The sequence below is a fragment of the Gossypium arboreum genome, chromosome 12 (genome assembly GCF_025698485.1).
Source record: "Gossypium arboreum isolate Shixiya-1 chromosome 12, ASM2569848v2, whole genome shotgun sequence".
Classification (NCBI taxonomy): domain Eukaryota; kingdom Viridiplantae; phylum Streptophyta; class Magnoliopsida; order Malvales; family Malvaceae; genus Gossypium; species Gossypium arboreum.
The window spans coordinates 97,244,252-97,308,173 of record NC_069081.1 but is presented as its reverse complement, the minus strand read 5'-3'; the positions used below and the strand labels follow the sequence as shown (position 1 = coordinate 97,308,173).

At 34.0% G+C, this 63,922-nt stretch overlaps 1 protein-coding gene across 1 annotated transcript; it reads right to left on the bottom strand.

Moving 5' to 3' along the window:
• Positions 1-10,481: 10,481 nt before the first annotated feature.
• LOC108477712 (4-hydroxybenzoate polyprenyltransferase, mitochondrial-like) lies at positions 10,482-56,916 on the bottom strand. Its single transcript, XM_017780220.2, has 6 exons — positions 56,561-56,916; positions 56,330-56,465; positions 55,978-56,122; positions 55,144-55,278; positions 54,955-55,051; positions 10,482-10,551 (listed from the first exon to the last, which is right to left on the bottom strand). Exons 1-6 carry the CDS (start codon positions 56,914-56,916, stop codon positions 10,482-10,484), a joined length of 939 nt encoding a protein of 312 aa, XP_017635709.2.
• Positions 56,917-63,922: the final 7,006 nt, after the last annotated feature.

The following is a 63,922-nucleotide window of genomic DNA, read 5'->3' as shown; positions in this document are numbered from 1 at the left end:
GCAATAAGATTGATATTGAATGTGAATTTGAAATTTGACAGTGAATTGAATTGTGAAAATAAAATGCATGAACTAAAGGTTCATGAAAAAAGTATTGCTATTACTAAATGTTATGTGAATCAAAGTGAGAAAGCTATTGATGAGAAATGAAGGTGAAAATGGATGAATTGAATTATTGATTAGTTAATGTTTATATATGGTTTAAGTGTCTATTTTATATAACGTTATTTATTTAAAAGTATTCGGATTATAAAAATACTACTGAGTTCATACTCAGCGTACGGTTTGTTTTAGTGTGCAGGTTAGGTTGAAGTCAAATTGTCGATTCAGCATCCAAAGTCGATCTCGAACTCAAAAACGTGGTGAAGTAAATTTCTTTTTGGTAATGGCATGTACCTAGGATGTTTTATGTTGGTCATTTTGGGAAAATGATTGTAAATGATATTATAAATTGATTTTGGTTGGATATATATATAAACATATGTGTTATGTTAAGGTTATAAAATGGTATGTTTGGATTAATGAATGAATGAATGTAACATAGGCAAATTTTGGTTAAATCTGGCATGATTTTAAAATTGGTCTCTTATGGTAAATGATGGATTGTTTTGTAATATATATTTGAAGGTGTTTATAAGATATATTGGTTAATTCATTAGATTGATTATTTGACATCTTTTAGATGTATATAATTGTATTTTGGATTGGTTGAATGATTGGTTTATTGTGTTGCTTGAGGTTCAAGATTTGCTGGGTTGGTAAACTTGATGTTTAAGGCTCATTTTAAGTCCACACGGCCTGGCACACGGGCATGTGAGCAGACCGTGTGAGACACACGACTTACATATGGGCGTGTGGATAGGTCGTGTGTCCCTTGCATTTTAAAATTTTCAAAACATAATGCCTAGAAATCTCCACACAGGTAGAGACATTGGCGTGTGTAGCATATGGGCATGAGTTCTGATCCTGTGAAAACTGTACTTAATTTTTATTTTAGTTAGAGAGTTACACAGGGTTGGACACAGCCTGAAGCATGGGCGTGTTTAAGGTCACACGGGTGTGTCCCTAGACCACACGGGCTTGTGAACCCTGTATTTAGAAATTTTTTTGAAATTTCACGAAAAAATTTCTTGAACTTTCGATTAAGTCCTAATTTGTTTCTAACACGTAATTTGGGCCTCGAGGGCTCAATAAAGGGACATTATGATTAAATTCTGATGTGAATGATACATTATTATGTGATTATTCATATTTGTTCTGTTAAATTTGGTAATGCCTCGTAACACTGTTCCTGCAACGGATAAGGGTTAGGGGATGTTACAAGAAGTGCTCTGCACGGTGTTGAAGGATATAAAGGTCTCAGATGCGTATGCATCAAATATATCTCAATGTGTGAGTCTTAAAGATCAAAGACTATATTCCCTAAAATCACATGATTATCACATCTTGATGCAAGATTTACTGCCAGTTGGTTTACGGTGAACTATCCAATATAATGAAAGTTATTTGTGGCAAAGTTTTGAATGTTGAAGAACTTGAGAAAGTAAAAGATCGTGCAGGCTTGACTTTATGCAATTTTGAGAAGATCTTTCCACCTTTCTTCTTCACTATTATGGTGCACTTTCTAATCCATCTCCCTCATGAAGCAAAACTTGGTGGACGGGTTTTTTATCGGTGGATGTATCCTATAGAGAGGTGCTAATTTGTTTGTAAAGTTTTTCATTCATTCATGAATATACCTTTAGTTACAAATTTTGATAATGTTGTATATCGTGTTTAGGTTCCTATGCAACTTTTGATAAATATTCATCTTTTTTATTTGTTTATCTTCTAACCAAGTAATCCACTTTTTAACATAATGAGTACAAACAAGTCTTGATATCTCGTTCACACTCCTGAAGATTACAACATCAAGCGATTCATAAATTATTCAAAGAATCTTTTCATGAATGGTTAAGGCAAATGGTATACAACTGAAACTTTCATTAACAAATATAATAATGTTTTCTCATAACATTTATAACTAGTCAATTTACTTTCGATTCATCACTATTTAAGGTTTTAGAATCATCACTATCAGACAATTCCCCTACTTCTATATCATCCATATTTAAGCTATCTAGATTGACCCTAACCCTATCTCTTACATTCATTCCAACATTATTTAATGTTTCAAAATCATCACTATCAGACATATCAAAATGAAACAGTTCTTCTTCACTCTTATTAAATTCATCATCAAGTAAACCTGTCAAATAAATTTAATATCAATAAAGGAAATGGGGTCTTTAACATACACAACCTAAGTAGTGGTAGACAATAACCAAGCTGTGAAAAATAAAATAGAATAAAATAAATAAAAATAAAGAACACATAAATTTTACGTGGAAACCCTTTCGGGAAAAAAACCACGGGCAGAGGAGAAGAAAATTCACTATGTCGAAAAATTTTTACTCAAATACAAGAGGAATAGACTATGTCTATTATAGGCTTGCAAAGCCATATTCTAGTAGGATTGAAACACCTTATCCTAATCAATATAATATAGATGGAGTTTAATAAGGTTTAAAAACCTTATTCTAAAATAAAATAAAAGAAGTCTAGTTCTATATGGATTTTACTTTTATTTTATTTTCCATCGTATTTTATTTAAATAAGAATTTGGGTCACTTAATTCTAACAATCTCTACCTTGACACAAATTCTCAATGAACAAGTTCTTCATCGCGAACTTTCAATAAACAAGTTCTTCACCTCTTCCAAAAAACCCCTTAAGGGTTTAACTTCAACAATGAACACCAACCAAGTCTAAGCAATGCTCAAACTTGGTTATAGGAAGTGACTTAGTCATCATATCTGCAGGATTTTCATGAGTGCTAATTTTGCTCACAACAATATCACCACGAGCAATAATATCACGAACAAAATGATACCGAATATCAATGTGTTTTGTTCTCTCATGAAACATTTGATCTTTTGTAAGAAAGATGGCACTGATTGTCACAAAATCTTGTGCTGATTTGAAGGTCTTCATTGAGTTCACTAAATAGTCCCTTCAACCAAATAGCTTCTTTACAAGCCTCAAGAATCGCCATGTACTCAACTCAATTGGTAGACAAAGCGATCGTAGTTTGCAAAGTGGCTTTCCAACTAATTGCACAACCTCCGATTGTAAAGACGTAACCTGTGAGAGATCTTCTTCTATCAAGGTCTCCAGCAAAATCAGCATCAACATACCCTATAACTCCATCTTTAGTTCTTCCAAACTGTAAGCAAACATTAGTAGTGCCTCGTAAGTATCTTAAAATCCATCGAATCGCTTTCCGGTGTTCTTTACCGAGATTCGCCATGTATCTGCTAACTGCACTGACTGCATATGATAAATCTGGACGTGAACAAACCATAGCATACATGAGAGATCCTACTGCACTAGAGTATGGAACATGTGACATGTACTCAATCTCATTATCTGATTGAGGAGATAAGGCCGATGAAAGTCTGAAATGGGCTGCTAAAGGAGTACTAACAAGCTTAGCACTCTGCATATTGAACCTGCAAAGAACTTTCTCAATGTACCCCTTCTGACTTAGGTACAATTTACTTGCTTTTCTATCTCTGAGAATCTCCATACCAAGTATCTTCTTTGCTGGTCCTAAATCTTTCATCTCAAATTCTTCACTTAGTTGGGTTTTAACCTTTCTTATCTCTCTTTATCTTTTGTCGCTATCAACATGTCATCAACATAAAGAAGTAGATACACAAAAGAACCATCAACGCTTTTTCTTAAAGTAGACACAACTGTCAAAACTACTTCTTTTGAAATCATGAGAAGTCATAAAGGAATCAAACCTCTTGTACCCTTTGTCTTGGTGACTGTTTCAAACCGTAAAGGGACTTTTTCACAAGCAAACATAGTCCTCTTTTTCGAGACTATAAAACCCTCTGGTTGTTGCATGTAAATATCTTCCTCAAGTTCTCTATGCAAAAATGCAATTTTACATCTAACGCTCAAGCTCCAAATCATGCATGGCAACAATACCAAGCAAAGCTCGAATCGAACTATGCTTAACAACCTGGAGAGAACACATCTGTGAAGTCCACTCGAATTTGATCAGTAACCCTTTGTAACAAGCCTTGCTTTATATCCGGGTTCTTCAACTCCCGAGTCCCTTCTTTCTTTTAAACACCCATTTACAACGAATGACCTTTTTACCTTTAGGAAGTTTTACAAGATCCCATGTTCTGTTTTTGTGGAGTGATTCCATCTCCTCTTGCATAGCAAACATCCACTTTTACGAGTCTTCACGACTAATCGCCTCGAATAATTAAATGGCTCTTGATTAGCATCTATATCTTCACCACATTTAAAGCATAAGCAACTAGATCAACCTCGGCATACTTCTTTGGAGGTTTAATTTCTCTTCTTGTCCTGTTTTTGGCGATAGAGTATTGCGGTGAAGAAGCAACTCTATTCTCAATTTTGTCTCGGCTTGAGGAGTTGATTACGTATTAACTGATGCTCCACCTGCTTTTGGTTTTCTTTATTGGAAGAGTCTTTAAGAGATAAGTTAGGTAGCATAGCAGTTTCATCAAAAACAACATCTCTGCTAATCACAACTTTTCTATTTTCAGGACACCATAACTTATAGCCTTTTACACCAGCTTTATAACCAAGAAAAACGCATTTAATGGATCTCGGTTCCAATTTTCCATTATCAACATGAGCATACGCAGGACACCCAAAAATCTTTAAATCAGAATAATTAGCAGGATTACCAGACCATACCTCTTGTGGAGTCTTTTTCTCAATGGCAACGGATGGAGATCGGTTGATCAAAAACATGCAGAGATGTCGCTTCGCCCAAAATGACTTGGTAAGTTGGCATTTGACAACATACATCGAACCTTCTCCATGATCGTTCGTTCATTCGCTCGCAACGCCGTTTTTTTGTGGAGTATGACGAATCGTCAAGTGTCTCATGATCCCTTCGACTTGCACAATCTATTAAACTCATCGTAAGCGTAACTCTAAGCCATTGTCTGCATGCGGAGGTATTTTATCTGCTTTTCCGTCTGTTTTTCAATCATAATTTTCCAAGACTTAAATGTGGAAAACACATCGCTTTTCGCTTGGGAAGAACGCCTAAACTTTTCTCGGAAAATCATCAATAAAGGTTAGCATATAATTAGCTCCACCTCTCAAGGCACTCTGGACGGCCCCACGATCGAATGGATATACTCCAACGTTTCCTTCGTGTTATGGATTCCTCTAGTGAATCGAACTCTCTTTTGCTTCCCAAAACACGGTGCTCACGAAATTCGGTTTGCAAATTCCTTGCCCATTAAGAAGTCCTCTTTGCTTAATTCGCCATGCCATTCTCACTCATATGCCCTAGGCGATATGCCAAAGTTTAGTAATATCATCATCGACAAGGAAGAGGAAGCGACAATTGCATCACCAAAGAATGAGAGAACCTCAGAAAACATATAACTTGGCAATCTTTCTTTGCCCTTTCATCACAACAAGGACCCTTTGAAATCTTTAAAACCCACTTTCAGCTGTGTATCTGTACCCTTTTGAATCAAGAGTACTCAACGAAATTAAATTTCTTTTCAATTCTGGAACATGCCGCACGTCACTAAGTGTTCTGACAACTCCATCAAACATCTTAACTTTAATTGTTCCAACACCTGCGATTTTACATGAAGCATTATTTCCCATCAAAACAACACCTTCAGATACTGTTTCATAAGTTGTAAACCAATCCCGATTGGGACTCATGTGGAAGGTGCAGCCTGAATCAAGTATCCACTCCTCGCTTACTTTAGAATCATTGACTGAAGCAACTAGAAGTTCACCATCGCTGTAGTCTTCTACAACATCAACTTCACCGAATTTTCTCGTTGTTTTCCCTTTTGATTCGCAGCCTCCCTTTTAATCTTATTTTGTAGCTTATAGCACTCAGATTTAATGTGCCCTTTCTTCTTGCAGAAGTTGCAAGTTTTACCTCTGTTTGAAGATTTCGATCTACCCTTAGATTTACCACGAGGATTCCGTTCCTGTGTTCTACCACGATCATCATCAACATTCGGTCTTGTCTCCCACGAACAATGAGACCCTCTCCCCGAGAGTTGGGTTTAACCACAAGATGCTTCATCTTATCATACGAGGTTAAAGAATCATAAACCTCATCAACCGTGAGAGACTCATGGCTATATAAAATCGTGTCTCTAAAGGTTGAATAAGACGGGGCAACGAACAAAGTAGAATCAACCCTAGATCTTCCTTATCATCTTGAACCTCCATGGCCTCCAAGTTTGAGAGAATTTCTTTAAACACTTTGTTAAGTGTTCGTGTACGACGCACCTTCCTCCAAACGATGAGCATAAAGACGCCGCTTCATATGCAACTTGCTTGTTAGAGTTTTCGACATACATATTTGTTCTAGCCTCTTCCATAATGCAATGCGGTTTTTCTTTCATCACATCCTGCAAAATTTCGTTGGACAAATGCGATGTAATTGTGTTAATGCCTTTCGATCCTTACGCTTCTTCTCTTCATCTGTTAATGTCGAAGGCATCTTATCTATCCTAGCGGGGCATCCTCTAGATCCATCTGCAAGAAGCGCTTGCATCTTAATTTGCCACAACGCAAATCGGTGTTGCGATCCAACAATGAATTTCATACTTCAAAGACGCCATTACCGTGATCGAGATGAATAACCCTAAGCTCGATACCAATTTGTGAAAATAAAATAGAATAAAATAAATAAAAATAAAGAACACATAAATTTTACGTGAAACCCTTTCGGAAAAAACCACAGCAAGAGGAGAAGAAAATTCACTATGTCGAAAAATTTTACTCAAATACAAGAGGAATAGACTATGTCTATTTATAGGCTTGCAAAGCCATATTCTAGTAGGATTGAAACACCTTATCCTAATCAATATAAAATAGATGGAGTTTAATAAGGTTTAAAAACCTTATTCTAAAATAAAATAAAAGAAGTCTAGTTCTATATGGATTTTACTTTTATTTTATTTTCCATCGTATTTTATTTAAATAAGAATTTGGGTCACTTAATTCTAACACAAGCAAAGGACATCACACAATACAATACATCACATATTTCTGTCATGCACATGCCATACACTTTAATACAAACAAATCCATTTTTGTCATTCACATAACAGACAATAATCAAAGAAATCCAAACCCGCCTTACACTTTAATAACCAAAGAAATCCAATTCATTGCATATTCATATTGCTAGACTTTAAAAATCATATTTGAATTAACATTTAAAAAATGTTCTTAATCTTTAGATTCCCATTCATTGCATATTCATATAATCCAATTCTTTCCAAATTAACTAGGAAACAAATTAACCCAAATGAACATTTTTCTAAACATGTAAACAACCAAATTATAAAATGAAAATTCATTTATTTGCTAAATTTCAAACTCTCAATCCATAAACAAATTTTCACATAATAATGCAATCACCAAATAGAATATGATGAAATAATCAAAGAAATCCATTTCTATTATGCACATGGCAGACGATAAACCCCATGCGAATGCAACATATTTTAACAAAGAAATCCAAAAATCATAAACCCAAATCCTCCTAAATCCAAAAAATCATAAACCAACAAAGAAACTTATCTGTTACAATGGATGCAACACCAATGACTACTTCTCTTCTATTAACCATTTTGGACCTAAACCCTAAACCCTAATATATTTTGTTGTAGTCTTTTCTCCTGGTGGCATTTTTTCTAAACCCTCTATGGTTCAATCGTTCCCTTTCAATCCTTCCCACTCGTCCAACCCTAAATCCTTCGGCTCCTTATGTCCAACGTGGCAAGTTAACTAGCCACATCACTTATTTTGTTAAGCCTATAACCGAAAACGTTAGTGAGTGACTGATTTGTCACTTTTCGATAACGTTAGTGACTAGTTTATTATTTTTCTAAAGTTTAGTAACGGAGTTGAAAATTTAATGACTGTTTTGTTATTTTATCAAAGTTGAATGACTATTAGTATAATTTACCCTAAAATTAAATTTGATATATTTAATTACTCTCAATAACATCAATTAAACAAACTCATAAAAATAGGGAAAAACATTTTAATTTAATAAAAGTGATATATTAGGGTATAGTACCAATAAAGGCCCATTTTCGAAATTATTTATGAAAATTGGTCATTTCTAAAAATAATTACAAGTATGGACCAAAAACCTAAAAATACACTAACGTGGATGCATTTTTAGGGGATAACCCAAAAAAAATACTTCCATGTCAACACTTTTTCCTTGTGTCAAGCAAAAGCACAATGACGTGGACGCGCTTTTACTTGTGCTCCGACTAAATTTTCAAAAAAGGTATTTTTTTAAAGATTACAAAAATAGACCAAAATTTTTTGAAAATTTACGAGAATAAGCCTTTATAAAAACCCAAAGTGGCAACACCATTTTTTGTTTTGGTGCCACCAATTAATTTGGAAATAAAACTTACAGAACGGATCTTTATATAGACCTAAAGTCTCATTTCTCTTATTTTCTTAAGCGATGTGGAATGTGAGATATGTGTATATATAGACTCATGAATAGGTTTACAACTTGTTACTAGATAATGTGGGATTCCTTCCTCTTTTAACCAACAACATAAGATTAAAAGCTACAAGATATTTTATATTTTTTTACTTATAGAATTTAATTTTTTTAAAGAAAGTTAACATTTGTTACATTATAAATAAAATTTTTAAACTCTACAACTAAAAAAATTATAAAATATAAAATGACGTGGAATTTGGTCTCTTCTTGTTTGAAGATGACCAAATGAGTTTGAAATAAAGCTGTTTAGAAGATGTGTGGAAGATTATATAGTATTTGTCATTAATGCAATCTTGTTTTGTTGCATTTTTTTAAAGCAATTTCATTTTATATACTTCAATACGAATATTATTAGATATTCACTAAAAAGATTATATAGATTTGTTTACTAAATAATAAAATTTGATGCAAACAATCAATATAATGTGTAGGTATGAAACTATTAATGAATTGATTCATATACATTTGCTTTCTTTTCAAATGAATGAAAGTTACATTGAAACAAAAATCATTTACATTTAAAGATTTTTATACATATGTAATATAAAAATTGATTATGAAGTTGTCTATTCTTATGCATTTAAGGTAATTTTTTATCACTTAATTATAAAAGTTATAAAATAGTCATTTAATTATATTTTTAATCATCTATTTATGAAAAGTTACAAAATTACCATTTAACTATTCAAATTTGTCCTTTTTTTTTACATACCTCAAAATTCAAGATGATTAGGTGACAAAAAAATACTAATAGTTGAGTGATCATTTTGTAAGTTTTATAATATGATAGCCAAAAATCATAGTTAAGTGACTACTAATATAATTTAAGCTAGATATTAAAATATGAAAAATAATTATTATATTTTATGTATATTATATATTTCTATAAAAAACTTATTTAACATAATTATATACTATATTAAAATTGATTATCTATCTAGTCAAAATACATCTGAAATAAATTTATTAGCATTCCTTAGGTGATGACAATTAAATTAAAATTAGGATTAAAAATTAACGAGTATAGTAACATATTAAAAATAAATATTTAAAAAAGAGATATTAATTTTAAAAATTCAAAAAATATATTATCCGAGTACCAAATACTCTCTATTTATTTATTACTCAAATATTCATAACATAAAATAAAATAAATAATAAAAACATCTCACATCCCATATTACTTAAGAAAATAAGAAAATGAAATTTTGGGTCTATATAAAGATATATTTTGTAAGTTTTATTTTTACATTAATTGGTGATATAAAATGATATTATCATTTTGGGTCTTTATAAAATTTATTCTCATAAATTTTAAAAAAATAATCTATTTTAAAATATTTCAAAAATAATATTTTTAAAAATTTAGTCTAAACACAAATAAAAACACATCCACGTTAACAGATTTTTAAATCTTTATTCATACTTATAATTATTTTTAAAAATAACTTATTTTCGTAAATAATTTAAGAAATAATTTTATTGGTTTTATACCCGATATATTAAACGTAAAGATTTTTCTTGTTTTACGTGTCATTTGCTTTGTACAGGTGGAGTTGTTAGTTTTTTGCTGTACACGTGTTGTTACTCTGTTTTGCTGTACTTGAATGGTAATGAAAGAAAATGATATTTTTTGTTTGGGCAAAAAAATGTAAGAATTTCTTAAAATAATAAGTAAATAATTTTATTGGCCAACGGTTAAGAAACTTGATTTTCATCTCGGCGGATTTTCCCCATACTAGCCTTCACAGCTCATTTGGAACAACAACAAAACATGAATGAATATATAGATGTTTAAACTATGCACTGATCAATAGCTGAAATAGGAGTGCTAGTGGAATAACCGTTGTTCACAACTAATTCAAGAGAAGACCCTTCCTAATAAAATCCCACTCAAAATTAGAACACCAAACCATTTGTTGGACACAAACCTGCAACCAAAAAAAGATAATTCAATTTGGTGTACTAAGCTGCAACCTGCATTTCATATTTTTACTCATTACTAGTTATTCAAATTCATGTTAAATATTATGATCAAATCTATATCTAAATATGTATGTATGGAACATATATGTCGAAGGTAAATCTTTTTTAAAAACAATATTGTAATAGCCAATTTTGGCCCAGACAACTAAATCCCAAATAAACAAATTTGAAAGTCCAAATAATAATAGTCCACTTGCATATAAACCCAAACTCAGACCCAAGCTCAGACCCAATTACCGAGCCCAAAATAAACTAAACTCTAGCCCACTATCTTAAAAATTTTCAGCAGACAAAAAAAAAAACCCTAGTCTCCTCTTCAGCCGCCGCTCCTCCCACACGCGCCGCACCCCACCACGCCTCCTCCACGCGTCTGACACCACCTGCAAAATAAAGATCCACACGCAACAGAACAAGAAGCAATAGAAAACAACAAAGAAAACGACAAATGGAAGAAAACAAGATGAATATGGACAAAAACGGATCTTGTATTCGGTTATAAAGTTTCAAACATTAGCCTTGTATTTTTTTTTAGGCACACTAAAAATCTAAAAAGAAGAATAGAAGTTTCAAAAGGTGTTAGTTTTGATCTTTTCTTGTTTTTTATTTTCATGATTCTTTTTATTTTTATAAATCTATTTAAATAAAAAAAGGCAATAAATAATAGAAAGGAAGGCTTACTTGGACTTGCCCAAAAGTCTCGTCGTCGGAGATCCTTTTTCCGTCATCAAAGCCAGATTTAAAAGGGTGTCGGAGTCTGTCTTTCGGGTTTTGGTTTGAGAAGACTTGGACTTCAGATTTGTAAAGAAAGCGAGGGTTAAAAAACCCATTTAGCGAGACGTCGGCCACAGGCCATGGTGGAGTACAGAGGACGGTCGGCGAAGTTAAGGATCGGCTATGGAGGAAGAGAGGGTTGAGAGAGAATAAAAAAAGCGGTGGTCATTTGAAGTTTTTTTTTTTAGAAGCCCTAACAAAATGAGATTTTTTAAAAAAAAAATTGACTTAAGTAAAAAGAACAAAACAGCACCGTTTTGGTGATGGGGTGCAGAGGCCAAAACGACGTCGTTTTGGCCCTCTGACCCACGCGACCTGACCCATACTAGGGGGATTCGCGTGTTTTTGCTTAATGGGTTATTTGCAGCTCTAATCTCCCTGCTTTTATGGCGCTTTTCAATTAGGTCCTTCTTGCTATTTTCGTTTTTTTATAAATTTTTACCTTTTAATTTTATTTAGTTTTCAATCGGGCCCCTGACCCACAACACTTTGAAAACGGACACGTGTCCTCAAAAAGGGGTTAAATTTCTTATTTAGTCCTCGTGTATTTTTGCGCATTTAATTTTAGTCCTTCGTTTTATTTTATTATTTAATTCGTTTGTTTTATTATGGTTTTTACTTTTAATTTCATTTCTTTTATGATTTGGTCCCTAATCTGTTGGACTTTAACTTCTTTTTAATTTGCTATTTATTTGTTCAATTTAATATTTTAATATATTATTTATTTTAAGCTATTTTATTTACCTTAAATTTTTATATAGTATTCATTTCAAACGCTTTATTGTGTATTATTTTAAGTCATTTTATATGTTTATTTTAAATCTTTTGCATTAGTTCTTTTAATTTTTTTACATATTATTTATTTTAAATATTTTTATATGTTATTTATTTTAAACTACTTGATATATATATATTATTTATTATAAATTTTTATATGTTATTTAGTTATATTATTTTATATATGTTAACTACTTTCAAATACTTTTTATTATTCATTATAAACCTTTTTATTGTTATGTATTTTAAGATTTCATGTGTTATTTATATTAAACAATTTCATGCACATTTTTCATATACTATCTGTTGTAAATTTATTTTATTTTAAAGCTTTTTATATGTTAGTTTGAATTGTTTTATTTAAAGTTGTTCTAGATATTATTTTATTTTTTGAATATTATTGATTTTTAATGTAGCGACGTAAAAATTTTGGCTTAGCTTGGTCGTTAATTGTGGCAATTTATTAAAAAAAGTTTGAGATTTGATGTTTGATTTTTGAAATAAACAGGGAGTCGCCACCGATCCTTTTTCCTAGGTGTGATCGGATACCTATTAGATTTCTTATTAAAACAAATAAAGGCTGAGTTTAGGTCTACGTTAAAATCCAAAGAAAAATTAGGGTTCGGGAGTCGGTTACGCGCGAGGAAGGTATTAGCACCCTCGCGACGCCCAAAATTGGTATCTTATAAACACGTGTTGTCTTGATTTTCAAAAAATACGAGTTCAATATAACATTCAGTCGTAATTCAATTGAAAAGATGAGAAATTTTAATCTTTTCGGTTTTTTGAGAAAGGTATACCGTTTTAACACGAGCCGTCAAATTTCATCCAACATAGCGATGAGATTCGATGGCTTAATGTTGAATCGGTATATTGCCTTGATTATTAATTAAATCATGAAAAAAAAATATTTATAAAGTAAGAATTTAAAATAAATCGAAGATGCAAACAATGACATTATTAATGAAAAATGTTAACATGAAATACTAGAACATTAGAAAAGCAATAATAATGATATGAAAGAAATAAAGACAAATCATGAACAAATACAAAATACACTTAGTGTAACGCCCCAATTTTCGGGAATCCTGTGAATGTTGGCATAGGTTTAATTATGTTAGTGGGCCTCTAGAAAGCCCAAGCTTAAGATAGAACCCAGCAATTTTAGTTAATTTTTGTTCCATAAGAAAAAGGGGGTGAAATTATGAAATAGGACCTATGTGAAAATGTTTGAAAATGCGATAGGCTAAATTGAAGTGGCCAAATAAATAGGAGTGCAAAATAGGAGGATTTGCATGACAAACCTCCCATTTTACATGAAGTGGCTAGCCATCATGTTGTTGTAGACAATATGAGTACTTGATATCCATAATTTATGGTACAAATTGATACAAATTGATAATAGGTTAGGTAAATGTTCCATGATAATAGGTTAGGTAAATGTTCCATGATAATGGGTTAGGTAAATGCTTCATGATAATAGGTTAGGTAAATGTTCCATGATAATGGGTTAGGTAAATGTTTCATGATAATGAGTTAGGTAAATGTTTCATGATAAGAATTTCATGTCTTTTGTATTAAAGAATTAAATGGATGAAATATGAAGTTTTATTAAAAGAAAAAGGGGTGAAAAGAACAAAGTTTTGTCCATCTTTGTTCATCATAGCTGAAAGTTAGAGAAGAGAAAGGAGAGGAGAAAGCTCTTGAGTATTCGGTCATTAGGAGGAGGAAAATTGAAGGTAAGTTCTTGGTACCTTGCTTCTATTTTGAGGTTCATGAGTTCTTCTTGATTCTACCTAAACTCTTGAAGTATATTTTGATTTTTAGTTGTGTTGTGAGCATTTAGTCATGAATTAAAATGAAGGAAATGGTTGTTGTTTCATGTTCTTTTGATGAAAAATGGAAGATAGGTGAAGTTGAGCCAAACAAATGAGCATGCATGTGCCTTAGATGTTAAAGGAAAAATCAGCTAACATGTTGTGCTTTAAAATGATGAAATGGAGATTATACTTAAGTAAAATCATAGATATGTGATGATTGATTGGTGATATACATGTTTAAATAACAAGCATGCAAGTTAGGTGTGAAAGAGTGATTTGGTAATAAATCTGCTTGGGACAGCAGCAGTAACGTGACTTTGGAAAATCACCATAAATCGTGGGAGATGAATTAGAAGCTGAATAAATTATGTAATTAAAGCTTTTTGAGTCTAGTTTCTAATGAAATAAACGAGATCATATTTTGAATTCTGTACAATGAGAAATTTGATTCGTAATGAAGAGTGGTCAGATTAGTCAAACAGTGAAACATGGGAAACTTTAAGAAAAATCTGGTATTGATTGGCCATACCAAAAATTCTGAAAATTTTATGGATAAAATATATATGAGTCTATTTTCAGGGAAAATTAACGGCACATGATTTGGAGTTTCGTAGCTCCAGTTATAAATAATTTAGTGACTGTTGCTCAGGAAGACAGCTTGCAGTGAAATTATGATTATGTGGTAAACATTGACAAAAATTTGTTAATGAGTTGCTTATTGATTTCTTATAAGCTTACTATGATCTGTAGGTGTGGTTGGCCGAATATTGTAAGGGGTTAATACGTAGTTTGTATTTGAATAGTTAGATTAACGTGTTAGTAATCCAATTGTAGGCGGTTCGTGTGTGGATCTCGTCAGCATATCGTCGCAAACAGGTGTGTAACTGACACCCTCTCATAGACTAGATTGGCAAAAGCCGAAATGCCGAAAAGTCGGTATTTTGGGAATTTACGAGTGTGCGAATGCTCGTAAAATAGTTGGGTTTGTATATTTGGTAATCTAAAGTAATAAACTGCAGTACGCGCGATTTCATACATTTTGATAATTTGGGCTTAATGGGCCAAAGATCGGGTTCATGGGCCAACGGCCCAATTCGTAAGTATCTTGTGTAAATGTTCGATAGTACGTAAATAGTTAGGATATGCATGAAAACCCTAAAAGTAGCTAAATTACTATAATACCCCTATGTATGAAAAATTATGTTATACCCTAGGTGCAAAATTACCGTTATACCCCTAGGGTTAATTTTGACCTAAAAGCATGACGATCCGATTACGTATGATGTATGCCATGATTATATATCATTGCATGGGGACATGGGTTATATTATGGAGGAAGCGTTCGGTGGTTATGCCACAAATATTCGATCTGGTGGCTCGCCACAAATATTTGATCTGGTGGCTCGCCACATATATCTATTCGGTGGCTCGCCACGATTATTCAGATCGTGACTCTGTCACATTATTCGCTCAGCAGCCATGCTGCAAATTCGTGGTGTGTAGCGGTTGGGTGGGTCGAGTTGTCTCCCACACGGTGTAAGGTTGGTACGGGATGTATACGGTTGGATATGGTTGGGTTTCGCATAAACATATAATATCGTTACGCTCATTATGGGCCTATGGGCTTTATTCGAATTGCTCGGCTAAGGCCAACTTATTCTATTTCGTGGTTTGAGCTGATATAGGCTATGGTTGGGTTATTTTACACACCGAGTTTCCCAAACTCACCCTTTTATTTTCATCCACGCAGAAATCCCCAACCATAGTGGGCTTGGAGTCGTGAGGGAATTGAGTGGCCACCCGCTCAAAGTTTGATTTTCTTCCGTGAATGGACATCCTTTTATTTACGCTTGAAGTTTTAGGCTTTTAAATATAATAAGGCCGCTTAATTATTTTTGATGGTTTTAATATGTATTACTAAGATAGGTAATACTTATTTTAACTGTTGAAATTGGATAGCTTTAGGGGCGCTTTCAAAAACAACAATTGATTTCAAAATAACACGACAACAAGCAAAGCTTCCGCAATGAAAGTATTTTCCAAAATTAATCACTTTTCCTAAAATGACTTAATCAAATCGGTTTCCTAGAAATATCCATGACGTTAAGGTGTGGCAATAGCGGTATGCATGTCTAGGATTGGATCCAAGGGAGCTTGGTACTTAAGCAGTCCGATGGACTCACCACCTCTTTTCCGGTTTCCTACCCGGTGCATGACTTCCATTCACTTTAACCTTTAATGAATTAATCTTTTAAACATCAAGTACGATTTTCTGGACTTAGAATGGAATTTTTTTTTTTACGTTTTTGATGTGGCATGCCGGATCCGGCCATAACTTTTGGGCCGGGTTTGGGGTGCTACACTTAGTAATAATAATATAAGATAATATGTATATAAGGTAACATAAAAAATATATACAACTAATGATATGAGAGATACATACATAATGTAAAGTTAAAAATAATGTGTATAAGATAGTTAAAATAATATATATATATATATGTATTTATAAGATAAAATGTAAAATGTAATATAGCATGAGAAATATATATGACGTATATGAAGATATAATATTAAAAAGATACATTACGTAATGTATATATATAATAAAAACATATATATTATAGTACTAAAACATTTACATAGTATATACACATTGAGAATAATAATAAAAACCTATTACGATACTAGATAGATATATACCTATATATATATATACAAGAAATATATACATACATACATAAAACATATACTAAGATTAACAACAATAGTAATAAAGATGAAAATATATACATAAAATAGTAATAATATATATAATTAATAAAAATAAAAATAAGGAAACATGTATGATATGTATATAAACTTATATGATATATGTATATATATTTATACTAGAAATGATAATTAAAAACTATTCGTACACTATATAGATACGTACATATATAATGATGTTATAATATATAATGGTATTAGAAATATACATACAATATTACAAAATATATAAATCTAACAATATTAAAATATATACATAACAACAAAAGTATGATATTAATAACATATATATATATATATAGAATAATATAAAAGGGTATGTATATGATGTATTATTAAAATAAATACATAATGTATACCTAATATAAAAAAATATAAAACTTACTAACAATATTGCACAAATATATTATAATATTTTAAAATGTACATCATACATATATATATATTAGAAATAATGACATTAGCTATAATAATACATTGATAATAAATAATAATAGGAATAATAAAAAGAATAATATAAAAAAATAACAAAATGATATGAAAATGAATTTAAATGTAAAAGGACTCAATTTGAAACGAAAACGAAATCTTGGGTGAATTTGAAAATAAAAAGAAAGGAGAGGGCTTATTTGAACACGCTAGAGATGTGAAGGGACCAAAACTGAAATATTACCTTTGGTCAAAACGCTGCGCGTTAATAGGGGTTAGATTGTAAAACAAGGAAACCTTCAGGGCCAAATTAAAAAAATACGAAAGATTGAATTGCAAATTATAACAAAAGCGGAGGGGTTAAACGTGCAAATAACCCCTTCCTTAAAAAAACATGCGGATCCTAGCGGGTCGGGTCGGGTCGGTCCGACCCAGGGCAAAACGACGTCGTTTTATGCCCTGGGTTTTAAACCCAAAACGGTGCCGTTTTCAAGGGCTATAAATAGTTTTTAAATCAGAAAAAAAGTCATTTGGGGCTGGGAAAGAAAAAAAAGAAGAGAGAGTGAGGGCAGAGCGATTTCCGGTGGGACTCCGGCCAGGGGTCCGGTCACCGGAGCCTCGCCCGGCGCCTGCCGCCGTACACGGTGGCCGGAGAGGTAAAATTTCTGATTTTTTCTTTTTATTTATTTTATATTTTTTCTATATTGTTTGTAACGTTTTTAGTATTTATGTGTAGGGGAAAAATACAAAACAGTGATTAAAAATAAAGAATTACCTTAGGTTTTTTCTTTTTGTTTCTTCAATCTCTGATTTGATGATGTTATTGTATTTAAATGCTGATGAATGTAATATTTGCTGAAAATCGAATGGTTTTTCTTTGTCTCTTTGATTGAACTTTTTTCTCCTCAAACCCTTTTTACATTTTCTTTTGATGGCTTTATAGCCGAATGAAATACAAACTTTTCCTATTTCGTGTTGTCTGTTGTTTCTTTTCTGCCTTCTTGCAGGGGATGGCCGATGGAGCAGGTGCTGAGTAGGTGGTGGAAGAGTTGGTGCGGCGCTGGTCAGATGGCAGAAGGTTGGTGCGGCGTCGAACATAGGGTTAGGTAAAGAGAGGCTAGGGTTTGGGGTCTTGGGCTTCTGTTGGGTGTTGGGTTTAGTTGGGCTAATGGGTATTGGGCTGATGGTTAGCTGATGGTTAGCTGATGGGTAAATTTGGGTTTAATTTGTATTGGGTTTGTAGGTTTAATTTGGGTTTGGGTAGGTTTAGTTATTGGGTTTGTTGTATTGGGTCTGATGGGTTAAGGTTGGGTTTATGTTGTATTTGGGTTTTGGGCATGGGGTTGTTAAATGGGTAGTTTTAGGTTTAATTTGGAAATGTAACTGGGCTGAGTAGTTTAAAACGACCCAAAATTGGCCTATAACAGCTGCCCCTCTTTGCTCATTGTCGTGTAACGAGAATAGAGCAAAGACACAAAGAAAGGCCAATTTTGCCTAGTTTTACTGAGTCTTGACTTCATTGGTACTCTTCTTGTTCAGATAGTCTCCTTTCAGTCCATTGCATCTTGTAGCTTTAGTTCAACCCACTACACCTTCTGATATATGCCTTGTAGCTTCGATCTGCTGCAATGTAACTTCAAGAATATGATATTTGTGGCTTCGATCTGCTTCCATGCAGCTTCATAAAGATCAGGTCTACATCTTCGATCCGCTTCTCTATCGCTTCAGTGAGATAGGGTTTGTGGTCTTGTCTTCTGCTCCACTGAAACTTCAAGGAGGCAAGACTTGCAACTTTGACCTGCTCTACTGCAACTTTAGGGAGGCCAAATCTGGTGTATTTCATCAGCTCCAATCTTTATTTTTTATTCGGCATGTGATCCTGAGCTCTCGCAATATGAGTTGATTTTTGAAACTTAACTTGAAAAGCAGATTTTGAAAATACCTCGACATGTGACCCGAGGCTCAACTCACCTCAAACAGAAATTAAAAGGCTCAACTCACCTCTCGCAATATGAGTTGATTTATTTTGAAAAACAGAAATCGAAAATACCTCAACGTGTATTGAGGCTCAACTCACCTCTCGCAATATGAGTTGATTTTTGAAAAACAAAAATTAAAGGCTCAACTCACCTCTCGTAATATGAGTTGATTTTTGAAAAACAGAAATTGAAAATACCTCAGCGTGTATTGAGGCTCAACTCACCTCAAACAGAAATTAAAAGGCTCAACTCACCTCTCGCAATATGAGTTGATTTTTTTGAAAAACAGAAATTGAAAATACCTCAGCGTGTATTGAGGCTCAACTCACCTCTCACAATATGAGTTGATTTTTGAAAAACAAAAATTAAAAGGCTCAACTCACCTCTCGTAATATGAGTTGATTTTTGAAAAACAGAAATTGAAAATTCCTCAGCGTGTCCCGAGGCTCAACTCACCTCTCGCAATATGAGTTGATTTTTGAAAAACAGAAATTAAAAGGCTCAACTCACCTCTTGTAATATGAGTTGATTTTTGAAAAACAGAAATTGAAAATACCTCAGCGTGCCTGAGGCTCAACTCACCTTTCGTAATATGAGTTGATTTTTGAAAAACAGAAATTGAAAATACCTCAGCGTGTCCCGAGGCTCAACTCACCTCTCGCAATATGAGTTGATTTTTTTGAAAACAGAAATAAAAACATTGAAATACCAAAAGATGTCATCTGGTGGAACTCAGGGGTCTTTTCCTTTGATTCAGTACAGCTATCATCGCATCCTCTTGCTCTACTAGAGTACCTGTATATGTCATGCATGATGTTTATCATGATATGCACATGTTAGCCTCAAATGTCTTTATGCCTACATGATTTTGCTATGCGCCCCAAGCATGTTTGTCATATGTCCTTTTCAGTCATGATTTTTGATGATCTGTGTTCATTGCTTTGACTCTTGACTTTCTCTTCAGGCCCTGTACCCGTCCTCAAGCTTCATGAATAATCACTCTTTTGCCCCTTGGTTGAACTTTTGTCCTTGCTTTGAGGCTCTTGTATTTGTTAAATTTTCATTCAGGTAATGCTTAACATTTCTTTTGTTTAGAGTATGTCATTTCACCATTTATCATGTAAATAAACACATAATGAGATGCATGAAAATGGTTAGGTAGGGGCAAAAAGGCTACCTCACATTTATTTATTTCAAATGTAGCAAACAAATAAAGTTAATGAATGATAGTAAAAAGTGTCATAAAGAGAAAATGGATCATATTCAACGGATACAAATGTTCTAGATATTCAACACATGAACTCTTCCACGTTCCTTCATCAAGAATCTTTTCGAACATGGCTTCTTGCGTAGAAGATTTTATGCTTTCATAAATGCTTCAAATACTGTAGTCTCGCTGTTTGACCCACCGTTCGAAACGCCTTGTTCTTTAAGCCCAGGTTTGCTTCATTAGAATGCCCTTTCGGGTTTTCATCCTAACCTTTTGTGTTTATCAAGACGCCCTTTTCGGGTTTTCACCATGATTCTTTTTTTTTGTAAGATGTCCTTTCAGGTTTTCATCTTGATTTTTTTTTAAGCATAATATTTCTTCACAGCATCTGAGTTCACTGGATTCGGTAACTCCTTCCCATCTATCTCTGTGAGAATCAAAGCTCCGCCAAAGAATGCCTTCTTTACGACATATGGACCTTCCCAATTTGGTGCCCATTTTCCTCGGAAGTCTTTTTGTATTGGGAGAATCTTTCTCAGCACGAGTTCTCCTTCATAGAATTCTCTTGGTTGTACCTTCTTGTCATGGGCCGCGATCATTCTCTTCTGGTACATCTATCTATGACAGATTACTTTTAAGCGTTTTTCCTCGATAAGGTTTAACTGGTCATATCGAGCTCGAACCCATTCTGCTTCCTCTAACTTTGACTCCATTAAGACTTGTAGAGAAGGGATCTTAACCTCGATAGGTAGCACAGCTTCCATTCCATAGACTAGACAGAAAGGAGTTGCTCCCGTAGATATCCGCACAGATGTGCGATATGCATACAAAGCAAATGGTAGCTTCTCGTGCCAGTTTTTATATGTCTCGGTCATTTTCCCAATAATCTTCTTAATATTCTTATTGGCCACTTCAACAGCTCCGTTCATTTTTGGGCGATAGGGTGATGAGTTATGATGTTTTATTTGGAATTGTTCACACACCTCCTTCATCATCTTGTTGTTCAGATTCATGGCGTTATCTGAAATGATTCTTTCAGGCAAACCATATCGACAAATGATTTCCTTTTTCAAAAACTTGCAAACTGCGGTCTTTGTCACATTGGCAAACGAAACGGCTTCTATCCATTTTGTGAAGTAATCAATGACTACAAAGATAAACCGGTGTCCATTAGAAGCTTTTAGAGAAATTAGCCCTATAACATCCATGCCCCACATAGAAAAAGGCCACGGAGAAGTCATGACATGAAGGGGCGAAGGGGCTACATGAATCCTATCGCCATAAATTTGACATTTGTGGCATTTTCTTGCAAAACTAATGCAGTCGCTTTCCATCATCAACCAATAATAACTGAGTCTCATAATCTTCCTGGCCATAGTGAAACCATTGGCATGTGTCCCACAGATTCCCTCATGGACATCTTCAAGTATTTTTCTGGCTTCAACAGCATCCACGCATCTCAAGAGCACTTGATCTTTTCCTCTTTTATACAGGATATCCCTATCAAGAACAAATCCCGTTACCATTCTTCTAATTGTTCTTTTGTCATTGTTATTTGCTTGCTCAGGATACCTTTGATTCTTGATGTATTCTAAGATATCATGAAACTATGGCCATCCATCTGGCTCTTTTTCAATGCTGAAACAATGTGCAGGTACTTCATATATGCTCATTTGAAGAGGCATTATTTCTGTTTCTCTGTTTGCTTTGAACATTGAAGCCAAAGTGGTCAGGGCATCAGCTAACTGGTTTTCTTCTCGTGAGAAGTAATTAAAGGTTATTTCTTTGAATTCTTTGATTAGTCCTGCCACTAGATCGTTGTATTTAACTAATTTCGAATCTCTCACTTCCCAATCTCCACGGATTGGTAAATCACCAATGCTGAGTCTCCGTATACCTCTAAAGTTTGTATGTTTCGTTCAATTGCTGCACGCAATCCCATGATGCAAGCTTCATATTCCGCTATGTTATTGGTGCAGAAAAAGTTTAGCCTAGTAGTGAACGAATAATGGTTTCCTTCTGGTGATACCAAGACTGCTCCAATTCCATGCCCCAATGCATTTGATGCACCATCAAAGCTCATCTTCCATGACTTCTCGTTTGATGACTCACATTCTTTTTCTGTAATGCACATCAAATCTTCATCTGGGAAGTCAAATCTCAATTGCTCATATTCCTCTGTTGTTCGAGTTGCTAAGAAGTCAACTATTGCACTCCCTTTTATCGACTTTTGGCTCACATAGACGATGTCATACTTTGACAGTAGGATTTGCCATCGTGCCATTTTTTCTGAAAGTGCAGGTGATTCCATCATGTACTTTATTGGGTCCATCTTTGAAATTAACCATGTCGTATGATACAACATATATTGCCTGAGTCTCCGAACTACCCACACCAGAGCGCAACAGTATTTTTCTATGGACGAATACTTTGCCTCATATTCAGTGAACTTTTTACTGAGGTAGTAGATCGCATTTTCTTTCTTTCCTGACTCGTCATGTTGCCCCAGTACGCAACCCATTGAATTCTTGAACACAGTCAAATACAATATCAATGGTCTTCCGGCATTGGCGGTACTAGCACTGGAGGACTAGACAAATACCGTTTTATCTTGTCAAAAGCCACTTGGCACTCCTCGTTCCATTCTCCGGGATTATGTTTTCGAAGGAGTCGAAAGATTGGGTCGCATTGGTTGGTAAGTTGAGCGATAAATCGGGCGATGTAGTTTAATCTCCCTAAAAATCCTCTGACTTCCTTTTGCGTGCGCGGGGGTGGTAACTCTTGAATGGCTTTTATTTTATCTGGATCAACCTCGATACCCCTTTCACTGACAATAAAACCTAGCAACTTTTCCGAGGTAACCCCAAACGTGTATTTGGCCGGATTAAGCTTTAGCTGAAACTTTCTCAGTCTGTCGAACAACTTCTTCAGGTTCGCTACATGCTCTTCTTCCCCTCGGGACTTAGCAATCATATCGTCGACGTAGACCTCTATTTCTTTATGCATCATGTCATGGAAAAATGTTACCATAGCCCTCTGATATGTTGCCCCAACATTCTTTAATCCGAATGGCATCACCTTGTAGTAGAATATTCCCCACATTGTTATGAAAATAGTTTTCTCCATATCCTCAGGAGCCATCTTGATTTGATTGTACCCCGAGAATCCATCCATGAAAGAAAACAATGAATACTTTGCTGTGTTATCCACCAACATATCAATGTGTGGTAAGGGAAAATTATCTTTGGGCCTTGCTCGATTCAGGTCACGATAATCCATGCATATTCGTACTTTGCCGTCTTTCTTTGGTACCGGGACTATGTTAGCCACCCACTCTGGATATTTGGAGGCTTGTAGGAAGCTAGCATCGAATTGCTTTTTAACTTCCTCTTTTATTTTCAACAACATCTCAGGTCTCATCCGTCTTAGCTTTTGTTGAATGGGTTTGCATTATGGCTTCAATGGGAGCTTATGGACCACTGCATCTTCATCCAATCCTGGCATATCCTGATATGACCATGCGAATACATCTTTATACTCAGGAGCAAAGCAATCAAATTGTGCCTGGTGTCCTCTGAAATAGAGTTGCCAATCTTCACTTCTTGTTTCTTTTCTTCAGTTCCCAAATTTATTGTTTCAACAGATTCTTAATGAGGCAAAATCTATTTATCCTCTTGCTCCACCATTCTTAACAAGTCAGGAGACGAGACATAGTCTTCGGCATTTTCTTCGACTTCGAATTCTCCTAAACAAATAGCCTTCTCAAAATTGATTTTAGGACTTGTAACGGGTTTGTTCATGCTATTGATATCTGAGCACCTGAAAGTTGAATGGAAAAGGAAACTATAGAGGGGCATCCAAGTATTGGAACCAATAAACAAAATATTATAGCATGGTGTGAGGCAAATGTACAGATAGGCTATGAAATGAGAAGATGATTATGAAATTAGTGATAATACGAAAGGTCGTGACAAAATGCATCTTCATTGATATTCATTTAAATGATAAAGAGCGAATGCAAGCTCTTACAAAAGAAATCTATTATATCTAAGGACACAATAGAGGGTTAATGTTTGAGCATTACTCTGAAGACTTATAAACTACAAGAAGGTCCTCAGCAGTCCAATTGTTCAATATGAAACCAAGAGGACAAGGGCTTATCGTTGAAACATCGTTAATTGTCTCACTTCCTTTGTCAATGACATTTATACTGACATTCTGAAGACCCCTTTCAATTAATAACAGCATGCTTTGTATATTATCCTGTCCGGGGTATATCATCCCTGCAGATGTAAATATTTTTGACAAAGGAGGGTACGTTATGGGCTCCCATTCTACTTCTCGGCCCAAAGTTCTCGCAATCCTTCTCTCCTGATCCTTCTTCCACTGTTTTCTTCTTTGACGCACATCTGGTTGGAACCCTAAACCGTATCGAGCTTTGTGATGTACCAGCTTTAAGGCCCTGACTATTCTTTGCAGGTACCTTCCCAAACCTTTCCTTGCTCGGGCTCCCTTTCCTACAGTCAACTTGACACCCATCCTGGTATTTCTTGACAGTTTTTGGCGCGGGAATTCTGTTTCCCTCAGCGACGAATGTGGCATTGACAAATTCAATGGATCGGAAGGAACATTCTAAAGCATCTTTACTCACTTCAATGTATGGTGCGTCGGTAGAAATAGATGCTACAATATTTTCTTCTCCCTCGACGGTGACCAAACAGCTATCCATGATGAATTTCACCTTTTGATGGAGGGATGATGGGACTACTCCAGCAGAATGGATCCAAGGTCTTCCCAAGAGACAATTGTATGATGGTGTAATGTCCATGACTTGAAACTCAACATCGTATATATAGGGACCCACTTCTAGAGGGATTTCGATTTTTTCCATGACTTCTCGTCTTGTTCCATCGAATGCCCTTACTGTAGAATGGCAGGGCCTTGATAGGACAAATCCATCAGAATCCTGGAAAGTGTGGCCAAAGGCATGACATTGAGTGCCGATCCATTGTCGGTGAGCACGTTCAGTATTATATAGCCCTTAGAACGGGTTGTGATATGCAATGCTTTCACGGAGCCTCTACCATTGGGCGATATTTAATCATCACTAAAAGAAATGAAATTATCCGCATTCAAGTTATTCACCCATCTGTCGAGCTTCTCAACGGATATATTGTTTGCCACGTAAGCTTGATTGAACACTTTCAGTAGAGCGTTCCGGTGTGGTTTTGAATTCAACAGTAGAGATAATACCGAGATTCGTGCTGGCTGCTTACTCAATTGTTCTACCACGTTGTACTCACTGTGCTTGATAAATTTTAAGAATTTCTGTGCTTCCTCCTTGCCCACAGGCTTTTTAGCTTCTTGTTAAGGCACAGTTCCATACTCATCTTCGGTCATGTGCATCGGTGCTTTTCCTTTCTGTTTCAAGTCACTGTTCTTCTTCACTGGTGTGACCTCTTTCGAATAACATCTTCCACTACGAGTGAAATGACCTACTTCCCCAACGCTTCCAATCATGGCTTTGGGTTTTTCATCTTCAGGTGTGACGATATTAACGTCATATTTCCATGGTACTGTTTTATTGTCCTTGTAGGGGAAAGGAAATGGTACCTCGATTATCACTTTTGGTTTTACCGGCTCCTTCTTCACGTCATAATAAATTATTAACGGTCGGTCGGTGCTATACGAGAAACCTGACGATTGATGGTCAGAGTTGCATATTTCTCCTCTATCGGCCTCTTCGCCTTTATAAAAAATCTCAATCTCCTTATTGTCCATCATATTTTGCAGTGATCTCCTGTATTCTTTGCAGGATTGAATGTCGTGCCCCTCAATACCATGGAATTCGCAAAAACTTTGATCTTTTGTATGCCTTCCCTCGAATATTCTATTAAGATGACAGAGCAACCCCTTTTCAACTAGCACCTCCCAGATTTTCTGCAGAGGTGTTCTTTTTTCAGAAACTCATCTTATACTTTGTTGTTTGTCTTCCTCTTTCACTGCGCTCACATTCCCTTCGGCGTGGTTTGGGAATGGGTTCCCGGACATACCGCCAGTGCCATCAAATCGCAGAATACCCGCGTCGATAAGTCCTTGAACTCTCCTTTTGAAGGCAAGGCAATTCTCCGTAGAATGCCCCTGGTTCCCAGCATGGTATGCACAACTAGCATTTGGATCGTACCATTTCGGGTATGGAGGTTTAAAGGTGCCATGTAATGGGGAGATATTAATTGCTTCTCCAGGAGTTTTAGGTACAGTTCCTCATACGACACAGGAATAGGGGTGAATTGCGGTCTCTCGGGATTGGGTCTTGTTGGTCTTGGTTGATTTCTGGGCTGGTTTTAAGCGGGTAGAGTGTTTTGTGGGAATGTAGTGATGGGCCTTTGGTTGTTCATGGCGTATATAGGGTAGGAAGGAGGTGGTGCTTGATAGTAAGGGGTCTGAGGAGGATAATAGAAATTCGAAGGAGGATAATTTCGAGGTCGGGGTTGGTTTGGATATGAATTAGGGGTATAACGGCTTCCTATTCCCACCATACGGGCTTCTGGTTCTTTCTTCTTCATGGACGTTACCCTTCTTAAACTTTCTTGACCTTCTATTCTACCGCTCTTGACGACATTCTCTATAAGCTCACCGGATATTACAATATCCACAAAGTCCTTCGTGGCACTTCCCACCAGCTTGTCATAGAATGGTGCTTTTAAAGTGTTGATAAAGAGAACAGTTATCTCTATTTTTGTTAGTGGGGGTTCCACTTGGGCTAAGACGTCCCTCCATCTCTGCCCATACTGTCTAAAAGTTTCTGACGGCTTTTTCTCCATCATTTACAAAGTCATCCGATCTGGCACCATATCCGATACATACTTGTACTGCTCACAGAATGCTGATGCCAAGTCCTTCCAAGATCGGATCTTTTCCCTACTAAGCTGGTTATACCACCGAAGAGCCGGTCCTACTAGACTATCTTGAAAGCAATGTATGAGTAGCTTATCTTCATTCACATAACCCGTCATTTTCGGCAAAATATTACAAGATGCGCTTTTGGACATCTTGTCCCATCGTACTTTTCAAAATTAGGCACCTTAAACTTCGGAGGCAGAACCAGATTGGGCACCAAACTGAGCTCTCTAGCACTCAATGCGAAGAAGGCTTCAGTACCTTCTATCGCTTTGAGTCTTTCTTCCAAACTCCTATACTTATCCTGAACATCGTGACCATCCATTTTCAACCTAGCTATTTCTGCTGGATCGTCCAAATCTGGAACGAGTGGATCAGCAGGACTAGCTCCCGAGTTTGATACAAACGCTCCCCCCTAGATTAGCAGGTGGTACAGGTCATTGCTCCAGGCCTGTAGTTCTCCCTGAGGGCGTTCTCTTTGCATTACACATGCGTAAGGTGGAGTGAATCCTGGGGGATAGAGCGGATCTTGATTGAGGTTAACCCTTGACTGCGGTTCCACGACGTCAGGGTTCATAGGTCCTTTTCTTTTTACTAGAGCTGACATCATATCCATCATCTTGGCCATTTGGTCTCTTTGTTCAAGCGATTCTTCTCGAGACCTCACCATTAAGTCTCTTGTCTCTTGCTGCGACTTGGCCAACTGCTCTTGTAATTCCCTCTGAACTCTTTCCATCCTTTCAATTCTTTCATTGAATTCAGCCTCCATTGCCCTAGCTTGTAGACGCGTTCTATACGAATGGCGTGATTCCAGATTTGAAGTGTTGTGACTGCGAATTATATGATTCTAACCTTAGCGAATGATTATGGGATAGATATATGCAATGAATGAATGAGTGCATAAATGAATGTCAATCATGAAAGATATGCAAGAAATGAGTGTTGATTTCAAGATAGCCCCTATTTTGGCATTTCATTCATCAAAAGAGTTCATTACAAAACATTTTTCCATTTTCGATTCAACCATTACACAAACTTCCTAGCTATATCGCCGTATTTCTTTACTCGTGCTAAGAACTCTGATATGTTTGATCTTCGACTTGGAGGGAATTGGCAAATAAGAATTTCAGCTTCTTCCGATAAGTGTACCACGTGCATGGCTACCCCACGAACTTCATTGATCAAATAGCTAAGTTGCATTTCTTTTTCTTGGAGGCCCTCTTCGTAAGCACGAACGTCTCTATCATACTGACTATCTTTTTCTTCCAAAGCCTTCAAGAGAGTATCTAGCTATTGTTGACGATCTTGCAGCATATCTTCTAACTCTCGTATCCTCTCTTTTAGTTCTTGACGTTTAGATCGACTAGTCATTACCTCGGCAAACATAGCTTCATATTCGGTGTTCTTCTTCCTTAGCTCCATTATAGCTTCGCGCAGCCTTTTCCTCCTCTTTCTTCGCTTTTCCTTTCCAAAATTCCATCTTGCCTTTAATGTTGCTTATTTCTTCCTTCCATTCTGCCGATGACTTGCCCAGCCCACTATTCTTTATTGTGCTTCTTAACTTCTTATTTTCCAGATGAAGATCTCTTAAGTCATTTCTTACGACTTCAGCCTCTTTTTGCACTTTCTCGGTTTTGGATCTTTCAATCTGAACGTCGATCTTCAATTGGTAGTTTTCCTCTTGAAGAGCACTAAGGTCCCGAGACATCTTGGCCTTTTCTCATTCAAATTCTCGTCTTGCCATTTCTAGCTCAAACGACATTTCTTCCGAGAAAGGATTCTGGACGGTGTAGTTCGTTGACGAGATTTGCTGACTATTCACCTGTTGCTTCCTCTAGATGTCGTAATCTTGGGTGAGGGTATCAGCATATAGAGCCAATTCCATCAGATGAATTTTCTTCCAAGACTTTGCAGTGTCTCGGACCCTTTTCATATACCCTTCTCCCGCAAAAGTGAACTCGGATTGTGCTAATCCTCCAGTGGCGGGTATGAATTGTCGCGAAGAAAATTGTCTTTGGACTAATAGCGGGGCATATCCAACTCCTCCCCATAACCCGAGTAGTGGTACCCAATCTTAATTTCCAACCTTGTATAATAGAACCGAAGGGCGGATCCATGGTGCTCTCCAGGTTACATCTTCAGCTCGAAGGTTCTGAAAAACTGAAACCCAATGCTGTTCAGTGACTTCCTTTGGCCATTCTTTCTTGAGATAAGCTTCCAACGGGGTAAATGTTTTTGAAAACATATGGAACGGTGTGCGTTCTACTTTCCAGAAGTGACTCAAAATCCAGACATTTAGTAACTGTGCACATCCGATAAAGCGTCATTCCTCTATTTTCCTACAATTGTTTAAGGATCTGAAGGTCTCGGCTAGGATAGTCGGGACAGGGTTGATTCCTTGTTTTAATTTTTTGAAAAAATCCACCACCGCAACTTCTATGTGTCCAAGGACTTTCGGGAAGATGATCAAACCGTAAATGGCCAAAGCGAACAGATTTACCCTTTTTAACAAGTCAGGATGGTTCAGAACCAATTCTCGTAGGGAAGACCATGGAATGCAAATGGTTTTATTCTTCTTCTTTATCTGTTTTTCGGCCCATGCGTCAGTCATGTCTGTTAATCTTACTAACTTCTTCTTAAAGGTTATCGGCTTAGGCTCCTTCACATAACTTTATAGAATTGCGCGTTTTCAACACGAAGCAAAGCAACGTACTCCTCTATAGTCGGAGTCATATCTTCTTGATTGAAGGTAAAACATTGATAAGCCGGATCCCAAAATCTGACCATGGCTTGGATCAATCGTTCGTCTATGTTGACGGTAATCAAATTGGCTATATCTCCATATCTCTCGATGAAGATACCCCTAGTGTCCGAATCCCACTGATTCCAAACCCGAACCAAATTTTCAAGGTTATTCTGGCAAACATTCACGATTACGTGCTCGGGCAGATTGGCAATACATCCCTCCACTAGACTATCCCCTTTTTCTTTCTGAGTTTTTAGAGACCAGTCCCGAACCACAGCATTCTTCTTGGTTGTTTGTATAATTGACTCTTCCATTAGAAACCTGTTTTTTGGTAACCAATCTCTTGTCAACACCTTCCTAATATGATGCCTATAATGCATGATGCAAAATAAGAACACAGACAAATATCTTGATTAGTACAATAAACATGAATTACGGAAAATCAAAATAGAAAGTGTCAGTGTCAAAGAAATAAAAGGGAAGAGGCGTTTCTCCCATGTACTTATTTCGGTGACTATTAACGGACGGAGGTTCAGCATTGCTCTAACTAGGTAGCTCGTACGGTTCACTATATGCGGTTTTGATTCTAGATAGGTACTCAAATTGTCCGTACTGTCATCTACTAAGATTAGTACGAAGCCTCAGTCGTAGCCCATCACAAGCTCACGAGTTCAATTCGAGGGATTACATTTACTTATGCCTATGCGGAGGGACAAGTTAACTCACGAAAGCATAAGTTATATGTAACCCGAAAGTATTCACTAGCTTGTGCGGAGGGACGAGTTAACTCACGAAGTCATAGCGTTTACTTTCACTTAAATGGACAGAGCCCGGGTATAGAGCTCATGTTATGCAAGAATGCACTTGCACGATGTATGGGGAGAAACTCACAAACCTTTACGTTTTATTTAAAAACTAAACCAAAACTAAAACCATAAGAATTTAAAGCTTTAAAACAACCGGACAAAACAAGTTAGAAGAATATATACAACACGATGCAACTGCATGATTTTTCAAAAACACAATTTTAGGATCACGACTAAATATTAATTTGAATAAGGAATTTTGAAAATTTTGACAACACGCGTTTAATTCAACTCGACTCTCAAAACTGGGTCCCCAGTGGAGTCGCCAGCTGTAGCGATGTAAAAATTTTGGCTTAGCTTGGTCGCTAATTGTGGCGATTTATTGAAAAAAGTTTAAGGTTTGACGTTTGATTTTTGAAATAAACAGGGAGTCGCCACCGATCCTTTTTCCTAGGTGTGATCGGACACCTATTAGATCTCTTATTAAAACAAATAAAGGCTGAGTTTAGGTCTACGTTAAAATCCAGAGAAAAATTAGGGTTCGGGAGTCAGTTACGCGCGAGGAAGGTATTAGCATCGCGACGCCCAAAATTGGTATCTTATAAACACGTGTTGTCTTGATTTTCAAAAAATACGAGTTCAATATAACATTTAATCGTAATTCAATTGAAAAGACGAGAAATTTTAATCTTTTCGATTTTTTGAGAAGGGTATACCGTTTTAACACGAGCCGTCAAATTCCATCCAACATAGCGATGAGATTCGATGGCTTAGTGTTGAATCGATATATTGCCTTGATATTAATTAAATCATGAAAAAAAATATTTATAAAGTAAGAATTTAAAATAAATCGAAGATGCAAACAATGGCATTATTAATGAAAAATGTTAACATGGAATACTAGAACATTAGAAAAACAATAATAATGATATGAAAGAAATAAAGACAAATCATTAACAAATACAAAATACACTTAGTAATAATAATATAAGATAATATGTATATAAGGTAACATAAAAATATATACAACTAATGATATGAGAGATACATACATAATGTAAAGTTAAAAATAATGTGCATAAGATAGTTAAAATAATATATATACATGTATTTATAAGATAAAATGTAAAATGTAATATAGCATGAGAAATATATATGACGTATATGAAGATATAATATTAAAAGATACATATACGTAATGTATATATATAATAAAAACATATATATATTATAGTACTAAAACATTTACATAGTATATACACATTGAGAATAATAATAAAAACCTATTACGATACTAGATAGATATATACCTATATATATATATACAAGAAATATATACATACATACATAAAACATATACTAAGATTAACAACAACAAGAATAAAGATGAAAATATATACATAAAATAGTAATAATATATATAATTAATAAAAATAAAAATAAGGAAACATGTATGATATGTATATAAACTTATATGATATATGTATATATATTTATACAAGAAATGATAATAAAAACTATTCGTACACTATATAGATACGTATATATATAATGATGTTATAATATATAATGGTATTAGAAGTATACATACAATATTACAAAATATATATATCTAACAATATTAAAATATATACATAACAACAAAAGTATGATATTAATAACATATATATAGAATAATATAAAAGGGTATGTATATGATGTATTATTAAAATAAATACATAATGTATACCTAATATAAAAAATATAAAACTTACTAACAATATTGCAAAAATATATTATAATATTTTAAAATGTACGTCATATATATATATATATATATATATATATATATATTAGAAATAATGACATTAGCTATAATAATACATTAATAATAAATAATAATAGGAATAATAAATAGTAATAATATAAAAAAAATAACAAAAAATGATATGAAAATGAATTTAAATGTAAAAAGGACTCAATTTGAAACGAAAATGAAATCTTGGGCAAATTTGAAAATAAAAAGAAAGGAGAGGGCTTATTTGAACACGCTAGAGATGTGAAGGAACCAAAACTGAAATATTACCCTTGGTCAAAACACTGCGCGTTAACAGGGGTTAGATTGTAAAACAAGGAAACCTTCAGGGCCAAATTAAAAAAAATACGAAAGATTGAATTGCAAATTATAACAAAAGCGGAGGGGTTAAACGCACAAATAACCCCTCCCTTAAAAAAACACGCGGATCCTAGCGGGTCGGGTCGGGTCGGTCCGACCTAGGACAAAACGACGTCATTTTATGCCCTGGGTTTTAAACCCAAAACGGTCCCGTTTTCAAGGGCTATAAATAGTCTTTAAATCAGAAAAAATATATATAATTATATGAAATGTAATTAATATAAAAATAATATATTAAAAATAATATAAATATATAATATTAAAGTAATATCTAAAATATATATTAAAATAAATATTATATATTATAAATAATTAAATAGTAAATATAAATGAATATGATATAATTAATACAGGTCAATATAAACATAGTAATATAAATTATAAAGAATATTAACTAATTAATTTATAATGAATATGATTTAAATTTGAAAAACTGATACAATTATAATGAAAGAAGATATGAATTATGTAATTTAAATATGAATGAATGGAAGAAATAAACTATGAAGTATATTGAAGTATGGAATGATCTTTAACAGGAACTTGCCATTAAATACGAATGAAATTGATAAAGGTAATTATTGAAGTAAATGCAAGATTAGAGACTTAGATAACCTGTTAAACGTAATTCGTTTAGGCTGATGGATTAACTTGTAAATGCAACATTAGTTGTTGTAATCTATCAAAGCATGATTTCAGCAAATATAATTCAATAGTTAACGAAAGAAATGTTGGCATACGGTGAGAAGAGCGATTGTAAATGGTAATCGCAGGGTTCATGCGGATCAACGTGTGATCTGGCTATAACTGTTAGTAGAAAATGGTTATTGTATTTGACGTTTAATTGTTCGGTATAATTGTATATTATCGTTCATATTGTGTAGTCTTCATATGTTTAATTTATTGAAATTATTGTTCCTAATGTTTTGTGTATAGTTCTTTAATTAACATTTATCTAAATTGATGGTTATATGATTATATGATACTTAGCATTGTTCTTTTACTACGTGTATTTGTACTATTATGTTTCAGCTTCGTTAACCTTTCGTAATATTTGTACAAATCATTGTAGCTCTCGTATTGCATTTGATTCAATTTTTCTATTAGCTGTTGAGTTTTAGGGTGATACTCGATTGTGTATTGTTCTGTAAAGGGTTCTGGTAATCGTATTGGTTACGATGAGATTGTAGGTGTTATGGTTGGATTATTGTTACTTGTTGTCGGTTATTGGTGAGTGGTACATTGTATGGTTGATAGGTTTAGGTCATGTTGTTTGAGTTTGAGTATTATTGGTATGTAATGGTTTTGGAGATGTTTATGTTTAATTGTATTGTTATATGGTAATGTTGGCATTGCATATGTGTATTTTTATTAATTATGTCCTATTAATGATGCTTTAACTTTGCTATGTATCTTATGTAGTAACATTATGCATTCTGATTTATCGTTTCAGATTTAGTTGCGATCATTGCATGTATTATGTCTGCCTGAATGAACTTAGCTAGTAAGTTTGTGCTTGTTCCACTGACTTGTAGTATGCTTGTAATTATGCTTATCGATCATTGCTTATAGTCATGCATAGTATCAGGCTCATTAGCTTCATTTGTTATTGCTCTAATCGATCGACTATATTGTTAGATACACTCTGCACGTTTATCATGTCTCTATCCGAATCTAATTCAAAGTATTGCATATTGACTTTGACTATACTGTCTATTGAATCCTGTTATTGTATTCATCTCACTGATTTTCATTTAATTGTGATTGCTGTATATTGAATATAATTAGATTACTACGTTTATGACGTACTGATAATTGTAATTGACTCGCCATTAGTCTGATTTATGACTTAATTTCATCAATCTTGAATTAAGATACCTTATCTCGCAATATCAGAGTATGAATTGAGCAATACTCTCAATGATATTGAAATATTATGACAAATCGATTTGAAATTACTCATTTGTCAAGCTTCTCTTCACTCACTCTGAGATTAGTATATCTGAAAATATAGTAACTCTTAATGAGATTGACTTAGATTGAACTTAGTACAAGCTAGCATTACAGCATTAACTACTACACTAAATTGATAATTGTCAATACTCACTACTTGATTAATGATCTATATTCTTGAAGATACCAGTATCTGCATAGTTCATTATTTGAAATCTAATTCAGCAATCCTGCACTTTATTGCTCTGATATCAGTTGATTAATGAAGTAATTCATACCTAGTTATATTTGAATATGGCTTCAAGAAATGATTCAGTATTAGATGACTAACTAATGACTTCATTAACATGTACCTCATGCTTACAATGACTCAATGCTTGCTTCATAAGCATCATAGTACTCATGTGTTAGCTAATTGATTAGCATATTCATGACATCTTGTAATCTTCATATCCTATTGATATGTATCTTGATCGATGTCTATGACTATCAGTACTCATCCTTATTCATATTGAGCTACTGATTCATCTTGAAGATCATCTCTATTCATAATGATCTTGTCCATGATCTTATGTCTTATCTTGATCTATTTGTATCTTATGATCTTATCTATTGAATCCTCTTACTTGCCTACAGTTCAGATATACTTCATCCTATACTTCTTGATTGATAGCTTGATATTTAATTATTTATCAATTATGTAAGTTCATTGATAAGTATATTCAAATACTCATAACTAATCATGCAAATTTAGAACATCAAAAGTCTTTCCAATGAGTTGCATAAATTATTTGTAATTCATTTATAAGTAAATTGATCTAATTCTGAATCATCAACTCTTACTAGATCTACAGATGCATTATTTGATTTACAATCGCTTTTCATAAGATGTTAATATGTGTTCAATGACATTTAGTCATTCTTCAATGACTCAGTTCATTATTCATTAACTCATATCTCTCTAGTATCATAACGTTGATTTTATAGCATTATGTATAATCCTACATACTTTATTATAGATACTTTCTATTTTCTAACTGTTTTTCACAAATTTTATTTGACAATCAATGCTTCATTACAATATATTACTTATCGAACGTTTCTGTCAATCATTCATGTTCGACATGTTCGATGACTTCCATTTTATTAATCGAATATCAATGTTTCGATCTTGAATCCTGTACTCATTGATTCAGTATTCATTAACTGTCTTCCCATCTCAAACTTTTGAGACTTCCATCATCTCATGATATTCGTGTATTCCGAGTTTCATTAGCTATACATTGCTTACTGAACTTCCCATTACTCTCTTGAATTCACTGTCATTCAACCTGTTATTTTATTGACATTTCATTCATGCATCATTGTCATTTCTGATTTCGATATTCATTAATCATTTAATGCATGTCAATTTATCTTGTCATATCATAATCTCTTATGATCAATGCACTGATAAGTCCATTTGAGTTTAGTGGCTACAATACATAGTCTGTAGATAATCTACTTTTTCACCATTCATCGCATACATGCAGCATCTGATAGTGCATTACATCATTGTGAAGTTACTCTATTTGCATAGCATTCGCAATATCTTAACTTCGCATTGTACATTGCATCTTCATTACTTTACGAATGTGTCATATCTTCATGATAACATATTACTTGTCTCATGAATCTCTTTATCATTCGCATTCTCAGAATACTCATTAGTGCATTCCATATCTTGTCATTGCTAATTTGAGATAATCTCTCAGATGTATCATTCGTCATACTAGCTTATACTGTCTTATCTTTATGATTACATTCATCTTATTCTGTTAATACTATTTCGATTACATTCTTAGCATAATGTTCGAGTTCAATAGTTTATTTATGAGCTTATCAAGTTAACTAAATCATTTTGCTATGATAGTCTTTTAGTATTTATTCTTACTTCAATTATTCATGTTTAATAGCTAGATCTAGAATATTAATCGTCTTCTACACATGTGATTTCATTTGAATGTAGACCATATATGTCTCATCATTCATATAACCATTAAGTTTCGATGCCTCATAGATTCATGTCAATTGGATTTCTGCTGATCAGTTCTCAGACTCTTATATCTTACATCTTCATGCTTCAAGTCTCGACTAGTATCATTGACTCATTTAATCGTTCTCAATTCTACATCATTTATCCTACCAGTTCTGATCTACTAACTGATTTTGCATGCATGCTCATTCATATGCATCCATGTCGTATTATGACTCGTCAAATTCGATGTCTCATTCAGTTTACAGCAATGCTATTATGCATATCTATTCCATACTATATCGTTCATACTAATCTATGCTTAATCTCCTACGTAATTCATAGCATATCATTCGAACATCATTCCAATGTCTTATCGCTTTTATTGAGATGTATTCTCAATTGTTTATCTATGCAAACTGATTCAACTCATGATGTTGCCAATCTTGATTCAGTTTGTACTGCATATTCATGAGTAGCCTTGATATTCAATCCTATGCATCACTATGCACGTTCATACGCATTGCTTATGGACAGTCTACTTATCATCACATTGATACTATTCCGACGATACGTCTATATTTCAATGCTTTCCACTGATTAGGCTTCATGGTAATTACTACGATAACCTTATCACATTGCATACTGTATGACGATGCGATATCTTACATAGATTGCAATGTATTACTTGTTAGTACCATAATCTTCGTGTCTTGTCATATTTCCATTGTATCGCAATCTTTCATTTTGCGTATCATTGACTTAATCCATAATAGTTCATGATCCTTTATCGATTCCTAAATGCACTTTGATCATGTTCTATGTATCTAGACGATATGTTTGACTGACTATTTTCTAGTATTACATCATATATACTTAGCCTTCATTTACGACTCTATTGTTCTATAGCTCTATCTCACTTGCATATGACTTGCTTATGACATCATTCAGACTCATATACTTTAGATATCATTATACCAACTCGATGCTATCTTTAGATCATTTAATCAATGTCTAGCACTGATATATTCACTTTCTTAAGTCTTTGCAATATCTCTATGAACATCTATACTCATAGCATCATCCATGATACTGACATATGCTTATACAAGATACGTCATATTGCAATTATCATTTGATGCATATCTATTGCTGTTCATGCATCTATCATTTGAGTCTTGATCTTACTCAATTACTTGCTATCGAGACATAATGCTCATTCCTATTGCTATAGTTTGCATACTGATTGGCTTGATTAGGTTTCTGTATTACTAGTCATCGATTTGGATCATGACATTTCATGACATGCAAATCATTATGTCAGCATACTACTGACAATGTTCGTGTGATATAATGTAATTTCTTCTAGTCACATCATGTTTCTAGATTAGAGCTTAAGTCTTATACAATCTCAATTACTTGCACATATTTATTCAAATGTCAACATTGTATTGAGCATTTTGATTATCGTATCTCTTAGCATTCAATTCGACTTCTGCAATTGCTTCTACTAGCATCATTTCATGATTGAATCGTTGACACTATGCCTGATCGATGACGTCGTATACAGATTTCAATCATTAAGCTATCTTACATATCTTCACGAACTTACAGTTATATTACGAATGCTTATAGAATTTCATTCAAATGTGACATCTACTATCTTCGTTGATCATTACATTCAATCCGATTTCAATGTTTACAACAACTATCTCTAAGTTCCGCTTTCAACTTACACAAGCTATTCATCTTCATGTTCATTTTTCAGACTATCTGATGCTGAATCTAAATTCTGACCATTCGTCATTGTTCAGTATCAACATTTGTATATCTCTCGTATTACGACTCACTTCCATAATGATCTCCTCTATTGCACTGCCTAGACTGTATTGATCGATTATTATCTATGATAGCACTTGCATCTCACAGTCGCATACTTTTCAGTCAATGCTTCCTCATGTCTTTAGACTAGCTTACTCATGTACTATCCTGAAACTGACTATTACTCTGATATCTTATGAATAACCCATTAGCTTACTAGATCGTTTTGCATCTCTTCAATTCTTGAATTTGATCGATCATGTACTGCTAATAGCATGAATTCTCATGATGCTTCAACCAGATCTATAATGCAGTGCTAATTCAGATCTGTACTCATTTCACATGACATACTTAATCTCATTGTATACTCAATCTCATCTGAGTCATCTATGATATTAGATTTCAGCTCTTCATGAGTTATATGTATGCGATATGCGTATGGTCTGTCATCGTACAATGTGATGCTATTACTTTGGTCTGCTTGTAGGCCTTGTATATCAGATACTGATTAGCTTTCATCAGATACTTTTCATCTTCTTAGACATATTCGATCTATGTTACATCATTGTATGCTTCAAGACATATTTGACTAGCTTATTGCACTTACGCTTCAATCTGTACTTATATCTAGGCCTAAATTCATTCTTACATTTGCATCAGTTATCTTCATTCTCTTAAGTTGCATCTCCTTCTACTTCGAATTCTTGCTTCAGAATTAGATCTCTCCAGTCATTTTCAATTCTGATTTCAATCGCTATGCTTAATTGTTTACCTAATGCACATGTCACTTCTTTTGATTAAGCTCCTCTCATCGCATACATGTATATCATTATCTGTTTGCTTTGACCTTCTGCATATCTAGTGATCATGACTGTGCACTAGTTAGTGAATATGACTTGATGTTCCATGATATAGGACATTCAACATAATTATATGTTAAGAACTTGTTGATGAATACATTATGATTTCTTATGAGCCTATTCGCATATAACTGTATTGAGCATTTCATATATATGCGTATGCATATCATGACTGATTGATAATGAATTTAAGTGTGCTAATGAATTTACTATGACTTTTCCTTATTGTACTCAGAATTCGACCATCATTTGTTACTTTTACTCTTGCTCAGTTTCATGTGAACATCGATTTCAATTCTGAATATTAATTCTTAGTCAGTACTCACTTCGATGAATGTTTCACTGGATCTATCATCGAATTCTTCGCTTGATTCGATAACATCGTGAATCATGGAATATACAAGTTCGATATTACAGTCAGTCCATTCAATCATCATTTCTTGACTTAAGGATCAGAAGTGCATATTTGATCATAGACATCAATGTATCTTTGAACATACAGTTGATCCATGCATCATAGGATAACTTGCAGTATGAATCGATTGGTCATGCTTGCTTAATATTGGAATAGCTTCAATAACTGAATTTCTAGTTCAGTCAATTAGCACTACGATCGAGTATACTCAGATCTTATTCAATTATAGCAGGCAATTTCCAGTTCTGATTTCACTTAGAATTGACATCATTCTCTCTTAGATCATTTGCCTATTACTATTGCTCACTTCTAATTATCTGTCTTTTCCGATTCAATTATGATACCTACTCACTTACGTATCACTTCTTAATCTGATTCGACATATTCTCATTTCTTTAGATAAGGATCTCTTCTTTTTCATTGTATGAGTTCTTATGAGATTACTTCATGACTTTGAATGTATTCATACTTACTACATATACTTTCCGATTTCAAGACATCTTCATTGCCTTCATGTTCTACATTGCTACGCACATTGATCGATCATTAGTAAGTCTGCTCCTACATTTAATCATTGATTCATCCTCTTGATAGCAGATCTATCTTATCGTATGCATACATCTAGGTCTACCTAGATTTTAAGATTAGCTCGATTTGACATGACGTTTGCAGATCTTTCAGTCTATCTTGTGTAACTTTCATAGCTCTTAGTATTGCTATAATATATGCCAATCGAGTTGTATCTATCCGAAGTACACTTCTAACATATGATATTATGCACGCAATATGTGACTTTGTACCTTTTCAAATTCGAGTTAGGATCAAAGCTACTCTCGTAATATACTTTCTGCCTCATTTGTTTCTCTACTTCCTTCTCATTCTCAATGCTTAATCGAACTTGTTTCGTCGCAATTCATTGACTGTAATGCGCTTATCTTAGGTTAACTGTAGTTTCGCAAGTAACTTCTTACTCGTATTCTCGATTCTTTGTTAGATTCTGTCATTAATTCATCTTCAGCTGTGATCTCCTTGAGATTAATCTATGTCGTTCACGTAACTCCTTAAGTTCCTATTATTCGTCTCGATTGACTACAAGTCTTGATTTCAAGTTCTGTTAAGTTACTTCGATATTGTCATGTTACTCATGATTATTTTCATTCATTGACGTAAATGTTTGATGATCGTTAGGTAGCAATAGAGCTAAATGAATGTCTTAGTTATTAATTTGTATTTCAATCGATCTTTTGAATCACTTAAAGATGCAGATTCATAGATTCCATATTACCGATGTTTCAATATTGATCATGGGACTGTTCACCATCCAAGTTCTTTAATTCGCAATACTTGTATTACGAGATTGTCTTTCTATCAGTAATCTTTCGAGATCATCTTACTTGATTCCAATATCATGTCATATCATACTCGACTCATTGACATTAACTTCAGTTCACATATTTAACAAGGCTTCTATGTTCACTATTAAAATCTATAGAAAGATTCGGTAAATGTACTCATATCTATTAGTCTTATCCATAACTATATGTCTATCTCTGCTGGCTTAAGCTATCACTTTGAATTTTTAACATTACTACATTATCCTCATTTTGATTATCATGTTACCCCTAATTCCTTAACTTTTCAAAATTCCACTTGCAATAACCTTATTCTTATTTCAAGTTCTATTTTTATCCGAATCTTCAGATTACTAATGCTAATTGCTCTTCACTAATTCATAGTGATAGTATTTCAATCCCTTCATTTCTAATTATGCCAAGTGACCTTGCCCTTTCAATTGGATCATTTTACTTTGTGAATTACTCATCAATTCATAAACTAATTTCATTTTTCCAATATACAGTCATGTAAACTTATAAAACTGTTTTTAGTCTAATTGAGCTTCAGACCTTCTAATAGATTATGATCGTACCAAGATTAGAATGTCTCCTATTGTTTTAATTAAGGATATCAAATTCCCGAATTTTTAATTATCTGCATCACATCATGAAAGTTTCTTCACTACTATAACATCGAACAACTTATTTAGATTTTCATAGGTTCAATTCCAAATCGTTACCTTGTATTTAATTTAAAATACTCTTATACTTGATTACTATTCACTCAAGGTTTTCAAACAACACTTATTGTCTAATTGAAGCATAACTGCAGATAATCAGATAAATATCTTGGAAGGATTACAGAAGATAGTTGCAAAATGTATTCAACCTTTTGATAAAATTAATGTTAAACGTATCCATTAGATCAACTTTTATATTCCTACACCTTTCACTTTAATACCTCTCCCAAGTTACTGGAGATTCAGCTTTTTTGAAATAATCAGCCATAGAACTATTATAATAAAGTCCAAATTTAGACCTCCAAACTAAATGTATCTACAGGAATATTCTCAATTGACAAGTTATAGACTAATAAAGTACTATATCTTCTTAGAAGTCCTAATATTCAAGTTAGAAAATTTCATTCTTTAAACAATAATTAGATAATTCCCAATTTCAAATTGTACTAATCTTTTCCCATTAGTTACTATTAAATTTTAAGTAATACTTCAACAGCTGAATCAAGTTTAAAACTAACTAACATCTATAATTGATAAAAAAACATGATTACGATACAAATCATTGTTGATATATACAAATTATAATAGTATAAAAATTACTAATTAAAATCAACTGAATATTAGAAGTAAGTCCATTACAACGTTAACAAATTATCATTATTGCATTAAAATTACGAAAAATCAACTGAAGTTAAGATATATTGAATAAATAATAGTATGCATTCCAAGTATTAACCATGAATTATTAACTATGATTCATTATAATTATGAAAATGACTATTACATACTTGAAAAACACCAGTAAACTTTTACTAAAAATACTACTAAACTTAACATTTACTCTAAATAATCACATAAATTTGAAACATAAACGTGCTAATTTAATTTGATAATTAAAGTATCTTAAACGATTAATTTCCAAATTAAGGACTCCATGGTCTGTGATATTGAGAATTTTTAATGCAATTGTAGATTTATTAAAATGTTTGATTGATCATGTAAACAATAGTCATATTACTTGATAGCTTAATCAATAAATAACATTTTTATCTAAAAAAAAATAACAAAAATGATATGAAAATGAATTTAAATATAAAAAGGACTCAATTTGAAACGAAAACGAAATCTTGGGCGAATTTGAAAATAAAAAGAAAGGAGAGGGCTTATTTGAACACGCTAGAGATGTGAAGGAACCAAAACTGAAATATTACCCTTGGTCAAAACACTGCGCGTTAACAGGGGTTAGATTGTAAAACAAGGAAACCTTCAGGGCCAAATTAAAAAAAATACGAAAGATTGAATTGCAAATTATAACAAAAGCGGAGGGGTTAAACGCACAAATAACCCCTCCCTTAAAAAAACACGCGGATCCTAGCAGGTCGGGTCGGGTCGGTCCGACCCAGGACAAAACGACGTCATTTTATGCCCTGGGTTTTAAACCCAAAACGGTGCCGTTTTCAAGGGCTATAAATAGTCTTTAAATCAGAAAAAAAGTCATTTGGGGCTGGGAAAGAAAAAAAAAGAGAGTGAGGGCAGAGCGATTTCCGGTGGGACTCCGGCCAGGGGTCCGGTCACCGGAGCCTCGCTAGCGCCGGCCACCGTGGTAAAATTTCTAATTTTTTTCTTTTTATTTATTTTATATTTTTTTCTATATATGTTTGTAACGTTTTTAGTATTTATGTCTAGGGGAAAAAAAACAAAACAGTGATTAAAAATAAAGAATTACCTTAGGTTTTTTCTTTTTGTTTCTTCAATCTCTGATTTGATGATGTTATTGTATTTAAATGCTGATGAATGTAATATTTGCTAAAAATCGAATGGTTTTTCTTTGTCTCTTTGATTGAACTTTTTTCTCCTCGAACCCTTTTTACATTTTCTTTTGATGGCTTTATAGCCGAATGAAATACAAACTTTTCCTATTTCGTGTTGTCTGCTGTTTCTTTTCTGCCTTCTTGCAAGGGATGGCCGATGGATCAGGTGCTGAGTAGGTGGTGGCAGAGTTGGTACGGCGTTGGTTAGATGGCAGAAGGTTGGTGCGGCGCCGAACATAGGGTTAGGTAAAGAGAGGCTAGGGTTTGGGGTCTTGGGCTTCTGTTGGGTGTTGGGTTTAGTTGGGCTAATGGGTATTCGGCTGATGGTTAGCTGATGGGTAAATTTGGGTTTAATTTGTATTGGGTTTGTGGGTTAATTTGGGTTTGGGTAGGTTTAGTTATTGGGTTTGTTGTATTGGGTCTGATGGGTTAAGGTTGGGTTTATGTTGTATTTGGGTTTTGGGCATGGGGTTGTTAAATGGGTAGTCTTAGGTTTAATTTGGAAATGTAACTGGGTTGAGTAGTTTAAAAACGGCCCAAAATTGGCCTATAACATTTAAATTGCTTTATATTATTTATTTTAAATTGCTTTTATAGTATCTATTCTAAACCTTTATATATATATATATATATATATATTATGTTTTTAAAATTATCTTATTATTTGTTTTAAGTTGTTTTATATCATTATTTCATTTCTATGTTTATTAATGTTGATGTTAAAAATGGCGTACGTCGTGTGAATATTGCCATTACATGTTATTGAAATTATTTATTTAGCGTCCTCGTATTATTGACATTCATTAACCTTGCATCTAATTTGCATTTTATTATTCCATGCTCTATGTTATATTTTTTTGTTTTATTTCATTTAAATCGCATCATGTATGAAGTTCGAACGTATTCATCCACTATAGATCGTTTCGTTTTAGTTCAAACAAAATAAATGTACGTTGTTAAATATCGTACTCGCTATATTTCAAAAAGAAAATTTTCTAAATAAGGCAATAATTCTTCATTTTAGGAAATTCGAGGAAATCGTGCCCTAACTTACGGGGTTTTGATTTTCTCGTTAAATCTAAATGGCCAAATATCCTTTTAAGTTTCAAAACACATGAAATTTCAGTTAAAATTAAAGATGAACTTGCGCTCGGGAGTTCATGGTATCGCGTCCTAACTTACGGGATGTGATACTCCGATATCTCGAGACGAGGAAATCTTTAGTAATTGTTTTGATCTAATTCAAGTGTTTTTAAAATCGACGTTAATGAAAAAGATCATATTTTAAATCTATTCCCGATTTTTAACTTTTGACATTAAGACACTAACTAATTAATTCGGTACCAATTTTGGGCGTGACGAGGGTGCTAATCCTTCCTCGTACGTAACCGACTCCCGAACCGTTCTCTCAAGTTTCGTAGACCAAAAACACCGTTTTAGTAAACTAAAATGTTTTATTAAAACAAAGGTGATCTGATCACACCTAATAAAGATCGGTGGCGACTCCTGTTTTAATCCTCGCTTTCAAACAAAGTCGATACCCGCGTTTAAAAAAAATGGTTTCGACAGCTTGATGACTCCGCTGGGGACTTTAAAAGTCGAGCCATAAATTGATTAATTTTTGTTTTTTGTCGAAAATTGAAAATCTATTTTAAATTTACGATTACTTCATTGCATGTTATCTGTTACTTTTGTGATTTTCTTCATAATATGCTTGCTTTAGTGGTTTAATTCTTTGATGTATCTTCGCATATCGCATAGCATAAAGTGGTCAATTTTACCTTATTAAGTGGGAGTGAGAAACTATTCCTTCGTGAGGTCTTCACCTTCGTATAGGATAGTGGATAGCTTCCGAGATACATTCGTACCTACGTCTTCGTGAGATTTTCATCTCCGTATAGCCTAGGGAAATGTGTTCCCCTGAACTGAACTCGGTCTGTATAAGCCTATAACAGGTGAGGATTGAGGAATCTGCTGGTTCAAGTACCCTTACTTTAGAACCGAACCACATATAGAAAAGACCTAGGAGCCTACCCTAGGTAGAGCCACACCAAACCTTAGTGGTCACCTAGATGGGTGTTCTATTTGGTTGTTTATTTCTTCTGTACTAACGTATTTTGTTTTGTTTTGTTTATGATTGCATTGCATTACATCATCATAGAAAGGAGATGTTGATTCATATTCGATTGCTAAATAGAAGAACTGTATGGGAAAATGGATTTTTTGATAAAGTGGATTATAATACGGTTGTCTGAATATGGTCCAAGTAGACACAACGAAAGAAGGCTGATAGCCTACAGAAACTTTGTTTCATTGCCCAAAGATTCAAGCCGACAAATATTATTCGAGAGCCGTCACGTCTTGACTTTTTTAAAGAAGCTGACGAGTATTGCGGGGATGAGTGAGCAATGAGTGGCGACTGGATCAAGCAAAAAGGGGTTAATAGGGACATCTTTTGGAAAATTCGCAAGACTTGACCATGAAATCCTGATATGAAGAGGAAGATAGGTGTCTTCGCCTAAAATATGAAGGCAAGGCCGTATATGTAATCCGTTTTATGTAAAGGAATTTGTTTTCTAGAAAAGTTGTTCTAATGAAATTGAATTCAGAATCAACGCATCTCTTTCTTTTGCATTCATTCCATGCATTTGCATTGTATTACATCATTTGTATTGAACTTTCACTAAATGACCCTAATTAGGTAAAATTATTTCAGTTAATCTAGAAACCAACAAGAGTCAACCAACCGAATATCACTACAATACCTGTCACAAAACAAAACAATGGATCAGAGATTGGAAAGATTGGAACAAATGCAAAGAGATATGCAAGAGCAATTGCAAGCACAAATGCAAGAGCAACTGGCTAACATACAACAAGAAATGAGGGAACAAATGTAAGAATCCCAGAATAATATGATAAGTCAGTTGGCTCAATTGCTGGCTAAAGAACGCGAAAAAGGGAAGAGCACTACAGGGAACGATAATGAAGACCCTGTCTATCCTCCGGGCTTTACTTTGATAAACACTCAACCACAACCGGAGGTGCACCTACGAGGGGTACCCATCACTATCAGGCCTCAGCAATACCAAGCCGGTGCCTCGGCACCAATGAATTTTTCAACAGGCTCGGGCTCTAATTCGAGGGATAATCCATCCAATCCCGTTGTCCCTGACCTTGATAACATGGCAGAATTGGAAAAGGCAGGAGTAGATCTACCAAAGCAACTTGAGGACTGATGGAAGTGGCTAGAAGAGAAATTCAAAGCAATAGAGACTGCTGGTTACCGTTGCTGGATCGACGCTAAGGACTTAAGCTTGGTCCCAGATCTGGCGCTCCCACCAAAGTTTAAGACTCCGGAATTTGAAAAGTATAATGGGACTAGCTGCCGTGAAGCTTACATTACGATGTTTTGTCGAAGGATGATAGGATACATTAATAATGATCAGTTGTTAATTCACTGTTTCCAAGACAGTCTGATCGGGTCTGCGGCCAAGTGGTATAACCAGCTAAGCTGTGCCCAAATTGGTTCATGGAAGACTTGGCTCAAGCTTTCATGAAACAATACGGTCACGTGACAGACATAGCACCCGATAGAATTACACTACAAAACATGGAAAAGAAACCCAATGAGAGCTTCAGGCAGTATGCCCAACGATGGAGGGAGATAGCGATGCAAGTCCAACCACCTCTTCTGGAGAAAAAAAACTACGATGCTTTTTGTCAACACTCTGAAAGACCCGTTCATTACTCATATGTTGGGAAGCGCCACTATGAGCTTCTCAAATATAGTAATGTCCGGTGAGATGATTGAAAATGCAATAAAGAGTGGGAAGATAGACGCGGGAAAAAGTGCTTAGAGGTCAAACCCAAAAAGAAATGAAAATGAAGTGAATAATATGAGCAAAGGGTATTCTAAATCGGTCACTGCAGACCAGCCGAAGATGGTAACCACCAACCATTAGGCCCCTCCGTGACAAGTAGAAAGGCTCCCATTCACACCCATCCCGATGACATACAAGGAGCTGTATCAGAATTTGTTTGATATGCATGTGGTGTCTCCATTCTACTCTGAACCCGTGCAACCTCCATTCTCAAAATGGTATGATGCGAATACCCAATACGAGTATCACACTGGAATAACAGGGCACTCAATTGAAAACTGCACCACGTTTAAAAAGTTGATCGAAAGGCTTATTAAAATAGGAATTGTGAAGTTCGATGATTCATCAGAATCTAATCGCTTTGACAAGGCAGTAAATGCGATAACTGAAGGAGGTGGCAAGAGAGTTGCGATCCCTTGAAAAAGAAGTCTAGAGGAAATATCGAAGAATCTGGACCTTAACGACTGTCCGAAGAGAAAACCGAGGAATAAAGGTTTCCAAGCCCTTGCACACTTGGGAGTGTTTTGAACAATAGGACTGTGGAAGAAATCCTTGTATTTTTTAGAGCTAAATTCGGAGTAATGTCCAAAACACACCTATTGCTCTAAGCCTAGGAGTAATAAGAGGCCTTTTGTGAAATAGGCTTATGTCCAAAATATTTATTTCAATAAAATGCATCTTTGCTATCATTTTGAGCAAGTATTCTTTTATTTCATTTATAATCATACTATACGGACAATTATTCTTAGATTCTTTTGTTCTTTGGGCTTTCCTTCAAACACTATTTTATTCTTCATTCATGACTTTACCATAAAATAACTATTCTTAGATTCATTTATTCTTTGGAATATTCTTTCGTACCTACAACAAGTCTCCAGATATCAACGATATGAGCGATACTGCTATTGACTCAGAACCTCCTTTTGAACAAGTTATGTGTCCGGATAAACCTCTGGACTTTGTAGATGACCGGAACTGTAGTTTATCTCCTGGTTTGTTAAGGATGGTAGAACAAGATGAGAAACAGATCCTACCTTACAAAGAGTCAGTGAAATCTATGGCCTTCCTCTATATGGGCTTGGATGTTATTGGGGCCGATCTCGGCAAAAGTTTCAAGCAAGTACTAATTTATCTGTAAAGTTGTCCGTTACACCACTAAGCGGATGGAAGTTGCTTCATACGCTAATATCATAAAGTCAGCATTCGCAAAAAAAAAAAAAGAAAGAAAAAAAGATGGATCATATGTCGATATGGAATGCCAAAAAGGATTGTATCTGACAATGCACTGAACTTAAACCACAATGCGATATCAAAAGTTTACAGCCAAATCAAACACTATTGTGTCGCCCAAAAGTGAACAGTGTGGTCGAGGCGGCCAACGAGAACATTGAAAAGATCGTAGGAAAAATGATTGAGACCTACAAAGGTTGGCATAAGAAGTCAAACATCGATCAAAACCTCTACCGAGGGAACGTATTTCTCTTTGGTTTATGGCGGTTTTGCCATTGAAGTCAAAGTTCCTTCTCTCTGAGTGTTGGTTGAGTCGAAGATGGACGAAGCAGAATGGATTAGATATAGATATGATCAATTGAATCTGATTGAAGAGTAGAGGTTAAGAGCCATTTGTCATGATCAAATATACCAAAAAAAAGGAAAAAAAAAAAGACGCGAGATTAGCAAAAAATTCGCCTTCGAGAAATCCATGATAAAAACCTTGTAAAAAAGCCTTATTTGGGAAAGTATCAATTATTGACCAGGAGGGATAACAAGGATTTGCCTAATCCTATGAGTTCAAATCAAGAAATATTTCGTTTCAAAAAAAAAAGGAAAAATAAGAGAAAAAAGAAAAAGGAGAGGCCAAGGTGAAAACCCGTAAAATGGCGCCTTGTGACCAAAGGGGTTTTGAGTTGAAAATCCAAGGATGGGCAATTCAAATTTTCATCGAAAATGGGGCATGCGGTAGTCTTGCTATGCCTAAATTAACAATAAGGAGGGATGCTACATCTTAGGGCATCAACAAAGCATTCTAGATCTTCGAAACACATTTCAAGTTCAAATGGTCCTCAAGAAGTTGGTACAGAGAAGCTCAAGCTGTGATATCTGGGGCACTTAGTTTTCCATTTTACCCATTTTGAATTTGCTATCTTTGATTACGTTATTCTTTTCAAGATACGTCCTCAATAAATTTTATTCCTATTGCATTGCTATCTTTAATTAACTTATTCATTTTGAGTTAATTTCCTTCTTATTGCATTTGCAATCTTTGATTAATTTATTCATTTCGAGCTATGATCCGAATCAATTTCCTTCTTGTTCATTGTTATGATCTTTTTTAAGCATTTTGCATTGAAACAATGGTTAAGGGACTAATAAAGCTTTCACAAAAGAAGTTATGCATATTACTCTGGAGGATTCTAAATAGTACAAGAACCTGAAACAAGACTGTTATTTAGAACTCACCAAACCTAAGGGTTGGAAATGTTTGAGAAAGAGGAGCCTAAATTGTGACTATCTTTTCATATTTTCTGTCAAAGGTATCAGTTGAATGAAGAAGTAAGATATTTCGTCGGTGATACAACCTCAACAAATAACGAGTAATGTCAACCCAAGTGTAAAAGGGGATTATTCTTGGGAAAAGAAAAATGATACTCTGCATTCGTAAAAATATCAGATATATACATATGGTTATTACACTTAAGGAATGGTGTAACAGATCAAATTGATTGGAGATTATACAAATCCTATACCTCTGAACTGCAGCAGGATGGATGGAAGAAACCAAATGTTAATTCCCCTGAAGTTGTAGTGGGAGGTGCGAACTTCATGCCCAGAAGGTACAATGGAAGGGACTCTAAAATTATAGCGGGGCAAGCTTACTGAGCAGGATACGATTTTTTTTTGAGTTTTCTGTCAAGAATACCAGCCGAACAAGAGGGCAGCATAATACGTCAGCGATAAAGCCCTGATAAACTACGAGTGATGATACCTTAGGCATTTAAAAAAGGGATCATTCTCATTTCTGTATTCATATATCATTCATAACACATCTAGTTAGGAGCATTTGATTCATTTTGATCACAGTATCCTAATCATTTGGCATAAGCATAGGTACATAAAACCGATTCTACAGATCATGTCCCTAAAGGATGGTGTAGCAACATCGGTGAATTTACAGATCTTGTCTCCTTGAAGTTACAGTGAAAGAAATCGAAGACGGTAAATCTTGTCTCTCTAACCAGTAGTGGAGCAGATTTAAGCCACCCTCCTATCTCCCTAAGCAGTAGTGGAGTAGGTTGAAGATTGTAGATTTTGTCTCCCTGAAGTTGCAGTGGAACAGGTCAAAGACGGTGAATCTTGTCTCCCTAACCAGTAGTGGAACAGATTTAAGCCACCATCCTATCTCTCTAAGCAGTAGTGGAGTAGGCTAAAGATTGTAGATCTTGTCTCCCTGAAGTTGCAATGGAACAGATCGAAGCCACTAACCTTATCTCCTTGAAGTTACAGTGGAGCAGGTTGAAGTTACAAGTCTTATCTCCCTGAAGTTACAGTGGAGCAGACTTAAGATAGCGAATCTTATCTCTCTGAAGTTGCAGTAGAGCAGATTAAAGCTATAAATCCTATACCTCTGAAGTTGCAGCAGGTCGAATCAAATCTACCATGACGAATCTTATCTCCCTGAAGTTACAGTGGAGCAGGTTGAAGTTACAAGTCTTAGCCCTTCCCGAAATTGCAGTGGGGTAGACTGAAGATAGCAAATCTTATTTCCCTGAAGTTGCAGTAGAATAGGTTAAAGCTACGAGTTACAAGTCCTATACCTTTGAAGTCACAGTGGGTCGGATCAAATCTATCATGGTGAATCTTATCTCCCTGAAGTTGCAGTGGAGCAGATGAAGGCCATTAACCTTATCTCCCTGAAGTTGCAGTGGAGCAGGTTGAAGATGCAAATCTTAACTCTCTGAAGTTGCAGTAGAGCAGATTGAAGCCACAAACCTTGTCCCCCTGAAATTGCAGTGGGGCAGGTTGAAGTTATGATTATTATCTCTCTGAAGTTGCAGTGGAGTGAATCAAAGCAACAATTCCTATAACCCTGAAGATGCAATGGGATAGAATGAGGCTACTCGAAGAGCAGAAGCACCAAATAAGTTAAGATTCGACAAGACTAGGCAAAATTGACTCTTTTAAGGTCTTTGCTCCATTCTCGTTACACTACAATGAGCAAAGAGGTACAGCTGTAATAGCCAATTTTGGCCCAGACAACTAAATCCCAAATAAACAAATTTAAAAGTCCAAATAATAATAGTCCACTTACATATAAACCCAAACTCAAACCCAATTACCAGGCCTAAAATAAACTAAACCCTTGTCCATTATCTTAAAAATTTTCAGCAGACAAAAAAAAAAAAAAACACCCTAGCCTCCTCTTCAGCCGCCGGTCCTCCCACGCACGCCGCACGCCACTACGCCTCCTCCACGGGTCTGACACCACCTGCAAAATAAAGATCCACACGCAACAGGACAATAAGCAATAGAAAACAAAAAAGAAAACAACAAATGGAAGAAAACAAAACGAATATGGACAAAAACGAATCTTGTATTCGGTTATAAAGTTTCAAACATTAGCCTTGTATTTTTTTTATGCACACTAAAAATCTAAAAAGAAGAATAGAAGTTTCAAAAGGTGTTAGTTTTGATCTTTTCTTGTTTTTTATTTTCGCGATTCTTTTTATTTTTATTTTTACAAATCTATTTAAATAAAAAAAAGGCAAAAAATAATAGAAAGGAAGGCTTACTTGGACTTGCCCAGAAGTCTCGTCGTCGAAGATCCTTTCTCCGTCATCGAAGCCAGATTTAAAAGGGTGTCGGAGTCTGTCTTTTCGGTTTTGGTTTGAGAAGGCTTGGCCTTCAGATTTGTAAAGAAAGCGAGGGTTAAAAAACCTATTTAGCGAGACGTCGGCCACCGGCCATGGTGGAGTACGGAAGACCGTCGGCGAAGCTAAGGATCGGCCATGGAGGAAGAGAGGGTTGAGAGAGAATAAAAAAAAGGGTGGTCATTTGAAGTTTTTTTTTTAGAAGCCATAACAAAATGAGATTTTTAAAAAAAAATTGACTTAAGTAAAAAGAACAAAACGGCGCCGTTCTGGTGATTGGGTGCAGAGGCCAAAACGACGTCGTTTTGGCCCTCTGACCCAAGCGACCCGACCCATACCAGGGGGATCCGCATGTTTTTGCTTAGTGGGTTATTTGCAGCCCTAATCCCCCCGCTTTTATGGCGCTTTTCAATTAGGTCCTTCTTGCTATTTTCGTTTTTTATAAATTTTTACCTTTTAATTTTATTTAGTTTTCAATCAGGCCCCTAACCCACTGACACTTTGAAAACGGACACGTGTCCTCAAAAAGGGGTTAAATTTCTTATTTAGTCCTTGTGTATTTTTGCGCATTTGATTTTAGTCCTTCGTTTTATTTTATTATTTAATTCGTTTGTTTTATTATGGTTTTTTACTTTTAATTTCATTTCTTTTATGATTTGGTCCCTAATCTGCTGAACTTTAACTTCTTTTTAATTTGCTGTTTATTTGTTCAATTTAATATTTTAATATATTATTTATTTTAAGCTATTTTATTTACCTTAAATTTTTATATAGTATTCATTTCAAACGCTTTATTGTGTATTATTTTAATTCATTTTATATGTTTATTTTAAATCTTTTGCATTAGTTCTTTAATTTTTTTTACATATTATTTATTTTAAATATTTTTATATGTTATTTATTTTAAACTACTTGATATATATATTATTTATTATAAATTTTATGTTATTTAGTTATATTATTTTATATATGTTAACTACTTTCAAATACTTTTTATTATTCATTATAAACCTTTTATTATTATGTATTTTAAGATTTCATGTGTTATTTATATTAAACAATTTCATGCACATTTTTCATATACTATTTGTTGTAAATTTATTTTATTTTAAAGCTTTTTATATGTTAGTTTGAATTGTTTTATTTAAAGTTGCTCTAGATATTATTTTATTTTTGAATATTATTGATTTTTAAATTGCTTTATATTATTTATTTTAAATTGCTTTTATAGTATCTATTCTAAACTTTTTATATATATATATATATATATATATATATATTATGTTTTTAAAATTATCTTATTATTTGTTTTAAGTTGTTTTATATCATTATTTCATTTCTATGTTTATTAATGTTGATGTTAAAATGGCGTCGTCGTGTGAATATTGCCATTACATGTTATTGAAATTATTTATTTAGCGTCCTCGTATTGTTGACATTCATTAACCTTGCATCTAATTTGTATTTTATTATTCCATGCTCTATGTTATATTTTTGTTTTATTTCATTTAAATCGCATCATGTATGAAGTTCGAACATATTCATCCAATATAGATCGTTTCGTTTTAGTTCAAACAAAATAAATGTACGTTGTTAAATATCGTACTCGCTATATTTCAAAAAGAAAATTTTCTAAATAAGGCAATAATTCTTCGTTTTAGGAAATTCGAGGAAATCATGCCCTAACTTACGGGGTTTTGATTTTCTCGTTAAATCTAAATGGCCAAATATCCTTTTAAGTTCCAAAACACATGAAATTTCAATTAAAATTAAAGATGAACTTGCGCTCGGGAGTTCATGGTATCACGTCCTAACTTATGGGATGTGATACTCCAATATCTCAAGACGAGGAAATCTTTAGTAATTGTTTTGATCTAATTCAAGTGTTTTTAAAATCGAGATTAATGAAAAAGATCATCTTTTAAATCTATTCTCGATTTTCAACTTTCGACATTAAGACACTAACTAATTAATTCGGTACCAATTTTGGGCGTGACGAGGGTACTAATCCTTCCTCGCACGTAACCGACTCCCGAACCCGTTCTCTTAAGTTTCGTAGACCAAAAACACCGTTTTAGTAAACCAAAATGTTTTATTAAAACAAAGGTGATCCGATCACACCTAATAAAGATCAGTGGCGACTCTCGTTTTAATTCTCGCTTTCAAACAAAGTCGATACTCGTGTTTTCAAAAAAAAAATGGTTTCGACAAATATCATTAGATGCATTAAATCCAATTCAATACCCAATTCCAAACACTTTAAAGCGGAATACGTAAACATACTTTCGGTTGCAATCGGCTGGGGATGACAAGTTAACCGTCCTTATCTGCCAACCTAACTGTCCAGATGCAGCTGCTAAAAACACATAAAATGGCCACCCTGCTCCCACACCAAGATTACGGATTTATTTGTTAATCAAACAGAAATGTTTGTGATCGAAAAGAAGGGCATAATATTTACGAATTAAATACCTAATGCAGCATTGTATGCAGCGAGAGTAAGGGTGCAAATGCTTGCAATTGCAAAGCCAGTGATCCACTCCTTTGTTGACTCACCAAATTTTAAGGCCGTGGATTTAACGTCAACTTTCACGTCATCTTCTTTATCTGTTCATCAGTGACGCCAGCACTTTTGTTAAATAGAGAATGTAGACCTGCACCATATAGAGGTGTGTGTAAAACATATATACAAGTTAATGGGATAGGGCAGAAACTATAGTTTCGGATCCGTAAGGTAATATTTTTGGAAAAGCATGCATTTATTGAATTTTGTCGACTTCAATACTAAGAATACTTTAAAAGAAAGCAACTAAATAAATCATTTATTGGCACCAATTAAGTAAACCTATAAATAAATACCCAACGATCATAGAAGATTTATCCACGTTTAGAGTATAAGGGTTATTTAGAGGTCAATTTGCCTACGATCCCATAGTATAGTAAGAAAATTCAATTAAACTAAAATATATAATAAATATTATCCTTTAAGCCCTTTTTTGTTTTTTCCCCCCTTTTTACATTAATTTATATACAATCATCAGTACCCAGTATGTTAGTCTCTTCATGAGAGGATAGGTACAAATTAGGAATATGTATGCAGCCTCATAGATCGCTCTGTAAACAAGAAACACGAAAGCCAATATCAGATGGAAATCAAAATAACTAATTATGAAATATATAAAATTAGTTTATGCAAAAAAAAAAAAAAAAACCTTAATTTGCAATATATATCAAGACAGTAACCTATAATAAAGCATTAAATTGATATGAAATTTTACATAAATGATGGTTATGATGTGTGGAAACAAACGAAAGGAATGCAGTGAGACCTGTAGTTGGTGAGTTGGAGGAAAATTCCATGACTCAGTAGCAATTGAAACGCAAAGAAACAAAGTCCTTGAAATGGTGTGACAGCCCCACTTGCCATTGGTCTCTCTTTTGTACGCTCCACCTGCATTTTACCCAATTTCTTTTACACATCAACTTCACTTAATAAAATGTGTCATAAGTACTTGCTGGTACAATAAATCTTTCCGGCAAAATAAGGCGATTATTTAATAGAAAAAACCCAAAAAATATTTGCTCAGAACTCTATCCAACGTTGTTAGCTTTGGTCGAAAATAATATTTACACCGTCTTGCATGAAGAAGGAATTTACCATTTTATCAAAATCACGATCAAAGAAATCATTTATGGTACAAGCAGCACCCCTAAAAAATGGAGCTGCACAAGCAAATACAGCTAAATTCTTGAAATCAGGAATATTTCCAGTCGATGCTGCTAACGTAGCTGACCTATACGTACACAAAGTTTTTAATTAAGGAATTGAAGTATATATGATTCCATATTATCAAATAAAATGGAAGGAAGGGAAGGAAGAGTTTGTTACCAGGCAAAGGGAAAAAGAAATAACCAAGTACCGATGGGCTTATCTACGCGAGCCAGCTTAGCGAAAGGCTGAATTTCTTTGGGTAAGTAATCAATCCACGATGAAACTTGGACCACTTTCTCATTCGGTTGTCCATTAATTAGCTTTTCATCATCTTTGCTTACTGGAGATGTGGTTGTGGACATGCAAACCATTCCGGCTTTGTGATTTGAGGAACGCAATGACAAGTTTTTTGGAGAAAACAATGATGGAGTGGTGAAGAATGGGGTGTAATTTAAAACAGGATGAAGCTTCAACATCCTTGTTGTCAAGGGGGTTCGGAGGCCAGAAGTAGCACCACCTGAAAGGGGAGCCATTTTTGTGTTTACAATAATGAATGTTTGGGTGTTTGAATGAGGTATAGGTAGTTGTTCACCTTGATCACAAAGATGGATTATTAAACTTTGGTGAAGGGTGAAGTTAGTGGTACTATAAATGTTTGATGAGTCTGAGGGAAGCCCCAACTCAAAAGAAAGGTTCTTGGTTAAGAAATAAAATTATGCACTTTAATAGCAGACCGCGAATGGCAACAATTTTCGTGGAAAATAAAATCCAAAAGTGGATCAAACTTTCTAAAATTTCCCAACTTGGCAGTGGTTGCTGCCGAATATGGATTTGAATAAGAGCACATGTTAGCCTATCACAGTCAAAGTGGTACGCACAAAGAAATGATGTACTATTATATATTATAATTAATGTTTGTTTCTTACTTGATAATTAAAAGAATATTAATCTAAATTAAACTTTAATAATTGCATATATAAATTATATATAATAATGATCGATAAAGGTTTATTTTATTTGCTAACCAACTAAATTATTATATGATTTTTTATTTCGTTTAGTCATGTAGTGTATGATTAATACAAAATAGAAGGATAATTAAAATTTTAGTAAAATAACAATTAAAAATTAATTTATTGTTAATTTATATACTAAGACATAATATATGAATTTTAATAAAAATTATATATATATAAATTTTGATTTAATGTGTAATTATATAAAGAGAGGCATGTAAAGAAAAAACTTGTTTAAAGCTGCTTGGTGATTTGCTGCTGAAGTAGAGTGGATGATGCTGGCATGGTCTGCTGTTTCTGCAGCAGAATACAGCGGGGAAGTCTGTGGTTTAATGTTTTTTGTCTGCATAGTAGTAATTGCTAGGTTGTTTTGTTTTATTTTTTATTTTTTTTTAAACTTTGTTTGATGTTGTATGGATTGTTTTGTATTTTACTGACCTTACAAAAAAATATATATCTTCGGTGTAATGCCCATAAAAATATTTATTTATTATTTTAAGAAATTCTTTACAGTTTTTTGCCCAAACAAAATATCATTTCTTTCATTACGATTCAAGTAGAGCAAAACAAAGTAACAACTCCACCTGTACAAAACAAATGACACGTAAAAATAAAAGAAAAATCTTTACGTTTATTATATCACTTTTATTAAATTAAAACGAGTTTTTTTTTCATTTTTATGAGCTTGTTTAATTGATGTTATTAGGAGTAATTAAAGATATTAAATTTAATTTTATTTAATATTTTAACACGTTACTTTAATTGAATTCATGAAAATTATATCTTTAGCATTAATGAATGTGTGTTGTGGGGTGAGATATCCTTCAAATGACTTAATTAGAGGTCCATAATAATTTTATTTGTCTCTTCAGATTTTATTCGTTATAAATAAGTGGTTTTATATATAAAATAATTTTAGGCTTAAAATAGAATTTATATTGTGATTTTTCATCAAATAAAGAAAATAAGAACTATGTTCAAAAAAAGAAAGAAAGTGAGAGTCAAATCAACAAAATTAATATATATATATATATATATATTAAAACAGATGCATGTATTATTATTTATGTATTTTTATTTTACATTCTTTCACATGATTAATTATAAGGGTTATAAATTTAACAAGTTCATTTAATCAATATGAATTATCAAATTAAATTAATTAATTTATAAGAGTTACTAAATTTAAGTAATCAATTTATAATAGTTTCTTGAATTGATGTCTTTAAATCCACTCATTGAGGATTATTTCCATTTAATAAAATATGGTTAATAAATTTTTCACGTGAAATTTAATCATTTTATTAAAATGATATTTTAATTGAGATAATTTTCAATAAATGATAATTAATAAGATTGTCTATATGAAATAACTATAATTTTACTTAAAATTTTAGATAATATGTTAGAGAGCTAATTTAATAAAAAACGTATTTCATAACTAAGAATGTTGTTGTTATAAGTAAAAATTATTATAGAGAATGATAAGCTATAAAAATAACATATTTTAATCTCATTCTTAATGCATTTTTGGATGATTAATTATGCAAATTAGTGAATTTGATACTCCTAATCCTTTAAATTCATGTTTCTATACTTAGGAGAGCATATGGGAGCGAAAGGAGCAAAAAACGAGCCAAAATTGAACAAATAGAGCTGTATCCACATGGGTTGGACATACTCCCATGTGCCAGCCTGTGTCGATTTCACACCCTGTTTCCCAAATACGCAAAAAAAAAAACTCAATTTTTAGGCTTTCTAACCATTCTAAAGTCTATAAATACCCATTAGAAGAAGACGTAAGGGGGCAATCAAAGAAGATCGAAGAAAACGCTCGAAGAACACCACCGGAGCCAACTCAGAAGCAGATCTCCATCAAGATTGAAGATCTCTTTTTAATTTCTTTCAAAGTTTTATTGAGATTCTTTATGTCTTATGGTTTTTCTGACTTTGAGATGTTTACATTCAGGATTATGAACTAATCTCCTAGATACCTAGGAAGGATGAAACCTATGATGAATCCTTTTATTTAATTTAGGTTTTTACGCGACAAATACTTGGTTTTTGTTCTCAATTATGTATGCTTATTTCTTGTTTTAATATTTCTGGGATATTAATTCATGTTTAATGTGCTTAATTTAGTGGAGCAAAGGCCATGTTTAAGAGTAGATCTAGCATAATTAAGTGGAGTTGCATGCAATACTTGAAATAAGACGACATAAATCTACCAGATTAGAGTCAATTCTAATAAGGGAATCCAGAGATCTAGTTAATGCGACGATAGGGGTTTTAATTAGAAAAAAATTTCAATTAATCAACTTAGAGTCAGTTGTTCTTACTCTCGAAAGAGATATTAACATAATTTAGGGATTTCTACGGATTAAGACAAGTGAATAAATCATTTAATTTAGATTCATAATGATAGGTGAAGTCTAGGTGAATTTTTTCCTGTGTATTGCTTATCTCATTGGTTAATATTCGATTATTTCCTCGATTCATTCTCTGTTGCATTCTTAGACAAATTAGTTTAGTAATTTTAGATTAAAACACAATCACTCCAATTTGTCAGCTAAATAATAAGAAGACAATAATTACTAGTACTTCTAGTCTCGTGGATACGATATTCTCTACTCACCATAGCTATACTATTATTTAATAGGTACACTTGTCTTTGTCGTATTTTTAGTTAGTTTTGTGACCATCAGAAAATAAAAATAAAATATAAAAAATTATTTTTTAAAAATTCAATTTTTATAGCAAAATGTTGTTATAGTATGTGGTTGTTATAGAGAAGGCTCACTCTAAATAAAGAAATTTAAAGGCGTATTCAAAAATTGGTGCTGACAAAACATGAATATATGACCATTTTTAATAAACATGGGAATCATACATCTATGCTTACCATGATTTAAGTCCCTAACTAAGTTGGTGTCACGAGTGGCACAAATTCGGTTAGAAAAATTACGAAAATAAAAAATCAAGAAAAAAACTTATAGTAGGAATTGAATTCACGCCAATTGGATTTATAAAACTTTAAATTTAACACTCAACTAAAACTTCAGTTTTATAAATTTTATACATTTTTATTTTAATATGCACAATTTATTATCTCCATTAGTTTTATATCTATACTATTATTTAAGCTCCTGGCTGAGTTGATGTTACTAGTCAATTGAACACCAACTCGGTTACGAAAATTATAGAAATACCCTTACAATTACAATAAATTATATTATTTGAGGGTACTTTAGTCTTTTTATTTTAAAAACTAATAAAAAATTGCATATGGTAAGACCCCATGTCAATATCATTAGTAAAACGTTTTTTTAACCGCTCAACTAAAGTTTTATTTTAATATTTTCATATGTTGTAATTTTATTAATCTCCATTAATTGTATATATTACATCTGTGTTCTAAGTACGTAATTTTCACATGCATACATGTGTGATAAATTTCTAGTATTATTTAAGTCCCTGACGGAGCTGGTGTCACGAGTCAATTGGGTACCAAGTCGGGTATGGAAATTACAAAAATGTCCCTTCTTAATTAAAATAAGTTATATTATTTGAGGGTACTTTAGTCTTTTTGTTTTAACTTATAGTGATAAAAATATGCATATGATAAAATTTGAACCCACACTAGTTAAATTAGTAAAACATTAATTTTACCACTTAACCAAAACTTCATTTTGATTTTTTTTATACATCTTTATTTTAATATGCATAATTTATTACCTTGACTGAGTTGGTGTCATGAGTCAACCAGACATTAACTTGGTTAGAAAATAACAAAAATAACTTTTTGTATTTAAAATAAGTTATATCTGTGACAGCCCTAAAGTGACCCTAGTCGGAAAGCGGTTTCGGGACCGCTAAACCGAGTCACCAAATTATTTGAATGTGATATTTATTGTCTAAAATATGTGAATATGAATGTGCGAAAATTTTTAAGCTTTGATTTAGTTAATTGCATGTGAATGGAGTACATAGGACTTATGTGAGAAAATTTAGAAATGTGCTAGGCAAATGTAAAGTGGCCTATTAGTGTATGTATGAAAAAGGGGGACTTGCATGTCAATTTCCCCCCCCTCCCCCCCATCTAGTAGTGGCCAGCCATGAGCATGGGTGGACAAAATGTTATGGCTAAAAAACATGTCATAAACATGTTGGGGTAGTGCATTATGTAAGGAGTAATAGAATAAAAAGCATGGGCAATAAAATATTAGTGTTAGTAGGATGAGAAACAAAAAAAAAAAAGGATGTGTGTGATTGTTCCCCCATTGCCGTGAGTTGAGGGAAAGAAGAAAAAAAGTGTCCATCATTTTCACTTCTTTTGGCTGAAAGTTTTAAGGAAGAAAGAAAAAAATGTGTCCATCCTTTTCCATTCTTCTTGACTGAAAATTCAAAAGAAAGAAGGGAGGAAATGTTGAAGAGATTCGGCCATGCTTGTAGCTAGGTGAAGGTAAGTTTGATGTTGTGCCATGAGATTCATGCATGTTTTTTTTTGTTAGCTTGAGTTCTAACTAGCCCATGGTTCAAATCTTTACTATGTCATGGAGATGATATTCGGCTAAGGTGGATTTGTGTTGATGTTATTTGCATGCTAAAAGTGAAGCTTGTAATGATGCATGTGATGGTGGATTGATAACTCTTGAATCTCCTTTTTAGCATCCTTGAGTGAGACATTAAATTCCTTGTTCAACCATGACCAAAATCGAAATGGTAAGGTGTTGTGATGCATTCGCCATGGTAGGAAATAGAAGAGAAATAGGGTTGTTTTAGATGAAGTAGAGTCTAACAAATGAGCTCGTATGTGCATTAGTTGCTAAATGGAGAAGAATCGGCTAGCAAGTTGTGTGGTAAGGCGAATATAATTTTGTATATTATGGGTAATGCATGTGTTGAATTAGTGTAAAGGAGAGGATGCTTTAATAGTGTATATATGTGTATTAGCCAAGTTTTGAACTAGAAACAAATGGTGTTTAGTCAATACAAGTGACCATACTTGTAGAATGTATTAAGTGTTGCAATCGGCCTTAGCATAGATGTGTATGTTCGGCCACATGAATGAGTACATGAGTTGATGGGTATGTTCGCCATTGGTAGCCTATTGATGGCTTTAGCTTGACTTAGAAAATTTGGCTAAGGGAAATATTAGCTAGTATGTTGAATTGATTCATGATTTCGTACATATGTGACTCTAATGTCTAATGTATATATGGGCTAAGTACCTTGAGCTTCTCTTTTGATGTTCGAATGAATTGTATTAAATTGCTTGATGTGATTAAAATGTGTATGATCATTGTGTATTTGAGCTAAAAGGTGGCCATATGACCTATCAAACTCCTTGTCATATTCGCCATAAGCTAGCAAAATGAGACTTTAATAAGTTAAATTTGTTTGAATTAGCTCAAGAGCTTAGGGGACCACAGTTGGATAAGGGAAAGGAAAAGTGATCGAATAGCCGTTGAAGCCGCTCAACAACATCCGAGGTAAGTTTTGAGTAATGGAACTTGGATTATGATTTGATTAGATCATGTTTTAAGCAAATCAAAATCATGCTCTTTGTGTGTGGCTATTGAGCCGAAATTGCAAGTGTGATAAGTGTCTTGTGTTTGAGTTTTGCTAATGAAAATGAAATACTGAATGTGTCATGATTTATTGATAATTGTGCTTGGTTATTCAATGATGTCCGGCTAAGTCCCGAAGGCTTTGCGCTTAAGTGACTATATCCGGACTAAGATCCAAGGCATTTGTGCGAAGTTACTAAATCCGGGTTAAGTCCCGAAGGCATTTGTGCGAGTTACTAAATCCGAGTTAAGTCCCGAAGGCATTTGTGCGAAGTTACTATAACCGGGCTATGTCCCGAAGGCATTTGAACGAGTAGCTATATCCGGTTAAACTCAAGGTACGTGATTCGTGAATGAATGAACTTGCTGTAAAAATTTCAGTTAATACGCTTGTGAAATCCCAACAATGAGGTATGTTTCAGATGTGCTTTGAATTAGTTGAGCCCTTACAAATAAGTATTCGCTCGGTTGATAAATGAGCTACCGCCTTTGGCTAAGTTGATCTTTGTGTATGAATATAAGGGTTGGTAATGTGAAGTAAGTATGATATTGAGAATTTGTGCATATGAAATTATCTGTTTAGCCACATGAATGCTATACTTTGGTTGTGTTTAAATTCATGGCTCAAACTTACTAAGCATTAAATGCTTACTCCGTTTTCTTTGATTTTCTGTTTTATAGATTTTGGTTCTTCACTATCGGACTCGGGATTTTGAAGTCGAAGTCTCCCACACTATCAAAGCTCCTTTTGGTATACTTTTGGTTGAACTTTGAAATGGCATGTATAGGACTACCCTTTTGTTGTAGGTCATGTACCTTTCGGTTTTGTGTAAATTTGGATAGCCATGCGAAAATGGCTTAAGTATACTTTGGGCATGGTATTATAATCATTGTATGTTGTTCATTAAGAGGTATGGAAATGTTTGGAAACGATTAGCCATTGGGATGGTTAA

What these genes read in the sequence shown, in the direction of transcription:
- LOC108477712 (XM_017780220.2), bottom strand. Translation starts at nt 56,916, where the DNA reads ATGGCTCCCCTTTCAGGTGGTGCTACTTCTGGCCTCCGAACCCCCTTG. An exon ending in ATCGTGATTTTGATAAAATG is followed by an intron (nt 56,123 to 56,329) that starts GTAAATTCCTTC and finishes GGTAAAATGCAG; the next exon opens with GTGGAGCGTACAAAAGAGAG. An exon ending in TGCATACAATGCTGCATTAG is followed by an intron (nt 55,052 to 55,143) that starts GTATTTAATTCG and finishes GTGTGGGAGCAG; the next exon opens with GGTGGCCATTTTATGTGTTT.